Source organism: Tiliqua scincoides, chromosome 1 (assembly GCF_035046505.1).
Source record: "Tiliqua scincoides isolate rTilSci1 chromosome 1, rTilSci1.hap2, whole genome shotgun sequence".
NCBI lineage: Eukaryota > Metazoa > Chordata > Lepidosauria > Squamata > Scincidae > Tiliqua > Tiliqua scincoides.
The window spans coordinates 60,459,055-60,531,143 of record NC_089821.1 but is presented as its reverse complement, the minus strand read 5'-3'; the positions used below and the strand labels follow the sequence as shown (position 1 = coordinate 60,531,143).

General features: G+C 43.0%; 1 protein-coding gene across 2 annotated transcripts; it reads left to right on the top strand.

Annotated features, from left to right (window-relative positions):
• Positions 1 to 33,926: 33,926 nt before the first annotated feature.
• CHKA (choline kinase alpha) lies at positions 33,927 to 65,839 on the top strand. 2 transcript variants are annotated; one of them, XM_066611068.1, is made up of 12 exons: positions 33,927 to 34,377; positions 40,688 to 40,799; positions 49,901 to 49,954; positions 56,745 to 56,858; positions 58,444 to 58,577; positions 58,837 to 58,941; positions 60,200 to 60,258; positions 61,188 to 61,275; positions 62,666 to 62,774; positions 63,458 to 63,564; positions 64,174 to 64,255; positions 64,725 to 65,839. In XM_066611068.1, the coding sequence occupies exons 1-12, from the start codon at positions 34,046 to 34,048 to the stop codon at positions 64,782 to 64,784; spliced, it is 1,356 nt and encodes a 451-aa protein (XP_066467165.1). In that variant the 5' UTR covers positions 33,927 to 34,045; the 3' UTR covers positions 64,785 to 65,839. The 2 variants fall into 2 exon arrangements, with proteins under 2 accessions (XP_066467165.1, XP_066467166.1); XM_066611069.1 differs by lacking the exon at positions 49,901 to 49,954.
• Positions 65,840 to 72,089: the final 6,250 nt, after the last annotated feature.

Below are 72,089 nucleotides of genomic sequence, written 5' to 3'. Positions count from 1 at the left end.
CTAAGTATCTGTTGCTGCAGTCCCCTGTCCCCCGTCCCCCAATGTCCTGTCCCCAGCCCCCACTTGCTTGAGGCATCTGATTGGATACTAGATTAGGCAAGACCTTTGGTCTGATCTGGCAGGGCTCATCTTTTGCTATGAAAATGATGGTGGTTGAAGCTTAAACCATCTACTGTATATATTTCCTGAATATATTTGAAGGAGGCACAACTGGTGCTGATTTAAGATGGTGCTAGCAATGCTGGCAGTGGCTGTTGGGACAAATTAAGTTTTATCCCATATAACCCACTGCTGGCAATGGCAGGGCTCAAAACCAGCAAAGCTGGCAATGGCAACATGGATCCATATTATACTCTTGATGGACTTCCACATACCTATGCCACAATTCTCTTGCTCTGCCGTGGCCTTCAGTTAGTTGTTTGCCTGCAGTGGGAGCACCTCTCGCGTTCAGCATTTATCAGCGTCCTTGGTCTCACTACAAGAGGTTTATATTTAGTATTGCCCTATTTTGTCAGGTTTCTTAGCATGCATCTGTTGAACAGTGAAGACTGGCAATGGAAGGGCATACAGAGGAGAGAGGAAGGAACGTGATGACACCTGGAACAGGAAGATGCCAGGAAAGATTATAGCAGAAAAGATGTGATGAGAGCAAGGTCAGAAAGAGGCAAAACAGGAGGTGATAGATAACCAGCTGATGTCAAGAAGGGGAGACCTTGGGAAGGGAAGACTAAACATTATATGGGGGAGGGACCTGATACACTGAGATCCAGACAGCTGGTTTCTCACGAAGATACAGTCCTCCCTGGATCTTGGGGCAGAAAGTGCTTACATGCAGGGTTGAAACTGTTCCGTTTGAGAGGAATGAATTAACTGGTTTGTTTACCCACATCACCATTTTAAGATCACAGGTATCATATTGATATTAAAATGCATGTGTACACACACACACAAACTGTGTAGCATTTGGTATGTTGGGACACCTTGCATAGGAGCTGCACACCAGGCTGGCTTTGCTGGCAGTTAGGAAAAAAAGAACCACAAAGGTCCTACTGACCCTTCCCAATCAGCCCAGGACAGGACCCTGATACACTGTTGCTCTGCATCAGAGCCAAACTTTGCGCAACCAAAATGTACCTGGCAGTCTTTCTGGCAGCTGTACAGAGTGGAGGTCACTGGCAAGAGGGACAATAGTGCAAAGAGGGCAGTTAACTGATAGCAAATTGTACTCCCTGCTCTGTGGCCCTCTAGGCTACTCAGTTTCCATCTTTCATCTCTCCATGAGGACATGCACCAATGTCAAAGCATGAGGGTTACCAGCAGTGGCCCTTCAAGTTCACTTCTTTTAAGTGCTCTCTTTGGAACATTTCCAGACCCTTTTGAGGTGGACTCACATCCAAACCAGTCAAACACAGTACTTGCCTGGACACAGAGCATACTGGTCCTTCAGCAGGCAAAGAAATACCTTGTGTTCCCGTGGGACCAAAGAACTGGACTCAGCACTAAGTCAGCAGTTCAGAGCCTTATGAGGAGCCTTGGTAGGGATACAACTGGCCTTTGATCAGAGTGGCATTGTTTCTGTCAACTTTCAAGTGTGCAGCCAGGAGACACAGAGCTGTTTTTGTCAGGATTGAACCATGGGCAGCAATCAGGGTGGAGCTGAGAACCAGAGAGGAGCCAGTACCAGAACTGGGAGGAAAATATTGCCCAAGCAAGGTCTTTGCCCAGGCCTTCCTGCTTAGAAGAACTCAATGGACAGCCTGATGGGCAGAGTCAGCCCAGAACCTGAGAACACTTCTTGCTGCTAAAGACATTCCAGACTGCAGCCTGGTGGCTCACCAGCCAAGACATCCCTGCAGGGAGTGGAAGGACCCTAGCTCTAGCATGGGGCTCCCCATGATACTTTTGACTGTGCCTAAGAGATTCCAGAAACATGATACTAACAGTGTCAAAAATATAAAATTAATAGCAATATCTACTCACTGGGGTGATTTAGGCTTAAGTTCCACATTTTGTGAACAACTGATGTGCTTGTTTATTCTTAACTAAGCAGCAGCCAGATCAGGCCCCCCCTTGGATCCAAACTGCAGTGTGGGGGAAAGGGACTTTTTGCCATTGCCCCCATTATCTCCACCCATATAGGGCAGGGGTGTCCAAACATTTTGGGAGGAGGGCCACATCATCTCTCTGACACTGTGTTGGGGGCTGGGGGGAAAAAAGAAAGAATTAATTTACATTTAAAATTTGAATAAATTTACATAAATGAATTTATTAGAGATGGGACTTATATGAATGAATTAAAGTCTTGCAGTAGCTCAAGGCCTATAAAAGGCCTGCACAAAGCAAGGCCAGCCTTTCCTTCACTGCCACTGCTGCATCACAGACATGAAACAGCAAGTAGTGGAGGAAGCCCTCGTCCTACAGCTCAGGTGAGAGGTCGAACAGTCGTCCTCATGCTGAGAGCAGTTGCATTGGGCCAGCACGGGCTCCAGTAAGTCTCTGAAGGGCCAGAGGCTCATTGGACACTGGGGACTCCCCGAGGGCCAGATTGGGAGCCCTTGAGGGCCGCAAGTGGCCCCTGGGCCAGGGTTGGGGCACCCCTGATATAGGGTATCCCACAGCTATTTTTGATTCAGAAAGGAATCTCCTACTGATGCCAAGAACTTTTCTTCCAAAGTGAGTAGAAGCTAGGGGGGAGAGGGAATGGACCTCTATGAGGGCAAAGGGTTAAAGCCCCCTCTCTCCACACCATAGTCTCAATCCATGAGGTTCACAATCTAGATACCATTTAATTGAGGTCACAGCAAGCTCCTCATTCTTAATTAGGTGCTTACAGTAATGTGTGATTTGACCCACAGACAAAAGGAAGCATTTTCTCTGCTCTTTCAGTTTATAGTCCAATTATGTCATGATGTTTTGGCGTTACCTTTGACCATAATGCAAAATGCTCAACTTGCCTAGAAGAAGCAGCTGAAGGGGACTTTGTGTCATTCTGATGTTTATGCACAGAAAAGTTTTCAACGGTAGTTCATTGGTGAACTGCTAGCAGGAGAGGCAATTCATTCCAGTGATCACATACCAATTGTATCGTTGGGGTAGAAAGCATAAGTTATTTATTTTTAAAAGTGTACATCCCACCTTTCCAGAGAGATTCAAGGCTGCTCACAACATGAATCAAAAATATAGTAAAAATCAGAACAGAGTATGCTATCAAAATAACACAATCCAACAGCAAAAGAGAGAGATAAAAGAATACACCATAATAAAAATAGCCAGAAGTCTTTAAAAAGCAAATGTAGCCTTAGCTTCCTCTAAAAGCATGAGAAGGGAGCACAGCAAAAGGAAATTCCACAGGTAAGGGGCCACCACTGAGAAAGCCCTCCTGTGTGTTTCCAGAAGATGCGCCTCCCCCAAAATTGCAAAAGTAGAGTCATGTGAGGGAAGGCAATCCTTCTGGTATTCAAACCCCAAGCTGTTTATGCCAATCCTACCCCCCCCCACACACCATTGTCTTTGACGTAGCTGTGCTGATAGAGTGCATGCTGCTTCCAATGGTGGGGGGGGGGGCAACCAGAAGGCCACCCAGGGGTAAGCAAAAGCTGTTTACCTTTGGATAGATCTTGCTGCTCCTTCCCCACATTCACCCAATAAATGTACCCATGAGCCCTGACTTACTAGGCGGTGGTAGAAAGCAGCAGCAGCAGACACTTGCTGCCTTGGGGATTGGCCAGGTGTGGGTCTTTGAGAGAGCATAGACCTCCCCCCCCCCATGGACCTCCAGCATGTATCCACCAGGATGTATTATGGAGAAAGACCCCATTGAAATAATCCCCTCCTGGTGCAATGGGTTTGAAAACATGCCATCCCATGATTTTGGCCAAGTCCAAGAGTCTATCCACCACACTGTAGTGGCTCTCTCAGTCCATCAGTTCCTTGAATTTTACCTGACTGCAAAGTTGTTAGAAAGCTGGCAGCTCCTCTCCAACATTACTAAGAACTTGTTGTGTCTGCCTGTGAGCTTAAGACCAAACTCATTGAGGGAGGATTAAGTCAACTTTTCTGCCTTGATCAAAACATTTCCTAATCTACAACTCAGCTGATGGTTAAATTCTTCCCACTTGCATGTGTTTCTACTTGACCCAGGCTTAGGTGGTAGCTACATTATCAAACAGGACAACTCTTCTGACCAGCATTTTTCAGTGCTCAGGGTTGGTGACTGTGGTTAGAAGAAGCAGAATTCTTATTTAAGAATAAAGAGAAAAATTAAACAATGCAAAATAAACCTATGCAGCGCAATAAATTGGTTCCCTGTCTTCCATTTAGCCCACAATCTTAAAAAGTAAATAACTAATGGAGACACCAGCAACAGCCACTGGAAAACAGACTTCTGTTCAACCAGAGAAGGGACCATAGGTCAGTGGTAGAGCACATGCAGGCAATCCTAGGTTAAATCCCTGGAATCTCCAAGTAAACCTGGGAACAGGCTGAAATCCTGGAGAGCTTCTGCCAGCCTGTGTCCATAATATGGAGCTAGATAGATTGATGGTCTTATTCCACAGAAGAGAACCTCTGCAATCTTGCTTTGGCTTTTTTGCAGTCTGCACTCTCAGTCTTCAGCTGGTGGATTGATCCACAAATGGGTTGCAATCTGATCTAATTATGGCTTGTGCCATTTTCTTTTTTTCTTTATTTTGTTCTTTGCTACCAACTGTCAGAGAAGAAGCAATGTGAAAAGAGGGGGAAATGTAACCTGAGGAGAATGTAAGAAGAGCCCCGCTGGATCAAGTCAAAGGCCCATGTAGTCCAGCTTCCTATATCTCACACTGGCCCACCAGATGCCTCAGGTACCACACAAGACAACAAGAGACCTGCATCCTGGTGCCACACCCTAGCATCTGGGATGCCGAGGTAGCCTACTTCTAAAATCAAGAGGTTTCACATACCCATCATGATCTGTAACCTGTAGTTACAAAAATCAAAGAACCAAAGTAGTTACTGCTGGGCATTTGCATTGCTGCATCTGGTGCAGATGTCCCAGCTAGGGAAGCAGGCAGCAGAAAAGCTGGAGGGAGGGTGGGCAGGAAGAGTAAAAATTAAACATGGGCTCTGTGCTGAAGGCTGGGGTAAAAGGAAGTCCTAGATCTGAAAACGGAAAGACCATTGGTCTACCCCGTGCTGGAAATGCTGAGGGTCTACCCTCAGAAATCCTTGATCCTGTCATTGGAAACCTGAATTGCCTGCCCTCTAAAATTAAGAAATTCTGACAGGGAGTTGGCTCCCTATCAGCAAGCTTATAAATCACCCAATAGACCAGATGAGCTAAACTAATTTGGGGAAATTGACATTCTGGGACTTTTCCAAGACTTGGCTCTGAGCAGACTGCACAAACAAGAACCCCAGATAAAGGCCTTGAGTAACTGCTACTAAAACAAACAGTGTGTGGAGTGGTGTGCTGGCTGAGTGATCTCCTCAAGGCTGGTGAGTGGGTGAGGAAGAAAGTTTGCTGAGAACCCGGCACATTTTGGAAATGGCACACAACTCCCTATCCCCACCTGGGAGTATGTTTCCACATAGCCTGTAAGTTCATTATAATTCCTGATTTGCTAGCTGTTTAACAACAAAGATATCAAGGCATTCTTCCTCCTTGCTTCAGGGCCTAGAGGCACCAGTGTAGTGCCAGATGCGGGTGGGCTCCAGGGCAGAGCTCAGCCCTAGACTCTTCCCCATGGCATTCACACCTGCTTTCCCAATGGTACATGCAGCCCGCCCACCCCCAAGTTTGCGAGTGGTGAACAGTGAACACTACACTAGTGACTTCAGCAGCAGCTCCTTCCTCTTTCACCCATAGCAAGTAGGAGGAAGGGGGGGATGTCTGAACGAGAGAAGATACATGAGCAGTTTCTCCTTCCACCTGCCACATGGGCCAATGGCCTTATTTCCAAAAGCCCCTGCAATGATGGAGAAAGCCCATTGGTCTTTTATTTCTTTTTTCTCTATACATGTTAACACTCCAACCCTCCAGGCACTTTCTCCCTGGCTCACTTTCACCAGAATGTGAAAGTCTGGTGACTTTTACCAGGGCTAGACTGGGAGACGAATGCCTGGAAGTGATGGAGTTTTGATGGAGTTTGTCTTTTGTTCTAAATATTAGATGCACATATGTGCATGCGCAGGTTGTGAATGGAACAGACCTTTGAATCTACACATGTGACTGCCCCATCATATCTTGGTTCTTGGAATTCTTTTCACTCTTGTCCATTGTCATAGTGAACTTCCCTTCTATGACACCACATCTGCTCCCTTTTGTGGATGAGTATTTTTATTGGTGTTTTATTTTTTTTAAAGCACAAAGTAGGTGGGTGCACACAACGGGTTTGCTGCCTCTAAGGCAGGCTGCAACAATGGTGCTTCCACTATTTTTCTTACTTCTTTCATCATTTGCTACTGATTAAAAAAACTTTCTCTCTCTCTCTCTCTTTCTCTGGATATATATTCTTCTCATTGCAGGTGAGATCACAGGCAGGTTGGCAACAGGAAAAAGATGGAGCAGGTCAACATGGACTCATGGACCACTTTAATGTTCCCATGGAAAGGATCCCAGCAAATACAACAGCAGGTAAGGGATGGCCTCATTTTTCCCAAGCACTGTCAATCAATGTAAATGATCCATCTCTAACGAACTAAGTAGATAGCGCAGTTCCACACTTCAACTGTTGTTTCCTGGTCTTATAACAGGACAAAAAGCCATGCTGGGAAGGATCCGGGAGAACCCCACCCCCATGCCTCCCTTAGTAAATGCTCTGGTCACCTTCAAAACTATTGCTCTCTGACCTACAGCTTTCCTAACCAACTTTCCAATGAAAGGAGCATCTAAGAATAAAAAGGATGATGGTGATGATGCCAGTGCTCATTACACAAGGCAGGATTTTCCATTCAACAACCTGACTGAATGCAGCTTTCCCCTTTTTAAATAAAGGAACCAGCCACCTAAGCTACAGCCCTAAGAATATGTACTAGAAGAAAAAGTCCAGATGAACTCAGACTTATTTCTGTAGTGTTACATGCCCCCCCCCCACTTCCCAAAGCAGTTAGAAGTTCCAAAGGTAGTGCTATCCTGTTTGACCTCATTTGGAGGAGAGATAGCTACAGGCTTATTCACATAATTACAAATTGAGCATCAGATGGAAGCAGGCAACATGCACTCCTACCAGGCAGAGAATCCATTACCTTACATCAGATTCCCAGAGACAGACCTTGCACTCCAAAGTGCCTTTCAACTTTCTGCTCTTCACTTCAGTATCCAGGCCTAGTTTTTCTGCCTTACCCAGAAACGACAAACCTGCTGTTACGACACAATGAGAAACCTGTTTTTCCTTCCCCACAGCTGGGGGACACCTCTTTCAGCTCTGGTGGCTTTTCCACATTCCAGAGCCACTTCTGAACGTTGCTCCCAACTACTGACTCCTACTAAGGAACATCTAATGGTAATTAAAGAACAGAATTCTGGGGGTGAAACAAGACAGTCAAATGCTTCCAGCTCTAGTACAGAATTAGAACTGGGTTGAATGTAGATTTTCATGCTGAAATGTGCACGTTCAACTGCAAAAAAAAAAAAAAATCTGTGAAATATATATGCAAATTGTGTGAACACTGAAAGGGAGACTCTGTTTTTCATTCAAGTCTTGAATACAAAGATAAACTCATAGAGAGCTGTCCACAAAAGCCCACTTTTTGTACGGCTCTTAAGACCTGTGCATTCCCTGAGTCAACATTTAGGACCTTTGTAGAACATTGTGCATGTCCCTGTGATCAGTGACATCAAGCGCTCAGCAAGAAATAATGAAGACTTTGAAGGAACTACTAAAAAAACATTTGAAGGGGGAAGTGAGAAGTACAGGACAAAACCAAAACTACATGGTTTCACCTCAGCCCTTCATGAAACTCAGTGCAGAAAGCAGAAAGAAAACTAGAAGCCACAATGTTGCAAAGGTGCTGACCTTGGAGTTGCCTTACAAGCCTGCTGACTGGCTGGAACACTCTACTGGGAAATGAGCACAAGCTGTGCATGTCTGCCACCCAGCCTGTATGGAGGGGATGTGCTGCTGAATCAGTGCATCAGAGCCCACGCCAAGAAATGCCCCCTTCCTGAAAGGCTTTGAATGTCCAGTCAGCATGAAGTTTTGATAGTTATCTTGAGCTATGGCTCTTAACGGATGGCTCTTAACGGATGGCTCTTAGGATTGATTACTGAAGCTTCTCAGAGTCTGTTGCTTCTTTGTACTCTTTTCAAACACTCCACGTTGTCTGGCAATGCAGCACCTGTGCTGAACTCAGTGTGCTTTCACTGGAGGTGTATCAAAGACAGAGGCACACACAGAACCAACCAACCACCTACTCTCAAATAGTTTGGGATGGCAGGGGTCATTTTCTTGCAAAGCAGCCACCACCCTCCTGAATAAACCAGGCTTACCACTGCAAACTGCCCCATGCACTCAACAGAGAGCATCTTTTGGTCTATGTCTCATTGTTGCCACTGGGAAACACATCATACTTAGGGAAGAAAAGAGAGGTAGGTGGGTGTCACCAGGATGCAGGGAGGGCACCAGGATGCAGGTCTCTTGTTATCTGGTGTGCTCCCTGGGGCATTTGGTGGGCCGCTGTGAGATACAGGAAGCTGGACTAGATGGGCCTATGGCCTGATCCAGCGGGGCTGTTCTTATGTCACAACTATGCCGTTAAATATCACTTTCAGTGGCAGATCATCCAGTTGTCTCAGAGCAGGGATAGGAACAAAGCCCACTTCTTATTAGCAGCTGGTGTTATAACAACAAGAACAACAATAATAATATACCACTTTCCAACAAAACAAATTCACAAAGCAGTTTACAGAGGAAAATCAACTAACTAAATGCTCCTCTATTCTAAAAGGGATCACAATCGAAAAAGATGTTCTAAATGTTCCAAGTAATAAGTAGTACTACTTGATAGCAAACTTTTGTGGCATTCTTCCCTGCACAGCTTAAAGGCACAGCAGAAAGCAGTGTCTTCTATTTTATTGCTGGCAACTGATAACAAGTACCATCAAATTTGATTTGTTTTTTCTCTTCTCCACTAGGATGAACATTCCTCAGTCAATTTGCCTGTCAAACACATTTGCAAGAGGAGGCACATGTCCCTGGCTTATTACAATGTAGGAGGGTAGTACATACTTCTGTCCATTCATCCTTCTCCATCTCTTGCTCAACGAACCTTCCTGATCCCAAAGGATCAGCCATGGTTTGAGGATAAACAGCCCAATTGTATAAGGGCTTCACTAGCAAACTAGTGAACAAGATCAGTGGATCTTGCGATTTGCCACAAGTCCTGGAAAAAAGGCATGAAAGATCTGTTATTCTTCAGATTAGGCATGCCAGAGGCCACGGGAGGGCACAACCAGCTCACAGAACCAGCTCTACCTGCCCCCACCCTGTTCTGGAGCAGGTAGGTCTGCAGTGGTGGTTCAGAGGCAGTTTGGGGGAGGATCCTGAGTAGAGCAGCCCGGGGTGGGAGATTTGAGATTTGAAAGCAGTCTCCTTTCCAAAGGAAATTGCCTCAGTAAAAGTGTCCCCAATGTCACATCATTTAAATAAGGGGAAATGAAAAACAATATCTGTGTCATTTTAATCCAAAGGTTATTGCCAGTAGATTAATTAGAGTACAGGTGGAGCCTATTTATCCACATTAGTTCTGTTCCGTGACTTGGCGCAATTAACAAAAAATGCATTGTGCTAAATTTCATAGAGTTACGCAGATACACTGCAGCCTGACACTTCCGGATGGAAGGAAACTAAGGCAGCTGTTATCATTCTGCTCCCCTCTGTACTCAGCCTTCCCCATTGCCAGCTGCCTGGCTTCTTTCACATGGGATGCTGATCTTTTAAGAGTCCAGCCCTATGCATTTCTACTCAGAAGTAAGCCCCATTGCAGTCCATGCGGCTTATTCCCAGGAAAGTGTGGAGAGGATTGAAGGCTATATCTCTTGCTTTGCTTGGTGGGAAGGCTAGCTAGCTTGAGATGGTGATTGCTGCACCATCTCAATGGGGGGGGGAATTTGGCTAACACTCCCTGGGTTTTTTTGAAGCAATCCCCTCTGTTGCTACCACACCTGCTCCTCTGTGTGTGTGCGTGTGTGCGTGTGTGTGTGTGTGTGTGTGTGTGTGAGAGAGAGAGAGAGAGAGCAAGCGCAAGCGCAAGCGCGCACTCCACCTTGCTGCATGTGTTCTGGTTACAGAGATTTTCGGCCCTCTCTTCAGCCTCTCTGCTGGCTCAGGGGCTCCAGGAGTGTTACTGTTCCTTTGCAAGGGGAACCTCTTCCAGGGCTCCAGGCCTATTTCCCTGCCTGGGTGAGGCAGAGCTTTTTTGCAGTGTTTTGGGCTGCCTGGAAATGGATCAAGATGCCAGCGCAGGGCAAAGGAGGCAAAGGTGTGTATGGCTTTCGGTTCCCCCACCCCATTTGCATTGAGACAAATCCGCAGATTAAAAATCCGTGGATAAATAGGCTGAACCTGTACATCCAGATTTCATCATGAGGGATCTGAACTCCACATGATGAGAGCATTCGGGGGGGGGGGGGAATGATAACTGCAGGATTATTCTGAGAACTGATCAATGCAAACCAACTGTATAAACTATAACAATAGTTTTCAAACCACAGCCCAGGAATTCTCCATTTCCTCCAAAGCTTATAAGTGGTTCCTCACTGAGAACTGATAGGATGGATAAGTAATAAACATTTGGCATGTGCCAGACCAGGAAACACATCCGTTCCAGCAGTGTAATGGTGAGACCTAATAGGCTTAACCAGCACCCCATGTGATCTGAGTGTGCACCGAGAACAATTTTGAGAATTTTCTGCAGAACTGCAATGCACTGCAATGCTGTGAACAAAGTTCCTTGAAGTCAGAGAATTTGAAAACCACTCAGCAGGAATAAACCATACTGATTGAATTTCCTGCAATAAACAGAATTTTGCTGCAGAAAAGTCAGGTGGTTCCCTCTGCAGCTAGCAAAGAGCTATTATGTTTGGGGTCAAAATAGGGTCGGGAATTATGTGAATAATCCAAACCCAATTGCCTGGGAAGATTAAGAAGACAGCCCTAAGTTTAGATAAATGAATATCTTGCAAGTACTGACATTAGGATTTAAGCAGCCAATCCTATCTAAATCCCTGTGCAGCGATACAGAGGCACCAGCACAGCAGCAGCGTAGCTAAGTAATTTGACACCTGGGGCCCATAAATGTTTGTCACCCCATATGACGTAATCAATCAATCATTCACATTTTTATACCACCCTTCCTCTAAGCAGCTCAGGGTGGTGTACATGGTTCCTCCCCTTATTTTGTCCTCCCAGCAACACTGTGAGGTTGGTGAGACTGAGAGATAGTAATAGTCATGACATGAAATGAATAATAATAATGGCCAGAAAATAAATGCAGTGAATATGTCCCCACAAGCAATGGATGAAATTCTGCATCAAATGGTATATAATATGATGGTATTCCTAAAAACCATGATTTCCAGAATTTTGGTCACTAGGGTGTCACACACACACACACATCCCGGATGTCTCATTGGCCTGTTTTGAGTGCAGTGGTTCTCAAACCTTTAACACTGGGACCCACCTTTTAGAATGACAATCTGTCTGGGACGCACTGGAAGTGATGTCATGGCTAGAAGCAACATCATCAAGCATAATAAAATAATAATTATAAATAATTAAATGAAAGAAAAACAATTAAATAAGGGGAAGCCAGCCGTGTTTTACCAAGTGAATTTTCTCTGTAGCCTGCCTGTAAGAACACCCCCCCCACACACACACACACAAAATATTGAGATTTTCAGCCCTTTCCAGTGCCCAGTTCAGTGTAAGTTCTTATATTTCAAGCATGGCACTATCAGGACCCACCTGGCTTTACAAGTCTAAAAAGAAATAAAATGGACCTTACCACCTAAAGCCTCTGTTTTATTCTTTGGTGGGTGCTGCCTTCTGGAGCATTTGCTGAGCTCCACTTTCATCAAATGGGGACCATGTAGCTAGCCTTGCGTTTCCCTTTGCCTGACTTGACCAGCAGCCAAGGCACGTTTGCTTACTTGCGAGCAAATGCGACCATGTGGCTTACTTTCGCTTTCCATAGGGCTCAATACATTTGTCTGCTTGGAGGGAGGGACTTCATTCTTGGGTGGTTTTGGGAGGCTGCTTTCATTGGGTAGGAACCATTCTGGTGTTGTTAGATTCCTCTCAACCTGCCCTTTCTGAAAGGTATGGTATGTTCACCTACTTGCGAGTAAACACGCAGTATAGCTCAGTTTCACTTTCCATAGGGCTCTATGCATTTCTTTGTTTCCGCTTTTTCGGCCATAACTTTTGATGGAAAGGAGATATTTTACCCCGGTGTTTTGCATTGCATTCTGCAGGACATTCCACATCCAACGGTATATAGCATGATGGGTTTACTCGTAACCTCCATGATGTTAGCAATGTTGGGTCATTTGTGGTGTCACCCCCCCCCCCAAGGCTGGTACCTGGGGTGGACCGCCCCCCACCCCTCACTAACTATGCCTCTGCAGCACAGCTACCACTGTCTCCTTCAGGTCTCCTATGGGTAAGGCGACATTTGTCCCCTTGCCCTGTGGTAAGCACTGACAACTGCTATGAGTCAACTCAGACCTGCACCAGCGATATTGCTGGCTCGTCCACATTGATCCATTCAGACTGATTGGGTCCAGGAAGGGGTTAGGATATGTCATGCACCAACACTGCTGATCCTGCTCCCCTCCCAGGCCTGATCACCTCACCCCATTTCCTCCCTGTTCCACCCCCCTGCTCTTCCCCCACCTTTGCTCTGTACTTACCTGCTCCAGCAGCTGCGCTACAGGTGCTGCTGCATGTGGGAACACTCTGGTCTCTGGTTGCTAGTGCTGTTGCAAAGCACTTCATGGTGATTATGTGACAGCAGCATTGGTAGAACATGTGTTCTGCTAGTGCAGTGTTTAGATCAGATTGGGTGGTAAGACAGAAACCATGGACCTGTATTCTGTACTTATTACTGAACCATGGGAGAAGTGGCATTGAAAGTACCCAACTATCTCTAGTTCTAGTGTGGCCGTTACTGTTGTCAAAGCCACTTTTTGCGGGCAAAAGTGAAACCACTATTCACATAGTTTTCCCTCTTCAATGCAGAAGAGTTTTCTATTCTTAAATATCTGCTGCCAATGGTCTGCCTAAGTTCTGGAACACTAATCCACTGATTTACAGTCTAAAACTTTGTTACAGCTTAAAACTCTGCAGAAGCGTGCGTGGCCTCTGGGACACCAAGTGCCTCGGGAACAAAGTGCCAGGTAAGGCACCACGGGTTTAGCATCTGTGCAAGTTCAGCAGCAGGGCAAGGGAGCCAGGGCCCCAGATACCGCCCTTTCTCTTCCCTTGAGAAGAGGGCTGCTAACCAGTGTAGGGTTTTTAAGTACCCCTAAACAAAAACAAACAAAATAAAAAAAGCTATGCAATCAGACAGCCAGCAGCAGGGTGGGAGCTATCCAGTGTTTTGCGTCGAGTGCCACATGTATGACCATATGCCGCTGGGGCATAAATCATGGGTGTGTCCTTGTTGCAAGGAGCTCCAGGAACTCAGGGAACGTGTCCGCTCCCTTGAAGCCTTGGTGGCCGACCTGGAGAAGCAGAGAAAGGCAGAGAAGGACCGTGGGGAGACTTCCGGGGACGATCAGGCTTCGTCCCACCCTCAGGCGTGCAGCTCCTCAGCTGCCCAGGTGGGAAGTCTCGGGGCTGGAGGACGTCATCCTGGAGAGGAGGGAAACAATTCCCTGGGGGAGACCCCTTCTCCAGGGGACGGGCCCGTATCTGAACGCACTCAGGATACTCCTCGGCAGGAGGGGGGTCGGGGGCTTCTTGTAGTGGGGGATTCGATTATTAGAAACATAGAGAGGGGGGTTTGCGACGGATGTGAGGAGCGCATGGCGACTTGCCTGCCTGGTGCGAAGGTTGTGGACATCACTTCTCATCTAGACAGGCTGGTAGATAGTACTGGGGAGGAGGTAGTGGTTGTGGTGCATGTCGGCACCAACAACGTGGGCAAGTGTAGCCGGGAGGTCCTAGAGGCCAAATTTAGGCTATTAGATAGGAAGCTGAAAGCCAGGACCTCAAAGGTAGCATTCTCTGAAGTGCTACCTGTTCCATGCGCAGGGCCAGCTAGGCAGGCGGACATCAGAGGTCTCCATGCGTGGATGAGACGGTGGTGTAGGGAGGAGGGGTTTAGGTTTGTTAGGCACTGGGGAACATTTTGGGACAAGCGGGGCTGTACAAGAGGGATGGGTTTCACTTGAATCAGAATGGAACCAGACTGCAGGCGCATAACATTAAAAAGGTGGCAGAGCAGCTTTTAAACTGATCCCTGGGGGAAGGCCGACAGGAGCCGAGGGGCATCCGGTTTGGGACTCCTCATCCCTATGGGACGAGGATGGGGAGGTTAGAGAACAACAAGACAAAGGCAGAGTAGGAGAAGAAATTGGGAATAGTAGCGTGATGGGATGTGATAGACGGTTTGGCACAATGAGAGGATGCAGGGATAAAGGAGCTAATAAGCAGCCCATCCTGGGGCATTCCATGTACAAATGCTTTTATGCAAATGCCCGAAGTCTCCGAGCAAAGATGGGAGATCTGGAATGTCTGGGCCGCTGTGAGATACAGGAAGCTGGACTAGATGGGCCTATGGTCTGATCGAGTGGGACTGTTCTTATGTTCTTACACTTTGGGATTGTCAAAGAAATCCACCACAAGCCCTAAGTGACAAGACTACATGCATGTAGTCTGAGAGCAGCAATAAATATTCTGCTATAGATTTTGCTCATGTGTAAAGGGAGATCTGTAAGACACATCATATTGAAGGGCTTATCCTACATAACCGGCATACCAGCACAGCACCACTGGTGTGCTAGGCCTATGTATGTCGCAAAAGTGCTGTAAAGTGCTCTGCAGCAGCATGGAGCTTGGTCACACTTGTGTGAAGGTCAAGGCCTTTACACATGCACTGGCACAGTGGACGCCCTCTAGAATAGTTGTATCCCCCCAACACACCACAGAAGGGCAGAGGGAGGGCAGGAATGGGGTAAAAGGAGGGTGGCAACAGGGGTGGGCAGATAGAGCCCAGGAGGGGGATGGGATCAGGTGCAGTGGTGCACAACACATCTTTTTCTCCTTCCTGGGCCCAATCTGCCAGCATGTGTGCATGTGGGCTTGAGCAAACTACGTAGCTTGCGCAGGTCTGATTAGACCTATTGCATAGGCTGGTATTTTCCCGGAGTAAGGGGATGAATGTCCTTATTCCTCAAGGAGACTTGCAGCCTGCAAAATTCTGCTGCAGGATGCAGCACAGTCCTCACTGGCCTTGCTGCACTGCTACAAGGGAATTTGCACTGGATTCGGCTGTGTGTCTGTGACCTCTTAAACAGTGGTTCTGTTTCTGGCTTAAACAAATATTGCCTAAGATCTAACTGTGATTAATATGGGACTCATGATGTTGCAACAACCCCCATGTTACTCATTTGGATTCCCAAATACCTGGTTAATAAGTGACAAGCTACATTTGTAAGTTCATCTGGTTCAAAATATTATCAAAGTACAACGAAGAGCATGCCTCCGTGCTTTTACATTTGAATTTTGTATCAGAATCTTTTCTTTCTATTTGACGTCATTATTCCTCAAGTTGATATGATGTTTCCTTAGATTCAATTCACACCACATACACACTGGTGCTTGAAACAATAAAATTAGTAAAATGTGACACAAACGCAAACGTTTGTAAACAGACAGTGAGCAGTGGACCAGAGATCAATCACAGCACCCCAGTATACGTCTTCTGTGTGGTCCCACCCCAATGCATTTACCAGGAAGTACTCTTTCTTCCCTGTATGTTTGATTGTGTTTATCATTGCAAACTTTGATGTTCATGTAGCAAATCCACCTGCGTCATAAAGTATGGACTGGGTATTGGAGAGAAAATCTGAAAACAAACTGATCTTGAGATTCTTTTTTTTTTTTTTTTACAAAGAGGATGTCAACTGTCTTCTAGAAGAAATAACAAGTCAGTCTGTTACCCAGTTTAGTCTTTCAGTAGCAAGTCCAACAATTACATTTTCCTATTGGAAAAAATACTATCAATGCATAATGAAACTACAAGTCATCATAAATAAGCCCTGTCAAATGCAAGCTTATTTGTGGAACTGTCCTGGAGACATCCAGAACATAAGGTTCTATTGGCAAATGCCCAGGGTGATATAAACAACAAGGAGTTTTGAATAATGAAGATTTGTTTAAGGCAGGGGTCTCTAAACTTTTCGGCCGAAGGGCCGCATCAAATATCTGGCACAGTGTGGAAAAAAAAATTAAATATAAAATTTAAATAAATTCATTAGAGATGGAACTTAGATGAATGAACAAATGAATGGGTTCAAATGTCCAGGACTGCCCCAAGCACCAAGAAATAAAGCATCAAGCCCAAGAAATAAAGCACACACTTAAATGGACCCCCATTACCCCACCCCACAAGCACAACTCTGGTTGTGTTTGGACAACTGGGCCAGAGGCTCTCAGGGGATCAGAGGCTGGCCGAGGGCCAGATAGAGGCTCACCGTGGGCCGCATCTGGCCCCTGGGCCGGGGTTTGGAGACGCCTGGTTTAAGGGGTGTTTTGAATGCATGTTGCGAGGAGATGATCCCAGATGTAATATCAGTATCATATTCCTTTTAACCTGGACGTTATGATTTGTAATATTTAATACTATATAATTCAACATAATTTTTAAAGATGTTGCCCTTGAACCTACAAAGGCAGCGTGAAGTTCATTACCTGTTACATCCTAATTTAACACTCTGAGGGAAGGTATAGCAGAAAACAGCTTGTTTATTGCTGGTACCAAGGCAAGGCAGCAAGGCCAGTTGCCTCAGATAATGCGCAAGTGTAGCTAGACACAGCTAGCTTTTTATACTCAGTTCAACTCATAGGCGTGGCTAGCAAAGCTAAGGGGACAAGAATCCAGTAACTTTCCACTTTCACTGCCCAGTCACCCACCCACTGGCCTGTCCCTCCACCGTTTCCCATAGTGAGCTGGACCATACTGGAGAGATAAGAGACCACAGGTACTTTGACGTAGGTTGCCCTTGCTGACGTATTGTTGTTGCAGACTGACTCTTGAGGCCCAGCTATCTCCAGGACAAGACACTGGGTGAGGGGTGGCTTGTAGCTTCTTGCTAACAACCATCTTTAAAGCCAGAGTCAGAACTGATGTTAAAATGGCATTACTTTGGCCAGAGTTTAGTGAAAGCTCTTGGCTCATGGCATCAAAGATAAAGAGGTATTCTTGATTTACCTTGCAGGCAACTTCATCATTCGGAAGATGAAGGAACAGGGCATCTGCAATGCTAGTCTTAATCCTTAACAACAGGGAAGAGTTGGGAAAGGAAGTGAAAGTGGAAGGAACTTTGGGCAAAAGCAACCATGTTAGCATGAAAGTCTTGCTATCAAGGCAAAGCAAAGTGAAAGATTCTCAAATATGTACCATACTCCGAATTTCAGGAAAGCTGATTTTAATGAACTGTCCTCTGACAATCAAGTTTTACCCCATAGCTAGAACCAATAAAGGTGAAACAATCTAAGAGGGATGGATTTTTTTGTGTGTGAGATCCTAAAAGCAAAAGTGCTAACAGAAGAAAAGTCGGGAGCTGTTTATGTGGCTGCAAAAGAGTTTCCTGAAAAGATGACAAGCAAGAGGAAAGTGTACAGGAAGTGGAGGGAGGGGCAGTTTTTAAAGGAACAGAACACAAACAAAACTCTCACCTGCAAGGATGGTCGCAGCAAGACAAACAGCACAAGTCTATGCTTATCTACTCTAGGTATCATTGAGTTCAATGGGACTTATTCCCAGGTAAGTGTGGATAGTATTGCAGCCTAAAGCATTAACAAGCTAGGACTTGAGAGGGATGCCAAAAACAGCCAAGAAGATGCCCTTAGGGTGGGGGTGGTTTGCCAAGAACCTCACCAGTAGCCCCAGAGCTCCCTCTGACCAGTCCTGAGACCCAGGTTGGCTAAATGCCCAGGGACCACTCCAAAGAGGTTCCACCTGGAGTAAGGCAAGCCCAGAGAATATAACCTCAGATCGAGGCAATGTCTTTTTGTTCTTGAGATGGTATACCCCATCTCCAGGCTGTTAAATTTGCAAGTTTGCAACAATAAATGTCTGAGGATCATCCATTTGGCTTCTCTGTGATCCTCTCCCTTCCCTATGGGCACCCATAAGTAGAAGCATGTCTTATTCCAGCCTTTAAGATGTGGATCTGCCTCATTGGGATGATGCCAAGGGCATGGGAGGCCCTGCCTTAAATGCTTTATTTGGGGTTTTTTTTAATCTGACTGCTGTTAAGGATAAACCACTAGACTGGAGGACACAAGATCCAAATATTTGTCCATATTCAACTTTAGGTACAAGATAAACTTAGTTCTCAGAAAGCCAAACAAATATAAATAGTTTTGAGTCCGACCTGTGGCATACACCCACTTAGCTCACAAACCAAGCAAAATCTTTTGACTTAATTGTTCACACTGTTACTCCAACAAATTATTAAAATATATTACTTTAATAATATAGTTCACCATATGATTTTTTAAATTTCTCATTAATTTCAATGGAAAAATTTCAACTACTATTTCAAATTTATCTGGTGTGCTCCCTGGGGCATTTGGTGGGCCACTGTGAGATTCAGGAACTGGACTAGATGGGCCTATGGCCTGATCCAGTGGGGATGTTCTTATGTTCTTACTATAATTTTTTAAAATTTCTTTTCACAACTTGATGAAATTTACAGAGATGAAAACCAACATGAGGGGTCAAAGCCAGCTAAATCCAAATAAGAACTAGAATTTTTATTCTAGCAGCAATTGTAGTTTGATAATTTTAAATGTTTTCTGCCAGTCCCGCTATATGTTTTCTAGGCCAATTTATATGAAATCAATAGGTAATGTAGATATGCTCCTAGGTCAGATTCTTGCTAAATTTCAGAACAATAGGTACAGGTGCTCAAGAGTTATCCATAAAAACATTATAAGAGATTTGAACGTAATTATTTTATTTTCTTCTCAGTTTGCACTGGTTAGAGGAAATTCAGGGCTCACCCTGGGAAAGTTCCTTGCAAAAATTCAGAAGGTTAAATGCAGGCATTCCCAAGGAAATGTAATTCTTCTGTTTGTTGTGGTTTAAGGACTGAATTGAAGCAAAACTAACACAAGCCCAGAGATGGGTCTAGAGTAGTGATTTTCAACCTTTTCTATCTCAGGGCATATTGACAATGCACTAAAATTCTCAAGTCACACCATCAGTTTTTGGCAACTGACAAGGCACACCATGCTGTTGGTGGGGGGCTCATATCCCCCGATGCCTGTACTAAGAAATGACCCCCCCAAAACTCCTGCAACCCACCCACAGACACTTCATGGCATACCAATGTGCTGTGGCACACTGGCTGAAAATTACTGGTGTAGAGAGTCTGAAAACTCACAGGCAGCCCAGTCCTAAAGGTAGTGTCACCACTGGGTGCATCAGTGGAAAAACAGCTACCACTGCATCCTGCAGCCCCATGGCAGCTATCATCACCCTCTATAACCCACCAAAAATCAGGTCACAACTCACAGCAGGTCCCAACCCACAGTTGGGGAACCACTGAGTTAAGGCTTTCTCTGAAGTAGCTCCAAAGCGGTATATAAATACTGTTAATAATTAATAATAATAATAATAATAATAATAATAATAATAATAATAATAATAATAATAATAATAATAATAATATTTCAGAGTGTGGTTATTTTTGAATCAAATACACTGCAGTTCCCTGCAAAACATAAAGTCCTGTTCTAACCTAACTCCAACCCCCCAAATTCCCTGGAGCATATTTTTGATGAGTGCAGTGGGCTGTTGTGGTGGTGACAATGAAATTCACTTCCATTAGCTTCTATCATGGCATGCTCTTTAGCTTACTAATTTCACATGTAGTACAAGGATCGAGTCTGAACTGGCAATGAGTAACCAGATCTCAGATTCATGCTGGATAGCTCAATGAAAACATCAACGCAGAGTTTGGGAGCCATGTAAAGGGCAAATTCCATGCTAGTGCTGGTTAGGAGAAGGATTGAAGATAAAACTACTGTACTGTAATGTCCTTATACTCTGCGGTGCACTCCTGTTTGGAATATTGTGGACAGTTCTTAAAAAGAGAATATCAAAAAGGATATTGTAGCACTGAGAAAAGTGCCAAAAAGAGCAATCAAAATGATCAGGGGGTTAGAGCACTTTTCCTATGAAGAAAGGTTAAAGTGTTTGCATTTTTTTAATAGAGAAAAAAGGCAGCTAAGGAGGAACATGACAGAAATGTATAAAATTATGCATGATATGCAGAAAGTGAGTGTTTTACTTCCTCTCGTAGTAACAGAATTGGGGAGGGTTCCCAATTATTTATTTATTTTAAAAGATTTCTATCCACTTTGAAGAACTCCTGTTGGCAGCTCACAAATAAACTGATGGGCAGGTGATTCAGAGCAGACAAACGTACTTCTTCACACAATTACTCATACGGAATTTGCTGCTACAATAGCTGGTGAGGAACACTAGCTTTTGGGTCTGAAATGGGCAGGCAAATACATGAAGGTAGGCCTATCAATGGCTGCTGATCTTGGAATCTCCTCAATGTATGGAACACCCAGGTTCATAGACAGAATGCCACTGAAGACTGGATGCTGCAGAGCAACAACAGAGAGAGCTAGTGCCTTCATACCCTTCTTGTGCCAGAGGCACCTGGTTGACCACTATAGGAAACATGATGATGGATTTCATAGACCTTTCATCTGATGCAGCACCATTCTTCTTTGGTTCTTATCTTGAGTACTCCTTTAATACTGGAGTTTAAACAATTGCTACATAAGAAGAGGCTTCCATTCAAAGGCTTTCCTTCTTGAAATTCTGGCTCCATGTAGGATATACCTGCATGGGAGGGGGAAATCACTGGGCAACTATTGGGATCATGCCTTCAGAACACAGTTTCACCATTTCCATCTTTCTCTTCCTGCTTGTTATTTGCTGCTTTTGACATGATCACCCACCATCTGGTGCATGTGCAGGATTTGAAACCTCTGGCTGACTAAACCACAGGATGACCACTTCCCCCCAAGTTATACACACAGGCTGCAATCCTAACCACACTTTCCTGAGAGCAAGCCCCATTGAACAAAATAGGACTTACTTCTGAGTAGACCTGGTTAGGATTGTGCCCATAGTGACATATTTCTTTTCATGCAGGGTCTTCTTCCCTTCAACACTCTTTTGAATCTTGTGACACCCAGGTTTTTAAATCCCTTGTTCATTCTGGTTTTACAATGTCTGCTATTAAGCACTGGGAGACAGTACGGAGTCGTGCTGTGCTGGTTACTCACAATTGTAGCTCAAGTTCTCTAAGTGACTCAAAATCCAAAGATTACATCACACATAACAAAACACCTGCGACAAAGGAACTTCCACGTTTGAAATATTAAGAAACTGGCATATTCATAAATAAGCACAACTGATGAGCATACACATGTATTGCATCACTAGAAATGTTCGTTTCCGTTGAATAAGATAGGATTGCAGCCTAAGTCTTACTGAACACAATGGGCTTACTTCTGAGTAAAATAAATAACACCATTTTCAAACAACTCTATGCACTGCATATATACATGAAGTGAACAGCCAGTGAACCCAGCACATGGGCACTTTCCTCACAAGTGCAACTGGAAGTGACAACCTACTCATTCTGTCCAGAGGAGGAGTCTTCTGTGTAAGAGTGTGACCATAAGTGAAACAGCACAAATTGAATGTCAACTGATATATTATATCAGTGAATGGAGGGGGAAAACAGAGGAATGGAGTTGATTCACCTCTATCCCCCCTGGAATTCCTGTAGGGTCATACTCAAAATCGATGTGATGAAAAACTTTTTTATTCTGAAACTCTGTTTCTGCCCATTTCCACCATTCTGGGAGGTATGCTTTGGGGATATCTGCATTAGATACTAAAACTGATTTGTCACTTACTCTCCACATGGGAAGCATGGGTGGGAATTGTAGTTCTATGAAGGGGCAGGGAGCTTGTTATTCACCAACCAGTTAGCACCCTCATCAAACTACAATCCTGAAGATTCTTTGGAGAAATTCATGGCAGTGTGTGCATAGATATAATTCCTTTTGCTTTAAAAAAAAAAAATTTGAATTCCTTGTTTGATCCATTTCTACAGTCTCCAGAGTGCAGATTGCTGCAAGACTTAATGACGTAGAATAATTTTACATTTAAAAAGAATTTCTTTTTCACCTCTAGAGAAAACTACTGTGACCTATCTTGTGACCTCCTCACAGTATGCATTTCCACTAGGGCAGCACTCACATTCACCCCCATTTCTTCATCCAAGTTCCTCCTTCTTTTGCACAAAATACCCTGGCTGAACTTTTGCCTGGTTCCAGTGAGAGTTTATAACAGTTGAAAGCTGTCATCAGTGTAACATGCTGTACAACACACTTCAAGGTACACCATATACTATCACATAAGTGGCAATTTGTCAAGGGATGTGCTCTACTCCCTTGAGAGGAGTTCATGGAGGAGAACCCCGGTTTTTTTCTTTTTGTGCCACAGAAGGCCTACCAAAGACAGTCCCCAGCAGAGGCTACCAAAGGCTATGCTGAGTCATTCAGCAGATGTGCTGAATGACTACACACCAAGCCTAGCCTCCCTTAGCATCCCATTGGCCAGCAGAGGAATAAAAACAAGCAGCCAGCACTGGCCAAAAGGGAGAATCCTTGGAAGGTTGCTGGCAGAGCACCTTGTTAGCACGCTCAATACTTTGCGAGGGTAGGGTAACTCATGCTGGAACCCACACTTGTTATTTCTTTCTTGCCTACTATCTACTTGTAAATATAAGCTTTAAAAGGATGCTGCTGTCTGCTGTGTATTCCTCCTTGCAATGTGAGCTTTAGCAGCTGCATCTGATACATGCCCTCCCTGGGAACTGTGCCAAGTGACCTTGGGCAGTGGGAGTGAGAGGGCTCAGCATTTACTTGATGCATCAACAGGTTATGGGCCCAGGCATTTTTTACCCAGCATCGTTGACCTTGAGCTATGTGTAGGCGTGTGACTATGGCTTGGACCGAGCTTGATAAGGTACAGTTGTGACTATGGCTGCTGCCACAGCTTCTGTTTTCCCCCTCATGAGTCTGAATGATACCAATTACCTGGGGTGGTCCATAAAGATGGAGGCCTACTTAAGACAGGAAGGTCTATGGCTTATCACGACCCAACCACCTCCTATCCTCAACCCTGAGGAAGAAAGACTTAATGAACATGCCTTGCCTAATATCATTTTGAGTTTGGAAGACTCCCAGCTCATTAATGTTCGTGGGCTGACTTCTGCCAGCACCTGTTGGGAAGCGCTGAGACAAATACATGTATGGGACTCTGTTGTATCTAAAATCACCCTCACGTGCAGGCTCTACCATGCTTGTTGCTCCCTGGTGCCAACATGACAGAGCACCTCCAGCATGTGAAGCAAATGTTTGCAGACCTTGAAGAAAAGTGTTCATTTCCTTGAGCTGCACAAAACTTTTATAATCCTCTCATCTCTGGACTCTTCCTATGACAATTTGGCTATTTCTCTTGAGTCTTTGCCCGAGACCCACCTCAGTGTGGCTTACCTTTGCTCACGTCTAATTAATGAGGCAGAGAAAAGGCTTGATAACCTACAGATTAGAGGTGAGCGTACCCATACTCCCACAGCGCCTGCTGCAGCAGCTAAGAAAAACGTGGAGGAAGCTCCAGGCATTCTTGTAGTGAGAAGATGTTTTAAATGTGGCTTAGAGTCTCATCTACAATGTTCCTGCCCCTCCCGTGGCTCTGTGACACCCAGGAGGAAGCCTACAAGGCAACAAAAAGGCTACTGACCCGCACAGGTGTCTGTGCTTGGTGCAGTTAATGGAACTGATTGCACTGCCTGGCTTGTTGATTCTGGAGCAAGCCAACATGTAGCAATTCAACATAATTACAGAAGCAAAAAGTCACTGCTACATTCATTGTTATTAAAAGTTGTATTGGGTGGTGGATTGTGGTAGTGGTAGGATCGTCTCATGACAGAATACTTCTGATGAAGAAGTTAATCCTACACTGATTCCTTTTTAAGAACACTCACAACATATTATGCATGTTTACTCAGAAGTAAACCCCATTAAGTTCAATGGGACTTACTCCCAATGGGTATATGTGTATAGGGTTGCAACCTTTGTATGCTAGAAGCAGAGGTATTTGAAAACAGTATTTATTTTACTTAGAGCCCATTGTGTTCACTAAGAGGCTGTAATACTATCTTACTCACTGGAAACAAACACCTCAAGCTAGAAGTAATTGCAAAGGTGGCTATAACTTTCTCCAAACTACATCCTATTCTTTGATCCTGTACAAGGCAAAAATGGGTAATGGTCAATTGTAAGAACCATTGCACTAGTAAAACAGCGTGAATTGTGGCACAGTACTGGCACATCAAAATACTTGGGAAATTTTAGTGGAGTATTAACAGCAGAAAAGTACAGTGGAAGATCTGATAGGAGGCAGATGTAGTTTGGTTAATTTTTAAAGTGGAGCAGAACAAAGGAGAGGTGGCATTAAAAGAGGTCCATCTAGACTGGGAACCCACCTTACATTGATGCAAAGTTGCACATGAATATCAAACACAAAAGTATGAGTACCAAGTGCTATACAGCAATTCAAGTTTCTTTGCACTGGGCTTCTCTCTTGACAAGAAGAGAGAGGCTACAGCCTACTGCTTGCAGTTGTCTAGGAATAAAATGCCTGTTGAGTTTGGCACACTGTATTCTCATGTTTTATTCAAGGTCCAAGAGGTCTTGTTTTGGCAGACAATAAAAGATAAAGAAGAAAAAACATTGAATGCATCATGTGAAATCAACCAGCCTCCCAACTGGCAAAACATAATTGGTCAATTACATTATAGTTAACAGTTGGAGAGCAGCAGTGTTAAATACCACCTGGGACTGTTCCTAAAGTATGTTGCACTGGGGGAAAAACTTTGAAAAACCTATCCCTTGTCACAGGCTGCAATCCTATGCACACTTCCCCTGGGAGTAAGTCCCTCTGAATACTGTAGCTTACTTTTGAGTAAACAGGTGTAAGATTGTGCTAACAATTTGTCACTGTAGTACAGGCATCAAAAAGTAAATCAGAAAGATTACAACATATCTGAGAGTCCATTGCTATTATTATTATTTACAATAGTTATTTACCACTTTTCAATCAAAGACAAGTTAACAAAATGGTTACATAGTAAAATAGTTCCCTGTCCCAAAGGGCTTTGTAATCTTCAAAAAGGCGCAAGAGAGTCCCTACAAACAGCAACTGTTTTTCTTCTGCAGCTAAATATGAGAGAGCCACCATTGTAAAAGGTATCTCTGTGCCTAGTTATTAGGGGTCATAATGGAAAAGTACCTGCAATGGCAAAATGTCACTTAAAAACAAACACAGAAAGATTACTCAGAATTAATAACAATGCACTTTACATCTGTCAAACCACTCCTACAAGCTTTCTTTTACAAAAGTTGCACTGATCCCTAGACCCAAATTAGATGTCATAGGGATATGTTCAGGGCTGGCTGAATACCTCTTAGTGGCTGTGGCAGCAAGCCAAATACTTGAAGATGTTCCAGCCTCTATTCTGTCCACTCTCCAATATTCTGGCTCAGCACTCTCCTCCATTTCACATTTCTTTCTTCCTCTTTGCCTTTCTTTTCTAATACAAGGAGTGAAAGGAGAAGGAGGAAGGAGACATGAGACAAACTGGCCCTGTCAATGGGTGCCCCCCCCCCCCACATCAAACTGCAGAGTTTCAGTTGGCTTCATTGATGGGCTGGCCCTAGATGTATTGCTCTTGGTCTTGGGTCTCCCCAGCTATATTGTGAAAAAGATGCACAACTTGCCTTCTTTACTCTTTGTATTTCCTCATTGCTACAGAACTTCACTGACTGCCTCTTGAGGGGGTGGAGAAAACACAGCATGATATCAGCATGTCACATGTCTTTTTCACAATAAGGGAGACGTGGGCAGTAGTGATACGTTCTTGTAACATTTAGTTTTAGTCTCAGGGAAACTGTGATGGTTGGTGAGCATGTGTCTGTGAGCCCAATCCTATGCCTGTCTACTCAGAATTAAGTTCTATTATAGTCAATGGAGCTTACTCCTAGGAAAGTGTGGATAGGATTGCAGCCTTATCCATATTATCACACTATACAGAGGAAGTCATGTGCTGCAGCAGGTAGCTGAGAATGGGCTGGGAACAGAAGGAAGCAAAAGGCACAGACAACCAAGACAGGGGGATATGTGGGAGCAGATCTGGTGCAGATTGTGAAATGAAAGGTCTTGGGGAAAGAAGGAAAGGCAAGGTACCTATTGCACTGAGACCCAAACTTGACATGATGTAAGAGATCTGTGAACAGAAAGGCTCTCCTGTCATTAAAAAAAAAAAAATACTAGAACTGTCTGATTCAGAGAATGACAGTGGTGCTGGAGAAGGAGGAGTTTAAACTCTTCCCATCTATGTTGCTTGCTGTTTGCCTTGAGAGGGAAAACATACAGGTTCCCATGTGATACCTGCATGTTTTGCCCTTTAGGGTAGCTTGGGTGGGGGGATTTGGTGAAAAGGTATGAGAAGCAAAGTGTAACCCTCCCCTTCATATTCAGTCTGCCAATGAAGAAACTGTAACTGCTCGTATGCAAGGCAGTTCTACTGTTCACTGAAGAGGCTGTAATGTACTGAGCCACTGAGATATTCACCATGGAACTAAATGTCACTAGCCTAGACACAGGTCACCTTCCGCTACACTCTAGAACAGGGGTCTCTAAATTTTTCAGCCAAAGGGCTGCATCAAATATCTAGCACAGTCTTGAGGGCTGGAAAAAAAAATTAAATATAAAATTTAAATAATACATTAGAGATGGAACTCAGATGAATGAATGAATAAATGAATGGGCTCAAATGTCCAGGACTTCTCCAAGCACAAACTCAGCCCAAGAAATAAAGCACACACTTAAATGGACCCCCATCTCACAAGCACAGCTCTGGTTGTGCTTGGTCAACTGGGCCAGTGGCTTTCAGGGGAGCAGAGGCTGGCTGCGGGCCGCATCTGGCCCCCGGGCTGGGGTTTGGAGACCCCTGCTCTAGAATACTGTGCATAGAGAGCAACTTCTGTGCAGTCCTAGAGCTTCAAACCCATTGACTGCATAGAGCAATGCTAAAGGTGCAGTTTGGGAATTCTGACCAGTGCTAACATATGAAGGAACATACACAGGACAGCCTGGTTCCAGCAATATTGCAAACAGTAAGTTGGGAAACAAGCAAAATCCTCTTCGCCCATTGTACCTTTCTACATACCAGCTGCTCCAACAGGGTTTGAATACTTGACTGCTGACTATGAAATTAAAACTTCTTAGCAAATTTGGCAATAGCAATAGCAGGAAGTGAGTTTTTTATACTGTCGTTAGATGGTGAAGAACATCTGAGGCCCACAGAACATTCTTCTACATCAGCCAGGAAATCTGTGATAGAAACTGATATGCCTTCATGTATATCGAGTCATTTCTTGCATAACCAGAGGCACAGCCAATGTGTCTCCAAGGAATGCAGCTTTCTGGGATTGGTGCCATCTAAGCTTTTTATTTCATGACCGGCTGGACCTGGGACAGATGTAGCCCTTTTCTCCTTGTACTATTATCTGAAATCAACACTTAAAAGAGGAGCTATGCTGGACTTTTGATAGAGAACAGCATTATTCCATCAAACCCTGTTCTTTCAGATAGGTTTGAACTCAGTGGGGAAATTATTGAAAAGTCTACACAGGCTTCATTGTAAAATGAAAAGAAAGAAAATATTTGGAAAGAATATTTGGAAACAAAATATTTGAGTCCAAAAGATCCCAAACTGCAAAGCAGGGAAGACCTGCAAGTGCTAAGAATGTGGAAGTGACCTGAAGCCTCTGCTACCAGAAAATAGAAATCTGCCTTTTACTCAGGTAGGTTGTTCCTCTCACTAGCTCACTATTATTTACACTAGGAGTCTCAAACTTTCAGCTGCCAAGGCCACATCACTGAGTCTTGCTCTTATGGTGGGCCAGAGTAAGGGCCCAATCCTATCCAATTTTCCAGTGCTGGTGCTGCTGTGCCTATGAGGTAAGCACTGCTTCTTGTGTTGAGGAGACAATCTTGGAGGCCTCCTCAAGGTAAGGGAACATTTGTTCTCTTACCTTGGGGTTGCACTGCGGCTGCCCCGCTGCTGGAAAGTTGGATAGGATTGGGCCCTAAGTCAATTAACCAAAATATGTTTGGTAAAAATTTTCACAATATGAGAAAAATATAGGCAATACTGTATTTGCAACCGATGAACTGCTTGCTGCCTCTCTTTCACTCTCAGCAAGAGTAACTCAGCCCAGCAGTCACTTCAGCCAGCAGGAGGAGGTGGTGAAAACAGGTGGAGGAAGAAGTTGGGGAGCCACATGTCATCACAGTGCCATTGGCCTCAGCAAGCTGGTCAAGTTGTGTTGGTGGGCCATATGTGACCTGTGGGTCATGGTTTGGGAATCCCAATCTACACTGACTGGTAGCAGCTCTTCAGAGTTTCAGATTGGGGTTTTTTCCAGTCCTACGTATAGACACCAGAGATTGAAACTGAGAGCTTCTGTGTGCAAAGCAGGGGTTCTGTCACTGAGCTACAGCTCTTCCCACAGTAAAAATGTAATTTAAGGAGTAATTTAAGTACTTTGGATTTGCTCTACACATCACTTTAGGACATTGATTTCAGTGCAGAGATCTGCTCTTTTGGCCTGATGTTTGACCTGTAGATTTAATCAGCATTTAGCCATTAACTTCCCATTGTGCTCCCACACTGGGAAGCAGCTAAGCAGCAACTAAAGATCATGCTTTCCTGGGACCTCTAGTCTTTCTGTCTTCCTTCTGCCTGGACACAGAACATGAAAGTGGGAATACAGTACAAGGAAGGAGATCATGAGCAGTAACTCAGCAAACTGTACATAGAGGAAGTGAAGCCTACAAAGTTCCTTGTCTTCAGGGTAAGGTCTAAATCAGGGGTGTCAAAGATATGGCCCACAGGCCAGAGGGGGTCTGAGGACTGGAGGCACTGTGCGCGGCGTCCCCGGCCCTGCAACTTTCCCCGGCCATGGCCAGAGCTCACCTGAGCAGGTGCCATAAATCCAATGTGGTCCCCAGGATGAAATGAGTTTGACACCCCTGGTCTAAATCATTACTTCTCATCCTTCCCAGTTCATTAAGGATTCCACCCAGTATTCCAACCTTCAGTTAAGGTTAGCCCGAGAGAGCATTAGCCCGAGAGAGCAATTCTACTCACAGAATCTTTAATATCCTTTCATCTCAATGCTCAGATTTTTGAATATTGTAGTACTGTAGAGTCCATTCAAATGGCTGAACTATTGTGTTCTGCAGGCAGCTGAGAATCAAAGACACATTCTGCTCACAAACAGAACAGTTGAGCTATGTGATGACTGTTTGGACTTGCCACTGACTGCTTTCACAGAACTATATGAGGTTGGTAGAAAGAATGGAGTGTGATGGGAATTGGAAGCTTCAGGAGATAACCTCATTCTTACATTAACTACCCTATTATCCTCTTTCCATTAATTATATTCATGGAGAGAAGACATATGTACTGTACGTTGTTGAGTTGGCCTCAATACACTAAATTCCCCCATCTTTTTAGTGAAATTTAAAATCTTTTTTGCAGTGTTTCACTGGCAATCATGTGTTTTTGAGTACTATCAACAGTCTCTCTACATCCTTTCTCCAGCACTGACTTCAGAAAATTCATGCACACCAATGAACACTGTCAGGTTTAAGAGACTACTTTTATGCAGTGCTTTCTCTAGGCTGCAAGCCTATGTGTATTTTCCTAGAGTAAGCCCTACAACACTGTAAGACCTATTCTGAGTTAACATTGCACTGCTAGAGTCCTGAGATTCTCAGATTTACTCACAAGAACTAAGCAGAAAACATGTGTAAACATGTGTGGAGCTGTGTAAAGAGATATCACTGATAATTTCTGACCATCTCCAAAGTGGTAGTGTCACTTTTGATCTCTTACTTAGATTACACAGATATTATTGGCAACCCCTTCTTCCACTAAAAGGATAATTACCTATGATTAACAGGTTTACCTGGATTCCACTGTATTCAGAGGGCTTACCCCCAGGTAAATGTACATGTACACTGTATTCAGGGGGCTTACCCCCAGGTAAATGTAAATGTAATGTACACTGCAAACATATTGCATGGAAAAGCAAATCTTGACTTTTTATTCTTCCTGCACCTGTGTAGCAATAATGTCATGTGTGAAACAGTTTGAAGAGAGAAAATAAATTGGGCAGAGTTAATAATTTCTGACTCCAACAGACTATTGCTGAAGCACTAGATTAACCTTTCTTATTTTAAGAACTACTACCCCAAACTTGTCAGGCTGCTTTTACAAGCATACGTCATAGCCTTCCATTTCTGTTTAGGTAATAACAAACTTTGTGTTTCCTAGGCTGAAGTACTAGGGCTGGGGTCGGCAACCTGTGTTTTCAGAGCCACATGCGGCTCCTTCAGTCCTCTGATGCGGCTCCCCAGTGGGGGCTGGAAGCGGGGCGCCTTCCCCTTGGCCTCCGCCCAGCCAGCCCAGCCCCGAGGGCACCTCACTCCGCGATGTGCAGCGGCCGCTGGCTGCTGGTGAGTGCGGGGTGCCACTCCTTCCTGCAAAGCGGCAGCTCCTTCCCTGCAAAGCGCCCCCCCTGCGCGTGCACAGCAGCTCCTTCCTCGGCAGGCAGGCAAGGGCAGCGGCGCTCTCCTGGACCTGCTCTCCGCGCCCCACTGCAAGCAGGTGCGGGAGGGGGGGCAGCCAGGCACCTCTTCCCTGCGCTCTTCGAGGCTGGTTGGAGAAGCGCGGGAGACGCAGCGCTGCTGAGGCGGTGGGCAGGAAGGAGCAAGGTGAGCTGCATTCCTGTCCACACTTCCCTGGGAGGAAGCCAGTTCACTCTACTGGGGCTGACTTATGAGTAAACAGGGTGAGGAGCCTGTCCACACTTCCCTGGGAGGAAACCTGTTCACTCTACTGGGGCTGACTTCTGAGGAGACAGGGAGAGGAGCCTGTCCACACTTCCCTGGGAGGAAGCCCCGTTGACTCTACTGGGACTGACTTCTGAGGAGACAGGCAGAGGATGTCCCCTGGTTCTGGTGTTTTGTGTGAGTGTAAAGAGTATCTCTCTATCCACTCTGTCCATCCCCTGCATAATTTTGTATGTCTCAATCATATCCCCCCTCAGGCGCCTCTTTTCTAGGCTGAAGAGGCCCAAATGTCTTAGCCTTTCCTCATAAGGAAGGTGCCCCAGCACCTACAAGGGAGCTACAAGAAGGGGCTACATTATAAAAATGGGACCTGTAAGAGGGGAGCGCATTATAAAAGTTGCATATACAAGAGGTGAGTGCATTATAAATTGGGACATACAAGGGGGAGTAATAACTATAAATCTCTTTATTGTATTGAAAAATACTAGTCATTAGATTTTGTATTTCATTGTTCCTCTTTTACATTACTGTGGAAAAGACACAAAGATGACTATTTACTGTTGATCAGGATTTTCTGCTAGGGAGGGCACCAGTCCAAGTCTTGCCTATAGCACCAAATTGGCTAGGGCAGGCCCTGGGAAAATAAATTAATATTTAATTTAAATGTATCTTATTTTAGCTCTTTCATTTTTTATATGTAATTCTAAATTTAAGGTTATGGTGATCTTGTAACATTAAAATATGTTACATATTGTTTTCTCTGTAGCAGTTCATTTCAAAAATGCAACATACTATAGTTTTTTTATACATAGCATAAAGGTAAAAAAAATTATATATGCAGTGTTGTCTTCATTTTAGATGTCAAAAGGGTTTTGTGGCTCCCTAGGTTTTCTTTTCTCCAGAAAACGGGTCCAAATGGCTCTTTGAATGTTTAAGGTTGCCGACCCCTGTACTAGGGAAACAAAATGGTTTGGTGCAAGGAGATGAATTGTATGGATTTCTGACTACTGTTCATTTCAGGCCATTTGTACATAACAGCACCAGAGCCTCACTTTAGGCTGAAGTAGATTCAAAATCTGGAGAGCACTTCAGGATCCCAGCTGGAAATAGTGGCCTTGTCTATATGCACTATGTCAGAAGAGGTTATCACTATGCAGCATTTACTTCTCCATGTGGAAAACTACCACACATTCACAACTCACATGATTATGATGTCATCATCCCAAGCATCAACATTCCTAGGAGAAACAAAATGAGCTCATGAGCTGAAAGTATTTTCCTTACGAAAGTGAAGAAGTATTTACTTCTTCTTCAGAAGGGAGTGGAATTAAAATTAGATTACTAACAAATAAAAACACAGAAGGTGGAGTCTATATTAAGTCATCAGTCTCTCCACCCCCCTTTCTTCTGATGTGACAATAGGGCCAGGTCATGACATGCTTGCAACAAGTAAGCACTTGGGAATTTTTCAAAGGACTTGAGCTTAAATTTCCATAAGTGGCTGACAAGTATGTATGGGGCAGAGTGGGGCAGGGACACGCGGTGGGTGGAGAGGCAGGTAATGCAGAGCCTCCCCACTGGAGTCCTTCGAAAAGCGCCGTCGCTGTGTGAGGCACCCAAGCACCCACCACCCATGTATTCTGTATGTGGTGCTCCATGTATGTGTCTGCTCCAGAGTCCTTGGAAAAGCACCACCGCCATGTGAGGCACCCAAGCACCCACAACCCACATGCTCTCTGCATGGGTTGTGGGTGCTCTGGCGCCTCACATGGCTGCTTTTCGAAGAACTCTGGTGGGGAGGCTCTGCCTCACCTGCCTTCCCACCCACCGCATGCCCCTGTGGGGGGGGGAGGTTGCACACCACCACCCAAAATGCTTCCACAGCAGTATGGTCTGCACTGCTAATTTCTTGGCTGCACAGGGTGCTCGCCTTGAAAGGAGGCGGTGCTGCTAACCGCCTGCTCAGTATGAGGGTGCCTGGTCTTCTCCGCAGCTTCATCAAGGCCTCCCCATTGGCAGCAGCAACAGGGAGGGAAAAGGAGCCTGCGCTCAGCTCCTCAGACTGGGGGCTGTGTGGGGCACTGCCTGCCCCTCATCTCCTTCCCCTCTCTGAGGGGCCTGAGGTGGGGATGCTGAGGGAGGTCACACCAGGACCAGGGAGCAGGTTGAGAGCCCAGTCTTATGCCTGCCTACTCAGAAGTAAGCCCCTTTATAGTCAATGGCGCTTACTCCCAGGTAAGTGTAGCCAGACACAGGCCAAGAGAACAAAATGGAGTCTCCAATACAAACAGCAGAGAACGAGGGCTAAAGATGCGGGGGGGGGGCTGGCACATGGAGGAACAGCCTGTGCCTGAGCGGGTGGGGGCGGGGCACAAAGCCAGCCCAGCACTGCGGCCTCTGGCAAAGACAGAGACAATCACCTTGCTCCCTCTTCCCCCCCCCCGCGAAAGGGGGCGGGGAGAGACAAGCGCGAGCCGAGCCGAGCCTCACCGATAACCAGAGCAACGCGGCAGCCAGCCAATGGCGTTCCGCGCCGCTTCTTCCTCCTGGCCAATCACAGGGCGGCGCGGCCGCAACCTGGCAGTTGGCTGAGTCCGAGCGAGAGGGGGGTGGAGGGAGGGGCCGGGAGGCAGAGTGCGAGGTGGCGCGCGGGGTCCGCGTGGCAGGAGGCTATAAGAACCTCGGGGCCGGCGCGCGCCTCAGACAGTCCGCGGGGCTCAGGCAGGAACAGCGCGTGCGCAGTGCTCGCGCCTTCTCTCGCCGTTTCATTCCGTTGTTCCGCCCTCCCCCCGTCCATCCATCCGTCATGAAGACCAAGTTCTGCAACGGCGGCGAGGCCGACCCTTCCCCGCTGGGGCTGCTGCTCGGCTGCAGCGCGGGCCCGGTCCTGCCCGCCCTCCCCCAGGCGCCCTCCGCGCCATCCACCCACGCCGAGGCCGACGCGAAGGAGCTGGGGCTCCGGGGACAGACGCCTCAGATCCTCGCCCTGCCGTCGCCCTCCCCGGCGCCGCCCTCCCCGCCGCTGGAGGAGCAGCCCGACCCCCGCACGCGCCGCAAAGCCTATCTGTGGTGCAAGGAGTTCCTGCCGGGGGCGTGGCGGGGGCTGCGGGAGGACCAGCTGCGCATCGCTCCCATCAGGTCAGCGCCTTCCTCCTGGCGGAGCGGGGGTGGGCGGAGCGGGGAGCCCAGACCTTGGCCCTTGGGGGGCAGTGGTGGCACTGCGGGGCTCCTGAGCACGTGCAGAGTGTGCTCTCGAAGGCACCGGCTGAGGCTACGACCCTGTCCTGGGAGTAAGCCCCACTGACTATAATGGGGCTTGTTTCTGAGTAGACAGGCACAGGCTTGGGCTCTCAGGCTGCCATTCCGGCCGCACTTTCCTGGGAGTAAGCTCACTTGACTGTAATGGGGCTTGCTTCTGAATAGACAGGCACAGGATTGGGCTCTAAGTCTGGGAGGCTTGAACTGGGTGGCAGCCTTTCCTTGGAAGCTGAGGAAAGTGGGGATGGGCCAGATTGCTCAGTGGTACCTGGTACCTTTTGTCCCACCATCTCTCACTGCACAGCATCGTCACAGTCTCTGCAGTCCATCTCTTACCCTCCACAGTCTCTCCTCTTGTGTCAGCTCCATGCAGTGAAATTTTGCCTGAATGGTAGTGGCTTTCTAGCAAGGTTAAAAGCTTCCTCCAATCCTATACTGTAAATACTTTCCTGGGAGTAGATCTCGTTGAACACAATGGGACTTGCTTCTGAGTAGACATGCCTGAGTTTGTGCTGTGGAGGAGCCCTTCTTAAAGTACCTGTGTCATGGAAGGGGGAGGCAGGCTCATTTTTAATGCATACTTGGTTAAGGTGTACACCCGGAGATATTCTTGCTGTTTGGTAAGGTGATCTTTTGTCTTGGCTTTTGGAGATGCCCAAGATGGCAAAATGAGTGGCTCTGTTTCTGTGTAAAACAAAACATGGTTTATACTAATCATAGTTTAAAATCTATATCTTGCTTGTATTTTTCAGCATAGGGGCATGCCATAGTTGCTTACCTGTTTTTTGTGTTCATTTTCTCAGTTCTTCTTTTTCTATAGTGCCTGAGCTTCTGGAAGTGAAGCAGTGGCAATAACTATCATTTGTCAATTCTGATATCACACACAACCCATCATTGGCACAAATCATGGCTGCCAGTCCACTTCAAATCTTGGCTTATGACTCTGGTTGCTGACTGATAGCAATTTGGGTATTGTATTGAAAGATGGTTCATCTTCCTTAACCATGGTTTAGTGTGGTGTTTGAATTGGGACTCTGACTTAATACTAATACAAGAGATAGTATTTTGCTTTTGTTCCCCTTGAGGCATCAAGCTGTCTCTTGAAACACGACAGAAACCAGGTGCAGTGGTGTCACCTTTTCATCCTTATCACTGAGAGGAGGAAATGTCCTGCTTCCAGTCTAAGGTGCTTTGCACAATACAGAATCCCCTTTCATGTAAGGAATTGTGTGAATCCTACCTATAACCCACAGGTGGAAGATAACACCTGCCTCTTATGATGTTGGTGTGTGGCAAAAAATGTATGTCACACTTGTGCTACAGAAGGGATATATAAGTGAATTTTTTGTAGGAAATGCTGTTGTGTGAACTAATATGAGTTGATTGTGATTCTAGTGGCTCTTGCATATTGTACATACTTTGGTCCTGAATCAAAAGGAGTGACCTTTTGTCATAAAACTCCTGAAGCACACTGCTAAGCTGTCATTTGTTCTTTGTCTTAAACTTCAGTTGTGAGTGCATAGCTTTTGGCAATTTTTTTAAGTTCAGGTCCAACTATACTCTCAATGTGATTTCTGAACAATGAAAAGTTGACGTGTGCCTTCTGTTCTCGGATCTCTCTTCAATGAGACTAGCAGTATGAGTCATCTCTTGGCAACAAGTTCTTGAAGTATCATGTGCCTTGCTCTGACTCACAATGCCAGCTACTTACAAGTGGATAACTGACTTGCAAATAGTACAGATAAGTAATTGGGATTGGCAAGGTACTGTTGAGTCCTGTGTCATGGGTTTTGTGTTTTTGCAAAGTTCCTTCTTAAGCAGCAGTGTTCTGGAAGTTAATAACAAGTAACGCATCAAGGAAGGACTTAATACCTTGCTCTAATATGTTGGTTGCTTGGACGGTTTCCTAGATAATTATTTAAGGTTGTAGGAGTTGGTGGTTCTTCAAGATGACATAGGTGAATAAAAGCCAAATAGCTAAGCTAGCCCCATATTTTTCTGAGCTTTTGGCAAAACTCAACTGTTAAATTGAGATCATAAATTGAGGTACATTGCTCCAATACAGTGCATTCCTCCAATCTAGTCTTCTGTGTTTATTTGGAAACAAAAACATCTGAAATTAGTGAAACTCTTTTCCTTGCAGATATGTTTAGGGCTGTAATCTAATATCAATTTGACCTCTCATTCTTTGTGTAAAAAAGTATGTATTGGGGGATAAGATCTGTCTAAAGTGGGTCCTTAAAAAACCTTTCAACTGCTGAATGTTACAATTCTGCTGAATTACAGATGATTTCACAAAAAATTAGGAATTCTTAAATGTGGTTTTTAAATATGTTTTAGGAGCATCCAGGAAGGGGACTTGGGCAATGACATAGTGAAACGGTTTAGTTAATTTGCATATTTTATTTAGCATATGGCATAAAATACATGGACTTGTATATCAATTAGACTAGATCAAATGTCAAGTTAATCTGCAAGTATGCTGTAAGAGATGGGGTATCAAGTTTTTCTTTACATTTAGTATGAAAGGTGGAAAGACGGCAATATAGATTATCCTTCTATGATGCCAAGCTAGGAATGACGCTGAAGATGCCTTTTATAGGAGTAGTCATTAATTGTGACTTAGCTGAAATTTGGCAATGAATTAGTGCCAGAAATCTAACAGGTTTATATATTTTCAGTCTGGTCAGAGAATGGCAGATGTTAATGTTTACTGCTTAATGTTGCTATGATGCAATGTTCCTTCTGAATGCCATCTGATTGACCTGTCTTAGTTCAATAATAGAAATATGGATTGATAACACAGGCCTACAAAATTGAGAGTCAGAAAAGTTTTTCCTAAACTTTATGGTGGTTTGATATGAATTTGGGGTGCCGATTCAAAAATGGCATCCGTTTTGTACTATCATATCTAGTTTTGGAGATACAGTATAGCCTCATTAGTGAATGATTCAAGTGGCTTCCTCATGAGGAAGCCGCTTGAACCATTCACTAAAGAGGTTATGCTGTGTCTCCAAAACTAGATGTGATAGGGCAAAACGGAAGCCAATTTTGGAATCAGCACCCCAAATATACTTAGGAATTGGTGTAATGTTTAAGGAAGCAGAATGTATGTTGGCCTGTGTAATAGATGCCTGTCCCTTTTAAGCCGTAATTCTTTGTGTGTATTGGATCAACAGGGCTCATTTCAAAATATACATACTGTGAGAATGTTTTTTGGGCTCTTATCAACAGACTTCTTTTAATTTGCCAGTTATTTGTTTATAATAAAAAGATACTCTCTGAATAGTGCTGGGTTCTATGGGAAGCTGGTACTATTGAGCGCCCCTGGCCTGGACACCTCTTCATTTTCCTTCTCTCGAATCATGTAGATCTTAAGTGGTTACAGCAATGGTTCTCAAACTTTTGGGAAATTTACTCCTGGGGTAAGTCTTTGCAGGGAGAGGGACGAGGGCAGCTTCGTAATCCCCAGGATTGCGTTGCTGATGGGGGGTGCTTTTAGGGGTGCAGGAGGTGTGGGGAGCTCTGTGCCACCCTCTGCAGGGCTCCCCAAGGCTTGGAATGTTGAGGAAAAAGTGAGCGCAAACCAGTTCTGGTTTATGAATGTCTTTTTTTCTCAATATTCCAAGTCTTGGGCAGCCCTGTGGAGGGCTGCGCAAAGCTCTCTGCACCTCCTGAAGCCTGCTGCACCCCAAGTGAGTAAAAGCATCCCCCCTTGTACCCCTTAGCGATGCAATCCCCAGGATTGCTGCATCTCCCCTTCCCCGCCACTTAAAGGGATAGGGGAATTTTTCCAAATTGGTGGGTTGCAACCCACCAGTTTGAGTACCACTGTGTTACAATATTGGCTTTTTGTTGTATATTACACACTTAGGGAGTTGATTAAAAGTTGTCACTGAGGCTGGCTGGTTTATTTTTGGATGGCTTCACTTCAGAATATACACCCTACAGCTTTCAGGCTGCAAGTGATTGATCTTGGCAGATTGAGGGCTTTTTACAATGAAATTGCCCCTGTGTCTTAACCTTAGCTTAATAACCTCTGTATTTTTTTTGAAGAATAGTTCTCTCATTCCCAATCTTGCGGGGAGACAATGTCAAAGATCTCTTGCCCCAAGTGTAGCGAGCTAATTGTAAAGGTGTCGTGAATTTGTTTTTTAAAGTCTCTGAACACATGAGGGACTACTAAGTGAGGAGTCCATCTTCCAAAAGTTAAACAAAATATTAAACAATCATTAAATGAAAGGAGTTGAACCTGGGATCTACTGCACACAAAGCATGTGCTCTGAGCCCTTCCCCAGTAAGTTCTTTGTACTTATTTATGGTGCAGTATCCTTGTGTAACTTGATGCTTTGAACACATTTCAAGTATAGCTCCACTTGCTTTAATAATTTACTAACTTTTCTGCCTCCTCTTGAAGGAGTTGAAACTAGTAAAAGCTGTGTATTGTAACTGTTTTCTCATCTAGAATCATATGTAGGCTTAAAGTAGTTGGAGGATGCGTCTTGCTTTTCTTCCATTAATTGTGTGGATGACAGAGCATAGCTGAAGCCACAATCAGATACAACTGTCAATCTCTTTAGAGTTCCTCTTGTGCTTTGGCCAGTTGGAGCAGGAAGTACTCTTCCCACCAGGCAAGTGACTGGTGTGATAGTTGTTTTGGCAAATCTGAGACATGCTCACTCAGAACACTAACAGCATGTCCTGCTGGAAAGATGGAGGATTGCATGGGAACATATGTATTTGAATTTGTTCTAGTTAATGAGAGCTGCAGATAAGATTTTCCTCTTCCTACCCTTGCTGGCAATATGGCCACCTCACAGGTGCCTGCTCTGTTGGGGAATTCAAACTAGAGTTCTTTTTCTTGTTAAAAAAGTTCTCTTGCTGCCAGCATAGCCCACTTAACACAGGCAGCATTTATGAGACTGTAGGAGAGAAGTGCCCTATACTGTTAGCACTGAGCAAACAGACACAGAGCTAATATTTGCTGCCTTTCGCATGTGGCCTGGTCTTTTCCTTCTTTCAAGAAGGTCTGATTGGGGAGAGGGCATTGACAAAGCCTACAAAGCCTTTTCTCTCCCTTCTAGAATTTTCTTCTCTGATCAGTAAATTTTAAGGCTAAAGAAGAATGAGGGTTGAACTACATGGTATATTAAACTGGTGTGTTAGTCCTCCACACTTTTTTTAAAATTTAAATAGCAACTGGGGAGGGATGTGGGAGGGACTTTAGCTGTTGTCCCACTGTGATTTCTATTGAGATTGTTCCTTCCCCTGTTGTTATTTCCTCCTGATGGAAACTCCTGTTAAGTGCTAATGAGTGCTAGCCTGGAGGGAAAATCTTACTTGCTGGAGATAACCCTGTTATAACCAGTGTAAAATGAGATGCAGAAATTTTGGGATTGTTCCATTGGTCTGCTAAAGTAGTTGTACTCTTTATAGCTAGGCATGAAGCAAGTTGCCTTGTATAAGGCCATCAATATACATAGCATTTTGTACAGTTACATAAGCAACAATACACTGGCTCCAGGTATACAGGTGGTTGTGTATACATGCTGCAGGTATACATGCTGCTTTCATGCAGGCAGAATACATCCTTTGGTGGTGTTTTCACACAGGCACAGTAACACTGGATGGTAAAGAGTGGAATGTTTGAAACTACATCTGTCTCAACTTGCGTACAGACCTTGGAACATCCATACACAGTAGTTACATACATACTAGTACATACGCAATAGTTACAGACAAAATTTCATTATGAATAGGAAATGCAGAATACTGTATTCAGTATTCATATTCTTCGATGATAAAATTTGGTGAAACCGATTCCCTGACCCTTGTTTAGTCTTTGAAAGCTGATCTTTCACATTAATTCAGAGCAGAATTCAGTTTACAAGCAACTTTAAGGTGTTAAAAGCAGCGTAATTCAAATGTCTTCCTAATTCTACCAAGCTGTGTGTGGATTTTTGAATTTAAAATATTGAACATTACATTTAAGCACAAGTTGTGTATTCCTAGCATCTTGTATTGCAAATTGCAATGCTGGTAAAGCCAGGTGAACATAGCAATTGCTCTGTGTAGAATAGCACTCAGTAGGCTAATCCAGGATTTTGGAATATTAACTGCTGTATGCCAGTGAATTGAGTAAACTTTCTTACGATGAGCAGAATTGATAAATGTTACTTTATTTCCATAGAGGGGGCCTCAGCAACATGCTATTCCAGTGCTCATTGCCAGATACCCTAGAGACCATTGCAGATGAACCACGCACAGTTCTTCTTCGTTTATATGGTGCAATTCTACAGATGGTGAGTGTTTACAGGGGGTGGGCAGGTGTGTGGGGTTGGCAGGTATGTTTAGACATCTTTCAGTAAAACAGACTTGTTGCATATACATTCTCTATGATAAAGTTGAAAACGTTTCAGTTGGCAATTGTCTATTGACTATCATTTAAAATTTGCACTGCTTTCAAAATCTCCAGTTGAGTTTCTTGGCTACAAGATGTGTTGTTGGTTTTATTGATGATGCATGCTGGTGTTACCTGGACTTTTAATATTTACAAGTTTGGTCACTCTGCATTTTGCAAACTTGAGTTCAGAAACAGCATTGGTAGTAAATATGTGAACTGTCTGGAATGAAATTGTATTCTTATCATAGATCTGTGCTTCCCAAACTCCTACATGGGGGTTGGAAGCACTGTAAGTTGTTGTGGGTGAAGGGGGAAGACAGCAGTGCAGTTCACAGGATTGTGCTGCTGTTAGAGAGGGAGGGTTTTTCTACCTACTTGCAGCCAGTGCTGCAGTCCTGGGAGATCCAGGGAGCCCTTTCAAGGTTCCCCATGACTGCAAAAGTGAAAAAAATGGGCACTGCTAGTTTCGTCACAAAAACTGGAAGTGCCTGTTCTTTTTTTACACTTTTGCAGCCACAGGGAGCCTTGCGGAGGGCTCGCAGGACCCCCAGGGCTGCAGTACTGTCTGCAGGTGAGTAAATAACCTCTTGTCCCTGGCAGCAGTGGGATCCTGGAGATTGTGCTGCTGCCTTCTCCCCCTCCCCGCCAGTGCTTCAGCATTCAGCAACTTTTTCCAAAATTCCTCTTTCAGGAAGTGTGGCCTTTGCTGGTGATAAAGTAACCAAATACAGCATTTGGGAGCCCATTTTGTTTTCCCATGAGGCTTCCCATTTTGTTGCTGCCTGATGTATTGATGAAAATTTATTTTTTACATTTTTATACTGCCCTTCCTCCAAAGAGCTCGGTGTGGTGTACCTAGTTCCTCTCCTTCTCGTCCGTCATTTGTCCTTTGAGGTAGATGAGGCTGAGAGATAGTGACTGGCCCAAGGTCACCTAGGAAATGTCATGGCTGAGCGAGAATTTAAACCTGAATCTTCCAGGTCTAAGTCAAACTCCTGAACCCCTACTCCAAAGATTCTCAAACTTCTTGGGAGTAAAACTCCCGAGGTAAGTCTTTGCGGGGGGGGGGGGTTGGCAAAGGCAGTGATGCGATCCCCAGGATTGCATTGCTAACAAGGGGTGAAGGGGTTTTATTTTACTCACAGGGGGTTGCTGCAAGTTTTAGGAGGGGCAGGGAGCCCCATGCAGCCCTCCGTAGGGCTCCGTGAGTCTTAGACTACTAACAATAAGCACTTGGAAACCACTTCTAGTTTTACTATTGCAAACCAGAAGTGGTTTCTGAGTGCTTATTGTCAGTATTCTAAGACTCAGGGAGCCCTGCGTGGGGCTCTCTGACCTTGAAGCAGCCGCTATGAGTAAAAGAAAACCCCTTTAGCGCTGCAGTTCTAAGAATTGTGTTGCTGCCTTCCCCACCCCTTAAGGGGCCGAGGGTCTCAGCCTTGGGTGTCATAACACTCCTACACCATCCTGGCTTATCTCATATTAATGAAATGAAATTATAAAATGGGGAGGGCACGATCTGTTTGCAGGAACCTACTCCATGTCTAGTGGGTTCCCATAGGCTCTATAGCAGTGATTTTCAACCTTATCCATCTCATGGCACACTTACAAGGCACTAAAATGGTCAAGGCACACCATCAGTTTTTTGACCATTGTCAAGGCGCAGCATGCTGCTGGTAGGGGGCTCACACCCCCAATTGCCCTACTAATTAATGGCACCTACTAATTAATACCCAAACTCCCATGGCATACCTGCAGACATCCATGTCACACCAGTGTGCCATGGCACAGGGGTTGAAAATCACTGCTCTATAGAACTTTTTCTCTTTCCCCCACCCCCTGCTGCCTGCTCAAGTAAGTTGGAATCATTCATACATGGCACTTCACCTGTCGCAACTAGATCATGCTGCTTTTTAATGTAATGTCTGTGCACAGAACTAACCATTTGCTTAGAACAGGAAGTCCGATTGAACTCTGTGGGGCTTACTTCTGAGTAAACATACATTGTAACATGTCTTTGAGTAATCCTCCGAAGAACAGGAAATGTTCTTCAGTTATAATCTATATAATATTCTGCAGTTAGGTTTGGATGCTTGTAAGCTTGCTAAACTAGCTTACTGTCCATAAAAATACAATTGGAAATTGACTGTTACTGTTAAATTAATAGTCAAGCACAGGAGTTTGTAGTTCCTTTGTATTATACACAAGAATTTAGCATTAATTTTAACTGCTTCCTAGTTTCTACATATGTCTTCAGTTATGTACATACAGCTGTTTTGCACAGAATGACAACAGAATGTCAGTTGTGCATTGCATCACAGCTACATACTAAAGTAGTTAATGATGTGATTGCAGTGTTAGTGATCTTACTGAATAGGTTGCAGGTGCTCTCCTGAGGAATAGTAATGTGTTACAGATGGAAGGAAGAATCTTTTTTCTTGCACTGCTGTCATCCCAAGGGTGAGGCAATGAGCCCTACCTTAACAGTGAACATCAGATATGTGACACTTGAGGGTCAGAGCAAATCAGTGTGAACATTCAAATGCTTGTGAAAGTGAGGTGCTTCCCCCTTCTATGAAACTACCTCTTGGTAAACATTTGATTGGTCTCCATGGGTTCTATTGTGACATGCAGTCCATGTCCCTAGAACTAGCATACTCTCAATTTCCCCTTATTGAATAGTGTGCTACAAGTCATTCTTTCTTTGCACACAGTGAGAGTATTACTGGGGCACCAGTATGTGGTTGCATATATAAATCTTGGCTTCTGTGTTGCACTATACAAAATACTTGAATTTGCAAACCTTTATGCAAGTCACTGCTGAAACCTATTTTTCTTGTTCATCTTTGCAAGGTAGTGCAATAAAACTGTGGCCTGAAACATTGGTACTAGGGCCACCAGCTAAACAAAAAGCACTTGAGTAGGTTATTTAAATGAACAAGTTGTGCAGGCCACATTATTATTACATTTTTAAAATATGAACTGAGCAGATATTGAAAAGTTTAAGTGTACCTACAAAATATATGGTAGCAATGAGTATACTGCAACAATTTGCTAATTTTTACTTGGAAAAAATAAGGTGCCATTTTAGAATCTCAGTACTAATTCCAATGGAGTGTCCCACACATCTGTTGTAGTATCTGAATAAATTTTCCTTTGGTTATAATATACAAACATGGACAATCACAAATCAGAACATAAACACATACTGCTTTCCCTTAATCTTCACCTTTTTATCATACCTTCTATGTCTCTTCATGAAAAAAATAACACAAGCCCTGAATTGTCCTGGTCTAGTCTGGCCATACATTTGAGTGTTAACATCCTCATCTTTTTTTTTTCTTGGTATGTAAGATCTTTTGAGATATCTAACTTCCTTTATTTCCATAGTGGCAGTGAAATGACTGCTCTTGTTGGTGCAGTTCACTAAGGGTTAAGTAAGCAGAGACAGTCCCAAGGTAAAACTTTCAGATTATATTGAGGGTCTCAGTATAGACATTTGTCTCTTCCAGATCAGTCTTCAATGCATAAGCAAACTGATGTTACTGTAGTTACGTCTTATCTAATACCTCAAAGAACTTTGTGATAGCAAACTTATTTGTTGTATAATAGGAGTAAAGTTGAAGAAAAATTCTAATGTGTTTGAAAAATCATGTGGATGTTGGTTTTAATTCCAGGCATAGATACGCAAAATCCCTTGCCATTAGTATGATTTAAGGTTAAGTAGAACATAGCAGCTTGTTGGTATAAACAAATAACTTTTAAATTATGCATAAAGTTTGATTCATTTTTGATCAAAACTCATTTTCAGGATAACACTTTCATACTTTGAGTCCTCTTAAAATTCAGAAATGCTGATTGAAGATACCAGTCCCATACTTTTGAACAGAGGCCACTTTTTTAAAAATCAAGCATTTACATGATAAACCTGAATCCAGTTTGCTTGTCATAAATTCTAGAAGACACAAATGTCAGTACGTACTGTTAGTATAAATTGTTTTAAGTTGGCTAAAGCTACTGTGCAGAGAGGGCATTAGGTTTTCCTCAGTCATAATAATTTATTTTAAATCACTATTTATGCATGTATGATATAGTTCCAGAAGGTGAGCTGAGTTGGGTTGATCCAGGTGCAATCTGTCGGCTTGACTGGGATTAATATAAATGAAGAGCCACTGGCTATGTAACTGAACTGCTTTTTAAAGAAAGTGTGTAACTGCTTGTGAAACATTAAGATTCTAATTAAAATTGTGTTTGAAAAGCAAATGCACGTATCATTTAAGTTTATTTTTTGTCACTCCAGAAAGCAAAAAGGACATGTCCTCATAGCAGCAGTTTAATCCTGTTATGAATAGAAAGTCACTGGAGTCCTTATTGGCCCAAGTGTTAGTTCTAAAAGTTATTTTCTTGCAATGAAGAAACTAATTATGGCTGGTCTATAAATATCAAATGTTATCTGTAAAAGTGTTTTGAATGTGGATAGAAAATATAATTTCTTGCTACTGTACAGTTGTAAAAACAAAAAAGTGCAGAATTACTATCTTTTTATTAAAGCAATGTTTACATTTAGTAGTAGAAGATGCATGTAGTCGCATCCCGTTTGCCCCCCCTCGAAAACTGGAAATAGTAGTGCCTTTCACTTTCGATATCCCAAGTGTAAATCATTGTTTTGCTATTACTAACAGCTAAATCAGAACATTCCGTACTATATGAAACATTTTAAAATACTTTAAACGTTCCTACTCTGTTACATCAATCATGCAAAACAAAGGTAGAACGCTATGGTATTGCATACATGCTTTGCCTTTTATTGCTTGTAACTAAGCATATGTAGAATGCTGTAACTGTAATACTCCTTTACTGATGTGATTCTTGCTCTTAATGTTGTGTAGCAAGGAATAATTGCAAATACTTGTTACTGGCAGATAGTTTGAAAGCTCAGCTCCTGTTAAAGGGACATTTGTTTTGTTGGGTGGCGTTAAGGGTCTTCTGGGGGTAATGTACCATTTTAGTTGTATGTGCATGTGTTCTCTGCTGCAGGCTTGTCCATGCGATCGTGCCTAGAGCACTCTGGTTTCCAGGTGACAGACACGATTCACGGTATAGTATGAGATCTCTGAAGTTGGAGCATTCTCTACAGGTTGCATTTCTTTATGGCTCAGGATGTCAAGTTTAAGATGAAAATGTTTGCCCTGTAAACATTTTATAATATCCAAATGGTAAAATGGGGGCTATAGATGCCAAAATGTTGCATTAAGCATTCATCCTTCCTTTTGCTCCCTTCATAAATGGTAACTTGATCAGAAGTAAAAAGGATTAGGGATGTTCTTGGTTTTTGTAGGATCTGTATTAACTCCCCCTTATTGTCTCCTTCCAGATGTGGTTTTCAGAAATCACAGCCTCTAGTAAGCAGAGCACTGACTTTCTCATTAAAAATCATTGACACCACCTGCTTCATGTTTCTCTCTCTTGAGAAGCCTCTTTGTGTAGGCAAGTCACAACACTGCAGCTTCTGTACCTGCATTTTAAGTCTAGAATACAGAATTGAGTATCAAACTGCTAGAGGTATGTCTTCAACTTGTTGTAAATACTGAACATGATATCTTGTACAGGCACTAAATACTGCCTGTATCTTGTGAAGCTGTTTCTTGAAGCTGAACTTTACAAGATGCATATGCCAAACTCACACCTGATCTTCTAATACAGGGGTGCCGAAACCCTGGCCCTGGGGCTGCATGCGGCCCTCAAGGTCTCTCAGTGCGACCCTCAGGGAGCCCCCAGTCTCCAATGAGCCTCTGGAGATTTGTTGGAGCCCGCACTGGCCTGATACAACTGCTCTCAGCGTGAGGGCGACTGTTTGACCTCTTGCATGAGCTGTGGGATGAGGGCTCCCTCCACTGCTTGCTGTTTCACGTCTGTGATGCAGTAGCAGCAGCAAAGGAAAGGCCAGCCTTGCTTTGTGCAAGGCCTTTTATAGGCCTTGAGCTATTGCAAGACCTTCATTCATTCATATAAGTTCCACCTCTAGTATATTATGTAAACTTATGTAAATTTATTCAAATTTTAAAAGTAAATTATTTTTCCCCGACACAGTGTCAGAGAGATGATATGGCCCTCCTGCCAAAAACTTTGGACACCCCTGTTCTAATATGATAAAAACAGTTTCTCTGCAGTTTGTCACGCAAGTCTATGCTTGGATCTTAACATGATTTCAGGAATTATAACAGAGCCCTTCATCCCCAGTTTGCATTCCTATACATAGACGTGTGGCTCATATTCTGAGAGACTTCAGAAATAAACTCTTGCTATCAGTTTATCAGAAATAAACTCTTGCAATCAGTGCTCCCTCCATCTTCAAGGGGGAGTGCGAGGAGCCATATGGTGGTTGTGCAGGGCCAGCTCCATGGAAGCTTCAGTTCCAGCTGTGCAACCACACAGCTTGAAGGAAATGGTAATGACAACCCACTACAAATATAATCATTTTTGTGTTTGAAGTACCCTGCCTGTTTACACAACATATCATTTGTTGATCTGAGCTTTTGAATTATTTCTTGTCCTATTTACTTTGTACAAGTAGAAACTGAGAGAAGCAAAATTCTAGTTGCTCAGCCTGAAAGCAGTGATGTAATGTTACTCATTCATTTAGCTCTCAAATTATACTTGCACTTTGCATTCATTTCACAAATCCTCTTAACAGAAATTTTTATCCTGTTAAAAGGTGACATTTTCCATATCTCAATGAAATCTTCCATATAAAGTTGTTGTGCAGTAGCAGTTCCATTACCTATTATAAAACACAGGCTCTAGACATGGTTCCCTTGGTCCACCCTCGGTTAATGGTTTCTTATCTACTGTTGTGAGAGGCAGAGATGATGGCAGCTCCATATGCTTAGAGACCAACAGTCTGCATAAGACTTGCTTACTGTTAAGCAGCTCTGGCTTGCAAGCCAAGAATCTGACATGGTTAGTTCACACAGATGACGTTTTAAAAGACTGTTCATTTCTTGCCTCTTGTCCAGGCTGCAAAATGTCAAATTATTACTACAGCCTTTTTTTGCAACACACATCCCCACTTGCTTGGTTGGTTTTGGAAGGAGTTATACAGTAATTTTTCTGTAATCTCTTAGGATATTAACCATTATTCTACAGAAAAACAAGAGTCTTGTTTTAAGAAAGCAATGAGTTGCTACCTAGACAGGTATCTTGACGTAACTGGCCTGATGTCTTTTGCTTCAGAAGAAGGCTTGTTCATTAACATTTCAAAATAGAGCAGTCTTGGTGTACTGCCTGCCATTACTTGGTTTTGCAAAACATTATCTGCTCTGTTCTCTTTGTACAGTAATTAGAAGTAGATTCTTCTGGTATTCTAAATAATACTTTTGCACACTTCAGTCCTAAATGCAGTTACTTAAATCAAGCTCCACTGCCTTCATCTTTGGGTTGGCTCCTAGAAAGCCAACATCCCCATTTCCCCCCCCAGTAGCCCCTATGCCCTCAAAGGTCAAGAGGGGCCAGTGGAATGGAGCACGGGGAGACTGCAGGGGGAAAGAGAATGCTTTTACCTGACATCTGGCATGGAATGGAAACTGCATCTGTGCTTCTTAAGTTCCAACCCTTTGTTTCTCTTCTGTCTTAGCCCCTTCTTAGCACTTAAGAACCCTGTAGAATTATTTTGAAAGCACTTTTGGATATCTTATCCATCTTTTCACCTGAAAATCCAAATGAGACGATTTTAAATTTTTAGTATTTGTGTGATCCAAATAAGTTAACAGGATACACATTGAGGTCCTAGGAAAAGCCTTTCTAATCCACTTTGCTTCTGATGGATTGTACCATACTAGGAGAGCGTCAAGTGGGAAATATTCTTGGGTGATGCGCAACTTTGACCACTATTCAAGAATAGGTAATATATAATATCAGTGACATGTTATTGGTGTGACATAATTTACTACACAGTTGTAAACTTGCCCTAGTGCCTATTCAAGAGAATCTGTACTTGGATAGAAAGGAATGTAGCTTTCCAATAATATTTTACATATTATTGTTAATTGCAGTACAGTATTTTAATGGAAATAATGGCTATATTTTTTGAAAAGTTTATTTCAAGTTGAAGCAAGTAAATTACTGAGAAATGCTGTAGCTTGGGTGGTGTTTATTATTTAAATAATATTGGTGTGTTTGTTCCTTTTGTATTTCGTAAAGCAATATTAGAAAAACTATGCTTAGTTTCATTGCCTTTATTAATCACAATGTCAGTCAAAGGCTTCCTTCAGGGGCCTCTAAACATACTTTTGCTTTTACATAGCATTTTAAAATTGTGATACTAGTAGCCATAGTAAACTGCTGTGATTGAAAATGAGAAGTGAAACAGGTTTGTTTCCATAGCTTTGAAATCCTTAATGGGACTGCAAAGCTTGCATTCCTGCTGCATTCTTAAATGTGCAGTTATAGTAAAAGCATGTGCCACTGAGTCCAGGCGCTAAATCACAACTTGGAACCTTGGAAAATATTTTGATGCATTTTACATAACAATCCAGTATTTTGTTTGCTTAAATTGGGTTCAAAGAAGTGTGAGTAGAAGGGGGCTTGTCATCAACCCCATTTGGAGCACCTCTAAAAATCACTCCTGAGGGTCAGGGATCTTTGGGATGAGATGGCATGTGGTATAGGGGCCTCCAGGGGAATACAACAATTTAAACAGCACGCCTTGGGCAAGCAAAGCTTGAATAACTTGTATGTTAATAACCTAATTAAAGTTTACTGCTTATTTTGTATATTGTTGGTATATTGGAGTTCAGTGGCACATCCTTTTCAAAATATCTGGAGTCTCTTATGGAATGAAAAGGAGTTGCGTTTAATGTTTTATGTTTTATCAGATCACTGGTAGGTAAACAGTTCTAAAAATAGTTGATTTTTCTAACTCCCCCTATTGTGGTGGCTGCAAGTTATGCTCATGCTGATCTTCATGGTCTCACTGTAAATGTTGACTCTTCTCATTCATAGAGGTCCTGTAATAAAGGAGGATCTGGACAGGCTCAGAAAGAAAATGATTTACAAGTAAGCATTTTTTTACTACTTACTAGTTTCTGTGTCAGGCTGTCCAATGTGCTTGGTTTCTTTGACAGTCTTTATAGGTAGATACATTCTGGAGCTGTTTGGGTTAGGATTACTCTTCTTAGAGGTAGCTCAGTGGTTTGTTGTTGCTGTCTAAGCCCCCTTTTGGTATACTTTTTGGAATTTTGTCACTGTGCTTATCTTGGATACACTTAAGCTTCATGGGCCTGTCATGGCCATATGATCTCACTGTTTACATTGAGTCACTTAACTCAAGTTCCCATTCCTGGTTTTACTCAGCTTTGCCAAGTGACCCAATCAACCAGCTACAAATTTTCTGTCATCTGGACACTCTGTCATCTCTCTTAGCACAGTGGCACAGCAAAGATCTCAAGCATTCTAAAATAATCTGTTGCCCTGCCCAGATAAGAAGGGGACAGAGGCCTTGGCCCCAGTGGGAAGGCTGCTGAGCCACAGGAAGTGGCTTTGGAACTAGCAGGTCTTTGCAAGCTCATGAGAAAGGACAAACAAGTTAGGGACTAGAAGCCATGGCATCTCTGAGAAGAGCAACTATGAGGAGCACCATCAGCCCTCTCTGCTGCCTACCCTTCAGGAAGATCCAAATACCCCTGCCATTTGGCTCCCTCAGTTCCAACTAGGGCTAGGCCAACCACCTCAAGACATAGCAGGGTGTTGGGGCTTTAGTCAGCCTGTCATGGACAGCTTCACTACCAGACTGTAGCATAAATTGCTAGGGAGATGTGGTGCTCCCTAGGCATAAACATGCCCAGGGCATCCGTGGCCCCAACACAGTCTTCGGCTCAGAAGGGACACTAATTCAGAGGCAAGCACAAGGAGGGCCACAGTACCATCACCCATGCTGACACACAGGCGAGCATAAGGGATAGGAGCCCCTCCAACCTGATTGTCACTCCCTTGCCACAAGGCCCGTCATGTTTGAGGGCCCCATCAACCTACTGGGGACCCAGCAGCATCTCACACACCCCCAATCATTATCTGCCTCAAGTCCTATCGGGAAGCAGAAGCCTCCAGGGACTGTTCGTCCATGATTGTCTGCTCGGTATTTGTGATTGAACATAAGAACAGCCCCACTGGATGAGGCCATAGGCCCTTCTAGTCCAGCTTCCTGTATCTCACAGCGGACCACCAAATGCCAGATAACAAGAGACCTCATTCTGGTGCCCTCCCTTGCATCTGGCATTCTGCCATAGCCCATTTCTAAAATCAGGAGGTTGCACATGCACATCATGGCTTGTAACCTGTAATGGATTTTTCCTCCAGAAACTTGTCCAATCCCCTTTTAAAGGCATCCAGGCCAGATGCCATCACCACATCCTGTGGCAAGGAGTTCCACAGACCAACCACATGCTGAGTAAAGAAATATTTTCTTTTGTCTGTCCTAACTCTCCCAACACTCAATTTTAGTGGATGTCCCCTAATTCTGGTGTTGTGTGAGAGTGTAAAGAGCATCTCTCTATCCACTCTGTCCATCCCCTGCATAATTTTGTATGTCTCAATCATGTCCCCCCTCAGGCGCCACTTTTCTAGGCTGAAGAGGCCCAAACGCCGTAGCCTTTCCTCATAAGGAAGGTGCCCCAGCCCAGTAATCATCTTAGTCGCTCTCTTTTGCACCTTTTCCATTTCCACTATGTCTTTTTTTTAGATGTGGCAACCAGAACTGGACACAATATTCCAGGTGTGGCCTTACCATCGATTTGTACAACGGTATTATAATATTAGTTGTTTTGTTCTCAATACCTTTTCTAATGATCCCAAGCATAGAGTTGGCCTTCTTTACTGCCGCCGCACATTGAGTCGACACTTTCATCAACCTGTCCACCACCACCCCAAGATCTCTCTCCTGATCTGTCACAGGCAGCTCAGAACCCATTAGCTGATATGTGAAGTTTTCATTTTTTTGCTCCAATGTGCATGACTTTACACTTACTTACATTGATACGCATCTGCCATTTTGCTGCCCATTCTGCCAGTCTGGAGAGATCCTTCTGGAGCTCCTCACAATCAGTTGTGGTCTTCACCACTTGGAAAAGTTTGGTGTCGTCTGCAAACTTTGCCACCTCACTGCTCATCCCTGTCGCCAGGTCATTTATGAAGAGGTTGAAAAGCACCAGTCCCAGGACAGATCCTTGGGGCACACCGCTTTTCACCTTTCTCCATTGTGAAAACTGCCCATTGACACCCACTCTCTGCTTCCTGGCCTCCAACCAGTTCTCAATCCATGAGAGGACCTGTCCTCTAATTCCCTGACTGTGGAGTTTTTTTAGTAGCCGTTGGTGGGGACTGTGTCGAACACCTTCTGAAAATCCAGATATATAATGTCTACGGGTTCTCCCGCGTCCACATGCCTGTTGACCTTTTCAAAGAATTCTGTAAGGTTCGTGAGGCAAGACTTACCCTTACAGAAGCCATGCTGATTCTCCCTCAGCAAGGCCTGTTCATCTATGTGTTTTGAGATCCTATCTTTGATGAGGCATTCCACCATCTTACCTGGTATAGATGTTAGGCTGACCGGCCTATAGTTTCCCAGGTCCCCCCTCTTTCCCTTTTTAAAGATAGGTGTGACATTTGCTATCCTCCAATCTTCTGGCACCGTGGCTGTTTTGAGGGACAAGTTGCATATCTTAGTCAAGAGATCAGCAACTTCATTCTTCAATTCCTTAATAACTCTTGGGTGGATGCCATCAGGGCCTGGTGACTTATTGATCTTTAATTTATCAATGAGGTCTGAAACATCTCTTTTAACCTCTATCTGACTTAATTCCTCAGTCGGGAGGGGCCGTTTGGGCAGCCCGAGGTCTTCTGCCATGAAGACAGATGCAAATAACTCATTTAATTTCTCTGCCATCTCTAAGTCTCCTTTTATCTCCCCTTTTCCTCCCTCACCATCCAGAGGGCCAACCGCTTCTCTGGCGGGTTTCCTGCTTCTAACATATTTGAAGAAGCTTTTATTATTCCCCTTAATGTTGTTGGCCATGCGTTCCTCATAGTCTCGCTTGGCCTCCCGTATCACCTTCTTACATTTCTTTTGCCACAGTTTATGTTACTTTTTATTCTCCTCATTAGGGCAAGACTTCCATTTACGGAAGGAAGCTTCCTTGCCCTTTACAGCCTCTCTTACTTGGCTCGTTAGCCATGTGGGCACCCTCCTGGATTTAGTGAAACCCTTCTTTCTTTGTGGTATACACCTCTGCTGGGCCTCTATGACTGTTGTTTTAAGCAGCCTCCATGCACTCTGGAGAGATTGGACTCTTTTTACCTTCCATTTCAACCTCCTTCTAACCAGCCTCCTCATTTGAGGGAGTCCGCTCGCCGGAAGTCAAGGGTTTTTGTGAGAGATTTGCCCGGTATTCTTCCCCCAACGTGCATGTTGAAACAGATCGCAGCATGATTCACTGTTCCCGAATGGCTCCGTAACATTGACATCTCTAACCAGGTCCTGAGTACCGCACAATATTAAATCCAGAGTCACCTGTCCTCTGGTGGGCTCCATGACTAGCTGTTCTAAGGCACAGTCATTTAGCATGTCAAGGAATCCGCTCTCCTTTTTGTGACCAGACACAAATTGACCCAGTCTATATGAGGATAATTGAAGGCCCTAGATTGCCTAGAATGTCTGCTCAGTATATGTGGTTGTAATGTTGGTGACACTATCAGAGGTATAAATACATTTTTAAAGTCCTTTGTAAGGACAGTACAATTTTGTGTATGTATTTGGTATTGCTTTGAAATGATAAATACTGTAATGGTACATTGATGCCAATGTATAAATAATGCCATATTGTAATCTGTTTTTCCAGTTGCAGCAGTCATTTTTATTTGATCAGTTGGTTTTTGTTGGATAGGTCTTCTTCATCCCTTTGTTCTAGCACTGTTTGTGCATTAAAGTCCATGCATGTGAAGACCATGATAGGAATGCAGTTACACCATGGCAGGTCTAACAGCAGGGAAGAGCTCCAGCTTGCTGCTTTATTCCAGCAAGAAGGAAAGCAATTCCCATCAGTGGTCACAATATTAAGGAATTGCTTAGATTGTTGGGGGTGGGGTGGGCAGAGAATGCAACCATGTATCATATATGCATCATTTAAATGTATTCAGTAATATAGTGCATGGTGATACTGAATGATACATAAGATTTTTTCAGTAAGGTTGTAGCATTAGACAGAATAATTAACATAGAAGAAAACATTCTAGAATTGTCTAAGAACTTCTCAATGAGTAACCCATATGATTATTTACTTTCATTGTTTGTGAGAAGGATGAACATTGTATTTTGTCTGTCTATGCCAATAAAGGTCTTATGTATGTATGTATGTATTTTGTCTGAGATATTTAATGTTTTTATTCCCCCCCCCTTCTCTGCAAAGAACAGGAATGAATTATGAGTACTGATCATCCAGTGTGGTAATTTCTGCTGGTACCTTAGGAATGTCAGAGCAAGAAATCTAATGTTATGTAATTTAAAATATTTAGACATAAGATAACTCTCTTGGTTGGTCCCTGTAAGGGAGTTTATTACAAAGTTTTCTAGGAAAGAGGACGACAGTATAATTATCCCAGGTCTGTTTCACAAGTAAATTCAGTAGGCAGTTGGGTTATAAGCACATTTCACAGTGGTGAAATGGAATGAAATGTATATCATTCTAAAGCAGGGTGCCCAAACCCTGGCCTGGGGGCCATTTGCAGCCCTTGAGGACCCCGGTCCACAGGGAGCCCCCAGTCTCCAGTGAGCCTCTAGTCCTCAGCAAGATTTGCTAAAGCCAGCCCTGGCCCAACACAACTGCTCTCAGCGCAAGGGCAACTGTTCAACCTCTTGCATGAGGTGTGGGCCAAGAACTCACTTCACTGCTTACTGCTTCATGTCAGCAGGGGCACAGAAGGAAAAACCAGTCTTGCTTTGTGCAAGGCCTTCTATAGGTCTTGAGCTATTGCAAGACCTTCATTCATATAAGTTCCATCTCTAATATATAAAATTTATGTAAATTTATTCAAATTTTAAATGTAAATTGATTTTTTCCCTAGCACCTGATATAGTGTCAGAGATAATGTGACCCTCCTGTCAAAAAGTTGGACACCCCTGTTCTAAAGCAATGTACTGTATTGGGATAAAGTGCCTGTCAAACCTTTCAAAAGTTTCCTTATTGGGCAATGCCAGGTGGATGTTCATTTGAGAGCCACTTGGTAGCACAAGACACAGAAGTGCTTTTCTAATAAAGGATATGTTAATATTGCTAATATGCTAATATTTAATATTGGCCATATGACCTGAAGAATACTTAACATCCAAAAAGAGCACAGTTCTACAACACTAACACACAACAGCCGTTTCCCACTATAAGCAACAACCTTATTCCAAGTTGTTTTGACTGTGAGGGTGTATGGTATTGGAGTAGCTACTGAGATGATCTCTTGTTGCCACAATGCATTCCAAGTCTATTCTGTATCTGGTTTTTATTTTTCCTATTTTAAAGACGTCTGAAACCCTGGTTGATGCTTTAGTTTTCTCCCCCTTATTGGACTACTGGTGCATAATTCTAGTACAGAGGGGCCTACTTTTTTCCTACATTGTAGAACATGTACCCAATGTTGTATTGCACTTGTATTGCACTTTACAAATTTAAGAATCTGCACTTCACATCTTACGGGTTCTTAAATCTTTACTGACAAGGATTGTTTGTACACCAAAAGCTTTAGAATAACATGATGAAGACTTGACAAAAACTTGTCATCTTGTATTAGACAGTTCCAGGAGATTACGCTCTTGAATACTAGAACTGCTTTGTATATTACCAATATTTACACAGCAGCCTATAGCAGTTCTTTGCAAGAAAATAAAGCCTGCAGCCTTCCTCCTCCACCCCATTGAACAGTTTTACCTCAAATGGACCCCTGCCTGCTGGATTGCTACCCTCCCAGCAGTTCCACTCATGAAGAGGAAGGCTCTGATACGTCAAGCTGCATTCTGAAGTAAATAAGATTTCATCTTGGCAAAACAAAACCTTGGTCCTATTTCATGATCTTTGCCTCTCCCTTACTCAAAGATGTCCAACAAAATGAAAGGAATAACCTTGAAACCTGGATTTGAATTATGTTAATTTTTAAGTTAAAAATTAACACAGAATGCCTGAAGCTCCTTCGCAGATCACTTTCCAGTAAATCTGAGAATCTGTCTTTGAGTAAATCATTAGCAGTTATAGATTAGAAACTAATCATTCATCAGACATCAGAATTGAAACTAATGTATTAGTTTAGCTACTTCAGTAGAAATAATCAGTTATATATTGAATCCAGAATACTTGCCATGCCTTCCAAGTATGCCTCTTTAAACTAGCAAAGTTTATGCTGGCTGCATCTATCCATATTACTGTTGCTGGCATTACTGTATGTATATATACTATCTATATGATTTAAAGTGATGTTGGCATTTTGCTTAAAAAGTCAAATTTTGTTTGCTGCTGGGCCCACTCTATATAAAATTGCAGTTCTTGATCTTGAACTGGGATTTATAGGAGATCATAAATTCAAGATAGCACTACCTCTAAATTCAGGGTTGTCAGGTAATAGTAAATATATATAAATATATAAATATTAATATTATTTCAGACATTTCTTATAACTGTTAGGTTAGTCTTCTATTAAATAAATTGACAGTTGTCAATAAACTCAACTTCTGCTTTATGCCAAAATGTAAATTTTCTTGTTACTTGTGGTGGGGGATTGTGCATGCTACCTTTAGTTTCTTTGTTGTCTTTAGGGTGCAGAAGCTGTGGTTCTGGAGAGTGTTATGTTTGCTATTCTTGCTGAGAGAGCTCTTGGACCAAAGCTCTATGGAATCTTTCCACAAGGCCGACTGGAAGAATTCATTCCTGTGAGTGCCAGTTATGATTAGTATGTTATTATAGGTGCAGCCTATTTATACACGGATTATTTATCTGCGGATTTGTCTCAACGCGAATGGGGTGGGGTACTGAATGTCACACACACCTTTGCCCTGTGCTGGCTGGCTGGCTTCACTTTCCAGGCAGCCCAAAACACTGCAAAAAGGCTCTGCCTCGCCCAGGCAGGGAATAGCCCTGGAGCCCTGGAAGAGGTTCCCCTTACAAAGGAACAGTAACATTCCTGGAGCCCCTGAGCCAGCCAGGGCTGAAGAGGGGAAGGGGGGACAAGAACCTCTGTAGCCAGAACACGTGCAGCAAGATGGAGGTGGAGCTTGCACGCACGAGCACACACACAGGGGCAGGTGCTGTAGCAACAGAGTGGATTGCTTTAAAAGAGAAGAGGGGATTGCTTTAAAGAACCCAGGGAGTGTTTGCCGAATTTCCCCCCCCCCCCCCATGATGCAGGTGATCACCTACACAAGGAAGTCTTCCCACCAAGCAAAGCATGAGATATAGCTTACGATCCTCCCCACACTTTCCTGGGAGTGATCCCCATTGACTACAATGGGGCTTACTTCTGAGTAGAAATGCATAGGGCTGGACACTGAAAAGCTCAGCATCCCACCTGTGAAAGAAGCGGAACAGCTGGCAAAGGGGAGGGCTCTGGAGGGGGAGGAGAGGGGATTGCTTTAAAAAACCCAGGGAGTGTTTGCCGAACCCCCCCCCCCCCCATGATGCAGGCTCTTGGGAAGCCTTGGAGAGATAGGTGACGGTGAGCAGAGAGCTGTACTACAAGTCCTAGAATGCTCCAGGGCAGAGGAGTTTCCATGATGGTGGTTGGGAGGGTTGCAGGAGCAGCAGCAGCAAAGAGGAGGAGCAGGAGAACCTGCAGAGCTGTTGGGAGGCCGCCTGGGACACAGAGGCTTCCCAAGCAAGCTCACCATTCCAACTGTGGAAGAAGCAGGACAGCTGGCAACAGCAGGGCTGAGTACTGAGGGGAGGGGAGGGAATTGAGAACAGCTGCCTTAGTTTCCTTCCAACTGGAAGTGTCAGGCTGCAGCCTATTTGCTCTATGGACTCTAACTCTATGGACTCAGCACAACTCATTTTTTGTTAATCGTGCCGAGTCACGGAACGGAACTAACGCGGATAAATAGGCTGTACCTGTAGTTTGAATATGATCAGGTCATTTCTGGGTTACCAGCAAAGAAAAGGTTGTGGGAATAAGGTGCCAGCTTGCAGCAATAGTTTCTGTAATTTGATCCTATAATTAGACTTGGCAGTGCTTAAATGGAGAGGGAAGCTATTGTTTCAGGTTTCCTAGATGCTACAAGAGTTAAATCTAAGTAAATGGAACAAACTAGGGTGTGTCCTGTTTGCCACTAAAATAGCCGAAGAACTAGCCTTGGAAGTAGCAAGTATGGTAGTGATAAGCTGGGGGGAAAAACCTCACTCTCCAGTGTTGATATTTGCTGTCTACCATTACACACAGTTGTTCTAGCAATAAATTTGACTTTTTTGGTATTTCCAAGAAATATGTCCCTCTCACTTGTTGTTCACTGTGCTGTGTTTCAGAGCAGGAAGTTGGACACTGAGGAACTAAGTTTGCCTGATATATCTGCAGAAATAGCTGAGAAAATGGCTAGGTTTCATGGTATGAAAATGCCATTTAATAAAGAACCGAAGTGGCTCTTTGGAACCATGGAGAAGTAAGCAACTGCAATTTTTCTCTTCTTGTGACATGACAGCTAAAAGTTTTAAGTTGGATGGTTTTTATTGAAGCACAATGGAAGGCAGTATTGGAAACCCATTGCCTTTATTATGGTGGGGAGGGTTTTTTGTAGAGTGCCAAGACATGCTTTTACAAAGAATATCTTAAACCCTATTTTTCCAGTAGAGTAATGGTGGGGCAGAAGTTTGAACACTTTGACTTAGAAATGTTAACTGTTTGAATGAACTTTTGTGCAGGTACTTAAATCAAGTGATGAGAATCAAGTTTACCAGGGAGTCTCGTGTTAGAAAGCTGAACAAGATCCTCAGTTACAACCTGCCTCAAGAAATGAAAAACCTACGGTAGTCTTCTAAATTTTAACGCTTGATAGTTCATTTACTAGTTCTTGTCATGTTTAAATGTTTCCATCAGTAACATATAATGGTTCCCATTTTTCTACTTAGAGGTCCTATGTCTTTAAGAACATAATTGTATTGTAGTAGATTCATACTATGAGTTCTCATTGCTTAGCTTGGAAGTTACTTTTTGCAATAGGCTGTAATGCTGGCTTCCCATGGAACAATGTCCCCTGAGGGTCTAATCAATGAGTTTCCGCAAGTTCGATCACTTTTCTTAGTCTTTTGCATACTGGACTCATAGACGGGCAAGTTGTGGTGGTCACAAATCTCAATCCAGCTTTCTATTGAGATGCAAATTGTTGGATGAAATAGAACTAGGATTGTATATGTAGTGTTCATTAATATTTTAAAATGAGACATCTCTAGTACATTTGTGCTACACAGAGGTCATGTATGCTTATGGGACCCCCAAGGAACCTGTGGTATCTGAATGTTGTAGGTTTGCTGAAAAACTGGAGAGGCAACAAATTCATATGCTTTACCACCACCACCAAATCCCTCTCTTGATAAGTCTGTAATATGCTTATTCAAGACAGTGGCTTGGGGAAGGGAGAGACAGGTGTTGAGGGCTCTGTATATTTGACTCTCCCAAGGGCTCCAGACAGTCCATTACTAGGGTGAAGGAAGCCAGTTAGTATTTAGGTAAAGCACTTGTGGTCCCTATGCATTGCCACCTCCTTAAAGAGCAGGTAAGGCACAGGGAAGAGCTGCTATGCAACAGTCATAATGTGGGAACTCTTGACAAGGTTTGTGGTAGTGATCAGTCCCTCTAAGTTACTAAAGTTGTTTAGTCATAAGTGCACATGCCCAACATATCTTGGCATTGGTCTTGTATCGCTTTGTGACTTTTGCATTCATTAAGTCTGTTAGCATCAAGAACAACTTTTAATGCTTTTTACAAAGACCGAGGACAAAACACATCAGACATATGTGCACTTAGGAAAGATATCTTTGGCTGTTTGTACCTGTTTAAGGCTTTGTCTAATTTTCAATTTTGACATGGGTACTGGTTCCGTTTTCTGAATTACTTCAGTGCAGGCAGCTAACAGAGGGATCTCCCTGGAGAAAGTGGAGGAGACAGATGGAGAATATTCTTCTTTGCCTTGTACTTTCAGCAACATACAACATATTGTTAGTCTCCTTTTGTGTGAATAAACAGTTGAGAAAACTAGTAGTCTAATTCCAAGCTTTTCTTTTGCAGATCCCTACTTGAAGCTACTTTCTCTCCTGTTGTGTTTTGCCATAATGACTGCCAAGAAGGTACTATAACCATTTGTTTAGGGTCATTTGAAGCTGAAATGCTCTACTCTAATGCAATTCAAGAAAATATGAAATATAATACTTTACAAAGTAAAATCATGAATTCAAATAAAAGGCATGAGAAAGTATTCAATTTACAGTCTGTGCTCCTGGTTCTTAGGTTGTAGGCCATGTAAGTTAGGAGGAATGAAGTGTTTTCCGGGGACCAGAGTAGTGAGCAGAGGGAACATCTATGGGGATGTTAACAAAAAGTTACATCTTCAATTATATTAACAAAACAAGTTGATACTACAGTTGTCATTTTTCTACAGCCAGCTCCACCCCCATTGTGTATTTTGGTTTCTTTTCAGTGCAGTGTGATAGCATAGAATGGCATGGACAAGGCTACAATGCCACTGTCATTGGGATTCAATAATATGTAGGAGTTATACATCAAGTCAGTTTCAGATATTCCTTGTCACTCTTGATCATAATAAAAAAATGGAATCTAGGATAGGTCTGTGCCAATTGAATTAAGCTTGATTCTTAACCTGAGTTAACTTAGGAGTTAACTTAATGAATTAAGCCTGAGTTAAATTGGGAGCAAGCAGAATGTTATGTCCACTCTGAATGCATATCTTTTATTTCTCCCATGTAAGTAAATGGCTGTCAGTCAGTACTGTTGAGGAGAGTAAAACACTGCATTGGGTAGCTCAGACACCACAGGGGATTTCATCTCATGGAGTACAGAAATATACAAATCCTTATATACACACACAATACACCAATTATTGTGGACATCTTATCAGTATGATTTGGTGGTTCTTGCTAATTAGATGTTATGCTATTTGAGTAGTAAAGTCACATATGTAGGTTATAGGATTGTCTGCAGTGAACTTATTTCAGAACCCATCAAAGTGCTTATTACTTAAGTACCTATCTTTCCCAAGGGAACGTCTTGCTGCTTGAAGGTAGAGAAGATTCAGAGAAGCAAAAGCTGATGCTTATTGACTTTGAATATAGCAGCTACAATTATAGGTAAATACATTTTGTTGAACCTTTCTGATGGTTTTTAATAAAAAAAAATGCAGGGTTAGTAAATGCTTAAGCTGATTGTGTGAAACCTGTCAATTGGCAAGTTATCTGTACTGTCAGAGTCTACTGCCAATTCCTTCTAGATATGTAGAGCATTGAATAAAGATGGTGATCCCTGTTTTACTTAACAGTCAGAGCCTTTGTGCATCTCTGGATTGGAGTCCTAAGATCTTGATGCAAGGAAACAGCTGGCAGCCTTGTGTGACAATTCCACTGCTACAGCTCTGTTGTGATGTGTTAGCAATTGATCCCTGATACAAGCATAGAAGTGCTGCACAGGATGTAGGTGGTGCTAGATCTTCTGCCAGTTGAAAAGTCTGCACAGATGAGAGCTAACAGAAAACTACCTGTAATTATTATAAATATTTGCGGCAGGTACATGCTTTTCATCTATAAGATTCCTGTTTGAATCTTTTAATTTTTAAACAAAGTATGTTGGAGCCAATTTAAAAGTGACAATGATCTTGTATTAAAACCTTTCTTATGCTGGGTTCCAAACAACCAGTGTGATATTTGAGAGCCCAATCCTGGGCTTGGCGCAGTGGCTTTGTGCCGCCGCGCACTGTCGCAAACGTGCCATAATGCATGTCTGCGAGCCTTACCACCGGGCTAGCGCCCATGCTAACCCAGCGCTGGTTGGTGCTGGGCTAGCACTGGGCGGGAGCCTGCTGAGCTCCCAGCCTCCGCTGCTTGGCGGTCTCATGGACCACCAAGCCGCAGTGGGGAGGAGGCGTTCAGAAAACACACTATAGCCAATTCAAAAAACAGTTTCTTTGCTCCAGTGATTTAAAAACAGCCTTGCTGACCTTTGTGATGTTAAGATAAGAGTCATTAAGATGACAATTCAACAATCAGTCTCTCTCAAGGTGCTTAGAAATGCTTCACTCTGACCCCTCCCTTCACCAATGCAAAGTATCTTTCTTTCACATGCTCAGGGGGAAGGGAGGGGTCTCTTGGAGAGAGAAGAATTGATGGATTGTCAGCCAACTACCCCCTCTCTCTCATATTAAGGAGGCTGTTGTTAAAGGACTGTGCAGTTTTTTAAACTGATTTTAAAGGGATGCATTTTTCCCCTTCTCCAGGGATCAGCACGTTCCTTCTCATTTGCAAGGGTCATTTGTGTTGAGTCAAATCTGTGTATAAAAAATCTGTGTATAAATAGGCTGGACCTGTATAGCCAAATTGGAGATTGATCTGACCCCTTACATTTGTGTTTCATGCAGTTTTAATGGTTATAAATCAATATGCAGTCATGAGACGTTAGCTGAAGAATAAGGAATATATTTTTTGTAGATGTGTACCTTTCTTACCTATTCGAACATTCTTCATCCAGGGGGTTTGACATTGGAAATCACTTCTGTGAATGGATGTATGACTACGTGTATGAAAAATACCCATTCTTCAAAGTAAACTTCCAGGATTATCCCTCAAAGAAGCAACAAGTAAGAAACCTCAAAATCTCAAGGGTTATTTAACTTTCAAATTCATTTTCCTTCCTAACTCTACCCAGAAGGTTTTTCCAATTTCAGATTTTAGTCTGTTTTCAGCTTCACAGCTTTGTGAAATGTTCTTAAACCATTTTTGCCCAACGTTGCATATACACAACAGGGATCAAATGTGCACACCTGTGGCCCAGGCAAAAATGGATTAATCCAGGCTCTCATGTAACTTTATAAAGTACATAATCAGCATGTCTGTAACACAGGTCTACATCTTGCTTTGAAGTCATCCTTGAGTTCGGAGTGCTTTTGAATACATGTTCTAAATGTCAGCTTATTCTTCAAGAATAATCAAAAGTTAGGAGGCATCTTTTATTATAAATTGTTCAGCTTCTCTTTTGTTAATCTAAGTTTATGCATAGATAAAAATGATCTTCCCATCAAAACACAAACAAATGAGTTGGGTTAGAGAGTGAAGTATTTGTATGGCTTCCTATAGGTTAGTTCAAAGCAAGAACTGGAGTATAAAACTCTGTTAGGACCTATACTCCCTTGAAAATGAATACTGGGACTCAGTTTGCATGCCATATTCAAACTGCAACAGTGCTGACACCCTGATAAATCAAACTACTTGTCTAGCATGTCTTGTATGTTGGCATGGCTAAGAGCTGTTCTGTGTCTTTCAGCTTCACTTCATCTCCAGCTATCTAGCTGCATCTCAAAGTGGATTTGAAAATCTGAGCGATGAAGATAAGTCCAAAATAGAAGAAGAAATGCTGACTGAAGTAAACAGGTAATGTCTCCATTCTGAGTGTGTTGGATTTGGTCCTACAACTGAATCTTGGCTTTTGATGTAGGACAGGTTGTTCATGCTGTTTTAAAACAGATTTACTTCATGTTTAATTTAGCCTATAAATTGTTCATTTTCAACATGAAGTGAGAGGAAGCAGAACTGAGATAGACCAAATGGATCATTTTGCCACCCATGATTCTCCTGACTGGCTGAGCGCATTTGTTGCTTACTGTGAGGTCATCTATGCTAGTCTCCTAGCACCGAAACATCTCAGATTGGGCGGCCAGTGGTTAAGAGCATCTTAAGCATTCACATGGGAAAACTTCAGTTCTAAATCATTCCAAAAGCAGAGAGTGTAAATTTCCCAAGTTTCTCACCTTGAGAAAGTGGTAGTTTGGTTTCTTTGTGTATTCTGAACTAGATATGGATGAAAGTTGAAATATACTGTTCTGAAGATCACAATGCACAGGCTGTTAATATCGGACTGTTAAAAGTGAATTTTACAATGGTATAAACCTTAGGCTCACCTTGACCAAGATGAGCAAGAATGAATCTTACATTCGAAACTCAAACATTTAGGAAACATTGCATTGTGCTTGTTCTTGACAGGTTTGCCCTTGCATCACATTTCTTCTGGGGGCTGTGGTCCATTATACAGGCAAAGATATCATCTATTGAGTTTGGATACATGGTATGTTTGAAAAAGCTATTTTCATTTAAAATGTTGGCATATTCATTGTAATTACTGTATTCCAGTGAGAATCAATTCCCTCCATCTGATTCCCTCCCCCAGCCTGTACTTGTCCAGTGTTCATTTTAATCACCAATCAGTCAGTACTAAAGTTTTTGGTGAGCATAATTAGGCCACAGTATTTCTTCAAGGCCTTAATGAATGCTGACACTTTAAAAAGTAAATGTCATTAACACCCCACCCCCACCTCTGTTGCAACAATTGCTTTTGGACAAGAACATACATTTTCTAGTTGCATTCATGGCACGCTTCTGGTTTTCCTTGTCTGTTGGCAAAGGTGAACAAATAGATTATAGAATCTACAGTTGAGGGCATTGATATCCATCTTGAACACTTTCTTGGTGAAATGCATGTTAGGGGAGCATCTTTAAAGGAACTAGACCTTCAACTATATTACTCTCTCACCTAGGACTATGCGCTCTCAAGATTTGATGCCTACTTTGACCAGAAGAGGAAACTTAAAGTGTGAAGGTTGAAGACGGGACAGTTTGTTTCTGTACTGTACAAGGAAGGCAGCTGGGCAGAAATTCCACTGTGCTTAGGCTACTGTAGTTGTAATGAAGGTTTTGCAAATGTCAACTACTCGGATGCAATGCTGAAGACTGCACAAAATGACTACGTTTACTTTTTTACAGTTTCCTAAGTCTTTGGAATGAGAATTGACAGCTGAAGTATAATATAACAGTGCAATATCAAGCTTTTTAATCTAGAAGGTATTATGGGGGACACTCTTGAGTTTTAATGTGAACTATCCCATACTTTGAGAGTGAACAGTGTTAACTGTGGGTATCTACTTCTAAACTAAGCTATTTTATTGAATTATCTTGATACGCCATATATGCTACCAGTCAGTGGTGAAATGCCAGTTCTGTGTAGGGAAAATTTATACTGTGAATTGTGACTGAAAATCTGAGCAGTTATGAAATGTCAAACAGTTCATTGCCAGAAAACTGGTACATAATACACTAATATACAGTGGCTAAAAAGCAAAGTAGCGCACACAATCTGGATTCTTTTTCTGCAGTCTGAGGTCAGTTTCACATTCTCATATCTTGGTAGAACACAGTAATACAGATGAATCTCAAACTGAGAAAAGCCTATGAGTTGCCTTCCCTCTATTAGCTCATTCCATTTTTGACTAAGAGTGTGCATTGACTGCCCAGCAACACAGGCAGTATTGCATTGCTCTTGTACAAGAGCCCTGGGCTGCCAGCACTGGGATGAGTGCCTTGGATTCCTCTAGCTTGAAGGAGGGGCAAATTAAATGGGAAACAAGTGAGGAATGTTTGACCAATTGTGGCTTGGAGGGGCTCAGTGCTCCTTGCTGAGTCCTTACTTGCAACTTGTTCCACCAGATAAGTGGATGTCTTGTGTAGAAAACATTTAAATATGTATAATGTGAATTCTACAGTAAGTATATGTGTTTTCTTGAGAGCTTCTAGGAAACACCCATCTTTGATCATCTTTATTTGACTTGTGCTTTCTGCTAACATGTATTGTACAAATAAATTTTTTTTAAGTCTTTTAACTGTTTCTGATTCTTGGTGTGCGGCCACAAGTTATCATTCTAACTGTTCTTAGATGCTCTAAAAGAAAGGGCTAGTAAATCCGGATATAGCAGAGTGTGATTAAGACTTCAGAGTTCTGCTTACACAATATAACAGCTCCTTTAGAAAATAATTCTAGATGTATATTTTTTAAAATTGTTTCAAAAATAATTTAGTATGCTTTAATTACAGAATGAACCATTAAATGTAAATAGGTATATATAGTGATGTTACTACTTTTCATCTTTCCATTCACCCATTATAGTTCCTTTCAGTTAGATGGACAGTCACCTATTGATCATTGAATTTCACAGGAAAGAACACTACCTTCTAGAAACGGAAAATGCAGGGGAAATGTTTAGGTTTCAAAACCTTGCATATTGGAATAGATCAGTGGTTCTCACACTTTTAGTACCGGGATCCACTTTTCAGAATGAGAATCTGTCAGGACCCACCGGAAGTGATGTCATGACTGGAAGCTACATCAAGCAGGAAAATTTTTGACAATCCTACCCACACTTACCCAGGAGAAAGTTCCATTTACTATCATTGTTAAAAGCATATACAGAGTAGCCTGTTCAAAGTACAGGTCTGTAACAGTTCCCCAAATGCAGTCTCATACCATGGTAGCATGAAGTCTAATATATTAAAAATAAAAAACCAAAACAAATTAGGACCCACCTGAAATTGGCTGGTGACCCACCTAGTGGGTCCTGACCCACAGTTTGAGAAACACTGGAATAGACTATAAATTTAATTTTATATTTCAGTATTCTGCATCACTCTCTCATAGAAACTGGTGCCATTCAAGTTTCCCAAGCCCTTTGTGCTCAGCAAGTTGTCCCCTCAATCTTCATTCCCATGACCAGCCTTTTAGTTTCCTTATCCATTCATATTTGGATTGTGCCTCATCTTGCTTCATCCTGTTTTTGAATTTATTCAGCAGCATTGACATAGCCCCCAGTTCATTTAAAAGGCTTCTATACTGCTTTTCCCATGCTCAAAGCAGTGTACAACATAAAAATTAAATGCAATAGATAAAAATTAAATGAAACTAATAAAACAAATGATACAGGAACAGATTAAAAGATGTTAAAACAGCAATGACACAAAAGCAATGAGATAAAAGCTGCAACAGAAGTTAAAAGGCCCCAACGAGGTTCCTTCCTCCTTCCTCAAATGCCAAGTGAAATAAGTTTTTAAACCCTGCTGGAAACTACATAAAGAGGCTGTCCTCAGATTTTCTGGTAGTTGGGTTCCAGAAACATGTGCCACAACAGAAAAGACCCTGCACCTTATCTTCATCCCCACTTATTGTGTACTTTCACTAGAACAAGCTGAACCCGTATATTCTACCTCTCATCCTGTGGCCTTTTGTTGATCTGGCCCCAATTAGTGCAGCACCTTTTGGTTCCTTCATGTGAATTGGACTGGCTAACTTTCTTACAATTATATTGGACAGATACCTTGTCCTTCAGCCATTATGTCTTTTCCCTAAATTTTAAACTGATCTAACTCTGAGGGGAGTATGGGGTGATCCTGAGACAGTTTCTTATATCAGTGTTTTTCAAATGCCCCCTTCCTATCTATGGATATAGATGCATAACTATGGAGAAGCAGGAGTTCTGAAACCCATAATTCAGAGACAATTATTAAGAACAGGAAGCTCAAATATCAAAACCAGCAACATGGAGGCCCAAATAAGCAAGAAAAGTGTTAATAGGCATTCCTCCTTAGTAAAAGTAGGTATTGTTCAGCTGCTAGTACAGTTAAGACTGAGATCTTTCTTCTGCAAAGGCTTTATTTTAGTGAAGTTTGTAAATAACCACAATGGGCTAAAACTGAAAACACTTTTCCTAACTGCACTGCTGTATGCAATTTTCCTATCACGGTTGGGGGGAGTAGTTAATGAGATCCCACTTTTGTTATTCAATCCTTTCACCATCTGTGATGATCAATTAAGAATTTCACAAAAGGGTTGGGGTTTCTTAAAAGGTGAGGGAAAATACTGCATTATTTTCCAAAGCAGTGGGAGTCTTACCATGTAGAAACACATGAGGCAGGAGATTCAGTGGTGGATCTTCCAATTTCTTCTTTTTGGCCTTTAAGTGAATTGCAACTAACACGAGACTAAGGTTCATCCATCCCCCCCCCCCCATTAGCTACCTGGACCTGGGACACTCCACAAAGCTTTCTCAGCTTATTTTTGAGGGGTAATATTGGTGTGTGAGCATTGAAGTGTGGTTATCATGGTGGGAATGAAGCAGTAAAGATTTGAATGTACTTGGCTTTAGGTTTAGTTGGATTTATTTAATCCTTTTCTTTCTCATTTATAACTGGTTACCTCCTGAACTGCAGTTTCTTGACTCTGAAACAGCAATTTATAAAAAGGTCATGATAAAGCTGTAATCTGATGGACCTAGCATGGTTTGTATATTTGCTTTCTGCTTGCTCTTCCCAACCAGTCAGAGTGAGAGAAGAGTATTACTTGCTGTAGACACAATCTTTATAATGGAAGTACTTCTTTAAAAGGGCTACAGCATTGAACCAGTTCCTATTTGAGTGCAAGATGCAAAAGGATTATTGGTCATTTCAAGCTAAAGCCACTTGAAGGAACCAAATATGAAAGATTTTGTGGGAGGAGGGGAAAAACAACTGAAGTGCTTTTGAGCTGAAACTCAATCCAGGAATGCACTCAGCTAAGTAGACAAGCTGGAATCCCTTTGTATGAAAACTGAGGGACAGCTGGGTGGTTCCTCCTTTGTGTCTCTGTGAAAAAATGAGACCTGACTTGTTTAATATATATGATTTATAGTCTTCAATAATTTTTCAAATCTACATGTTTTTGTACCCAGGGGTGTCACAATATAATAATAATAATAATATACAGTATTTATATACCGCCTTTCTTGGTCTTTATTCAAGACTTTATTCAAGGCGGTTTACATAGGCAGGCTTATTAAATCCACGCAGGGATTTTTACAAATTGAAAGAAGGTTCTCTCTTTCAAGAACCACCACATTCGAGCTGTTACACTCCGATCTGGTTTAACATTCTGGCCTCCATACTCCCACGCTCCGAGCAGATGGAACAGCTCAGCTGCAGCTTGTCAGCTGCTTCAAGGTCGCACGGTGCCGGTGGCCTCGAACTGGCGACCTTGTGGATGTTAATCTTCAGGCAAATGGAGGCTCTACCCTCTAGACCAGACCTCCTTTAACAATTGAAGCAGTTAAAGTAAAAGGAGCATTGGGATAAGAGTTTGAAGAAAAATTTTATCTTTAAAAAAAGGCATAATGAAGGTTAATTCTGTCCTTGCCCTAAAATCTACCAGCTGTTTTCCATATAGTTTTGCCTACTGATCCTTTGCTACATTTCAAAAATTCTGTCATCTTCACACAAACAAAATAAAAGATAAGAAAAAAACTGAAGATTCTCCAGGTAAGCAGCAGATCTTCCCCCTTTCTATTGCTAATTGCAGCAATATAATCTACCTGGAACTATCTCTAAATTCTACTGCATGTGCTTATACAGCACTAACCCTCTAATGTACATAACTGTTTATCAAGAAGCAACCACCAAAACAGCAGTGATTTCTGTAGGCCGCCATCAACCAAAGGATTGCCTGTTGAGAGTACAGTCCCAATTGTGGTGGTGTATCTAGAATTCTCTGCAACTTGGTTTTTCAGGATAGAAATGTCTTCGCTTTCTTTCTCCTTAGCAGCAGTATGATACTGCCAAGTGAAATAGGCTGGCTAATTTTACAGTGTATTTAGAACTTATATAACAAGGTGATAGGATGTTTTGATCTGAGGTTCTCGCAGCCATTTGGGACTGAACCCAGTTAAAACTTCAGTTGTGTGTAGTTAAGTTAGTTGCAACTAACTTAAGCTGTATTCAGTTGATTAAGAGTAGAGCATGACTGTTTTTAATGGATCCAAGTGTGTGTTTAGGTACAGTAAATAACACTTATTGTCTAGCATGTCACCCCTAAATCTTTTCAATATCTGCTAGCAACGTGGTCTGATGTAGTACCCAACAGAGGCAAGCACAATTCAATTGTACATATGTAGATGGCAAGTAAAGTGCCTAGATACACATCAGCAACTTGTATAATTAGTAAGACTACAGTGCTGTAGCCATGAAATCCTTCGAGGTATTATTGTCACTACTGTAGCTATGCTACTGTCAGTAGGATCTTTCCAAGTACTTTTTCCTGTGACAGGTTCTGCTATGTCATGGTGAACCTGTTTGATAGGCATTCTATGTGTGATGCAGAAAGAAGTGGTAGAATGATGGGCTGTACTACAAATTGCAAGTTGGGATTGTATTTTTGGGTGCTCCTCTGTGTTGAAAACCTTGCTGCACGTAGGAAGCTAGCATATGAGAAAAAAGGTTTGGTGTAGTCCTCAGCCTGATGTACTAGTTTACTAATACTGTTAATAATGCTTGAAATTTCTGTTAATGAGAGAACTAATGACTCCATGCTTATTCCTCCACTCCCTCCCCAAAGGCCAATAGAAACTTGGAAGTGGGGAAGATTTGCCCGGGAGGAATGTAGAGAACCAGGTTGGGTAGGTAAAGGAAGGTCAAATGTAGGGGATGAAAGGGGCAGAGGAGCAACCTTTAGCTAGTCCTAGGACATGGCACTGCTGCTAGAAGTTCAAACAAGATACAGCCCCACTCAGCAGGCAAAATCAGTTTAACTGCAAAAAAAAAAAAAAAAATACTCTGGCTTTGCAAAACACTTCAAACAACCTGAATCTGCTGTGGGACTTCAAATGCCATATCTATTCTAAAGCACCTGCATGAAATGTTTGGCGCAGCAAGCGTGACCTTTTCACTACTGGAGTGGAACGTGCAGCTTCAAATACCTACAAGTCACCTTGATCAGTTAGCTCTCTCTGTTGGCATAGTTCATGTCACATTTACTGTGATATGACGACAGTTGCCTCACATCTTTCTTTTGCTCAGAACAAGAATGGGTTTTGCCTTTCACCATTTGCACCCTTCCACTTGGCAGGTGCCTTGTGGTTTACATCATCTGAACTCCCTGAACTTGACATGGAGGCAGCAAGTCAATTTAGAAAATGCTGGACAGCAAGCAGCAGTCAAGGACTTCCTGGAGCTGAGCTGGATTTTACAGGCTCTTCTACAATATATCAAGGAACAAACTGTACCCATTAAGCATGAGATTCACTCCCACACAGAATGAATCCTGCAATTAAGTTCTAACCAGGATGTTACTGTGACTTGTTTAGTCCAAAAAAATGGGCTTCTCAGCAGAGCACATGAGTATCTTTCAGATCACAGAAGAATTACTAAACTAGATTCTCCTTGAGTGTGTGTAATGGGTGTAATCCAAGACCATAGCAACTGTGTGTTTTACTTCCCGTGATTGCTGATTCTGCCCTGTTTCCCAGAAACCTCAAGTGGAGGCCCACCATCCTAACTACCCCTAAGTTCTCTCTTTCAATAGAGGGAACCTTCAACAAAAGATCCAGGGGCTTTTTGAACAAGATTTGAACTAATCTGTGGAAAAAGTGGGTTCACATTTTTCAATCCGTTCATACAGGAATAGTTATGGTGATGAATTCCACGATCCTTGGCAGCCATTTTAAAGTAGAGAAAATTGCTGGCAGACAGCAGCTTCCTCTCTCCCAATTTAATCAGATGAATATGAATGTGCTTCCATAAATATTGCTCTGACCCCCCCCCCCATTACAGTCATCAGAGGGCATGCTGCTTTAGGTATATGCTCTCTGAGGTGGTGGTGCCAAATCTATGTGTAAGGAAAACAGAGAGAAGGGAAAGCAAAAGAGTGGCTGCCTTCTTTTTGGTTTCCCTTGGCAAGCACTGCCAGGCTGCAGTTCTCCCTCTCTGCACACAACTGCTTGTCACAGGCATAGCGATGGCACTGCCTGGCTCAGAGGTTGCAGCACAAGCAGCCTTGCTATTCAAGATGCAATCCACTCTCGTTGGCACTGCCGCCTGCCAAAGCGCAATCAGTGCTGAAAATAGCATAGAGAGTGTGGGACCGAGGGGTGAGAGGGTTGAATTGAGATGCATGACACACATTTGCTGCCACAGCCAACTAGGACAGGAACTCTGTCTGCAGAGCTGGGATTTGATGGCTATGTGGAATAGGGAAGGCTGGGCAAGAAATCTGCCTTATCCCAGCTTTGAAAGGAACAAGGTGGGAAAGCACTGCTGGCAAGGCCAAATAAGAT

Bases quoted from the DNA above. Each gene is read 5' to 3' on its own strand.
- CHKA (XM_066611068.1), top strand. From the start codon at position 34,046: ATGAAGACCAAGTTCTGCAACGGCGGCGAGGCCGACCCTTCCCCGCTG. The intron at 60,259-61,187 runs GTACTATAACCA...ATCTTTCCCAAG, and splicing joins CCATAATGACTGCCAAGAAG to GGAACGTCTTGCTGCTTGAA. The intron at 61,276-62,665 runs GTAAATACATTT...TTCTTCATCCAG, and splicing joins TATAGCAGCTACAATTATAG to GGGGTTTGACATTGGAAATC.